This window comes from Pimephales promelas, chromosome 13 (assembly GCF_988280905.1).
Source record: "Pimephales promelas chromosome 13, fPimPro1.hap1.1, whole genome shotgun sequence".
NCBI lineage: Eukaryota > Metazoa > Chordata > Actinopteri > Cypriniformes > Leuciscidae > Pimephales > Pimephales promelas.
The window spans coordinates 15,785,259-15,846,395 of NC_142781.1; the positions used below are offsets into that span (position 1 = coordinate 15,785,259).

Genomic DNA, 61,137 nt, shown 5'->3' on the forward strand with positions numbered 1-61,137 from the left:
CTTCACTCTGAAAAAATTAACTTAACAGCCTGAGAGAGCCGAATTCATACTCTCTAGCCACGCCCTTTCTAGCGGGCTCTGACGCAATGAGAGCTCAGCCCGGCTCTCCCATAGGCTTAAGCAGTTCTCTCTGAGCGAACCAATGAGCTGCTAGCTAGCCCGCTCATGGTCTGCTGCAGCGGAACTGCGTTGACAATGGATACAAATTATGGAATAATTTTTTGGCTTCAACTTCTCAGAAAAGATCAATCTTTCCCCATAGCGTAAGCTAGCTTACGCAATACTCGTTCCCTCATCTAGAGAGAACTGAGGTTACGTTAGGTAACCGATTCATTTTCTATTTTCATATACTTTCAAATATAGGCTAATTAATTTCTGTGATGCAAAGCTGAATTTTCAGCATCATTAGGGCAACTCCAGTCTTCAGTGTCACATGATCCTTCTCAAATCGTTCTAATAGGATGATACTATTTCACAATATTACTGTTTTTTTTTTAGATCAAATAAATGCTCGTCATGATGAGCAGAAAAATCTTCTTTCAAACACATTAAAAGTATGCTAATGTTTCCAAACGTTTGACAGGCTACTGAAATACACACACTGTAGGATAGGCCTGGTTCCTTTCTAAATATTTTGCGAAAAATATAAAATGTTCTTGGAACATGGCCTTTAGGGTTTTTTTTTTTTTTGTTTGTTTTTTACAACCATTAAAATAATGTTATCAGAACGTTCAAGTAGCCTAGAGTTAATGTTAGCCATATGGACCTTATTTTAATAAGTTAGAATCCGCTAAAAAACACTTTACTGAGGTAAACCTGGAAAATAATTCGATAAAATAGCGCATTATAATATTTGAAACATCTTTTAAATTGTATCTTTAAAAATATCAAGAGATAAGCTCAGCAGGTCAGACATGTGCCAGTAACCCATTCTCTCTAGTCACCTCATTTCTCAGTTGCTGCATGATAATGTATGAACTCATCGCACCGAGTCAATGGTCTGACGGTGACTCTTTCTTGCGATTGGCTGAAGAGACGATACGAAACCACTGGCGTCATCTGATTTGACGCTCAACTGACCAATCACCACATGCTGGGGGCGGTGCTCAGACCACCTGGAAAATACATGCAAAATATAATGACAAATCGTAAGCGTGCAAGTAGTGAGAAAGGTCGCATTACGAATACAAGTCGACTAAAATGACAGTTTACTAGACCGCGTTAATGCATATGTTTTTATGTTCGTCCGTTGTAAATACAAATAAAAGCATTTACCAAAGCAAAGTTAAGAAACAAGCTCCATGCTCTCTTAAACATTGAAATTAGGCGACTCGTGATTTAAAAAGCTGTCGGAATGGATCCGTTGTTATATTTAGGTGGGTTAGTTGTTTTGTTTTTATTATGGATTAAAGTAAAGGGCTTGGAGTACGTGATAGTACACCAGAGATGGATCTTTGTTTGCCTCTTTCTCCTCCCCTTATCCGTGATATTTGATGTGTACTATTACCTGCGCGCGTGGATCATCTTCAAGATGTGCTCAGCGCCCAAACAGCACGACCAGCGAGTCAGAGACATCCAGAGACAGGTACGACAAAACCTCCTGCTTTAGCTTATTCTATAGATTTTATAGCCTACTGTACTTTCATATCTGTAGTATGAATATATTAAACTTCAATACTGCACTAAAGCAAATCAGGATCTAAGTGTATTTTTCTGTTCAATATTTATTCAGTAGGCTAGCCTAAATCAGTGAGATTGATCATGCATTCTGCATTAAAATTTGAAATTCACGTAGAGCCCAATACTACATGAAAAACATGAAATGTGCCATAGCTGTTAGGTGGGAGCCTCTTACATTAAACGCCTAAATTAAAACAAACAAAAAACCGATAATAAAAAGTTGTAAGCATGCATGGGGCGATATAGGGGCGTGGCCAAAAAGCTTTGGCCCACCTGTCATGGCAACTAAAAGTAAAACAATTTAAAATCGTTTCTGGTAATTGAAATAAAGCTAAAATAAAATATAAATATTATAAAAAAAAATAGAATGACAATTAAGTATTAAAGTTTCTAAAACTGAAAAAAAAAAGTAATGCTACATAGAATTATTAAAATTAACTAGCACATAACACAATTACCAACACTGAAACTTAAAACAATAAAAAAATTAGAAAATTAACAACTGAAATTATGAAACTGAACTAAAAATGTAAGCTAAATAGTAATAAACACTATAATATTATATAATTACCAAAATAACACTGAGGTGCAAATCAAATTGAACTTGAAATTGCTTGAAACATAGTAGTACAGTATGTGAAAGATATACAAAATAGTGTTGCTGTTTTATTGTGGTTATTGCGGAATAATTATAAAAAAAAAATAAATAAGGTTTTTAACTGGGGTTCATGGATGAGAACACATTACTCCTGTATTGTTGTCTCTAAATTGGTTGCTAGTGTGTTATAGAGGTAAATTTATAAAAAAAAAATTACTAGTTTTTAAGGCTTTGACTGGTCTGGCACCATCCTATCTGTCAGATCATGTAAATGTGAAAAAGTCAACAAGATGCTTGCGATTCTCGGAAAGTTGCGAGGTGATCGTGCGTTTTCAGTGGCCGGTCTTAGGATATGGATCAGTCTTCCCTTATCTGTGAGGTCTGCAACGTCTGTACATGAATTTACAACTAAGCTACAGTCTTATCTTTTTTACTCTTGCATTTCATTCATAACTTTGGTTTCTCTAAACCATGAACTACTGTTTTATTGTCTGTTATTACTGTATTGTGTGTGTGTTTTTTTTTGTACTTCTTAATTGGTACAGCACAGTGTGTCTTCATTTGTGCTTTATAAATAAATGAAATTAAGAATTAAAGATTAAGAATCCATAAACTTGATGAGACTGATGCAGTTTGATTTTAATAAAATGTGATGATTTCAATGTTCCAGGTGCGAGAATGGAAAAAAGAGGGGGGAAAGAAGAAATATATGTGCACAGGTCGTCCAGGATGGTTGACTGTGTCCCTCAGGGTCGGAAAATACAAGAAGACGCACAAAAACATCATGATTAACATGATGGACATCCTGGAGGTGGACACAAAACGGCAGGTAGCTGTTGCCAAATATGCATTTTTTATACAGCAAAATAGAAATCTTCTCCTCATTAAAATTTTGGAAAGAAAATGCTTTAATTGGACAGTTAAAATGTATATGGAGGTAGATAATAATTTCAAAAATAATTTGCATCATATGTGATTATTAAAGTTAATGTAAAGAGAGGAAATTTACCATTGTTACAAACAACAAATCGTGCATTTACCAATTTTCCAGGTGGTGCGTGTTGAACCTTTAGCTAACATGGGTCAGGTGACCGCTCTGCTCAACTCTATTGGCTGGACACTGCCTGTGTTGCCTGAACTTGATGACCTCACAGTTGGTAGGTCATGAGAGAGAATCTATAATTTAACAAATGTTTAAAGTGGCCTTTTATTATGCTTTTTTGGGATATTATGTTTCATGTAATTTGATATAGCTGTTTGTGAAGGTCAGCAATTTTATTTTCCTTCAACAACGTCTATAGTTTGACCCTCGAGCACCGTAGTTGTAGCTAAGGCCTGGAAGAGTTTGGTTCATATTGTCGACATGTCGAGAAGACTCTGTTGTCAGCGTTATGAAAGCAAATGCACTTTAAAAGGAAAAGGACACCATCGTTACTGTTAGCATCACTGTGTACAAGTGCCGAGGAAGCCTCCGGAGCTGAAATTCATCCAGGGTAAACTCTTGCACATGACTGGATAAATTAAATAATACATTCACAAAAAGGGTTCAGACTTTCCCAGCATCTGTGTGTTAAGCCTAGTTGTTTGTTACTAAGCCTCCGATTACAGCAAACTCTTATTTATGTGGCGTCTAGATGCATTTGAGCATTTTCTATTCAGCACACCGTAACACTTCTCTCCATTTAGATGAATATTGTAGGTCACCTCTGATCTGAATAATCTCTCCCTCTCCTTCCTCATGCTCCGCAAGGGATTTGTGTAATGTCTCTGAGCACTTGCAGATATTCGCTTTCTCTAAATGGAGCATAACGTTCTCTCCTGATCAATATTATATGTCATGTGTGGTGCATCAGAGGCTGCTCCTAATCAGGTTTCAATGAGGCATATTAGATTTGGGGCGGATACGGGTCCTATTGCTGAAAGTGTTTTATAGATCCCAGAAAAGAGCGCTCATTGGCGGAGAATTGTTTTATACTCAGTCTGCTTCAAATTCATTTGTAATTCTGTAGAGGCGAAGTGCTTAGTAATAAGACATGGGAAAGGTGTGTTGTGTTTGTGAAGTGTTGGACGACAGGAGATATTTCTGGCCACATGTATTGATTCCTATATCTTTGAAACTGTAAGCACCGTATCTAAGCAATAGTTTTATCCAATACCATTTCTGAAAGCAGTTTAGAGCTGTTCATCTACAATCCAAGGTCATTTATTTGGACTTTTGATCCTTTCTTTTTAGCTCCCATTTGGCACTTTTCCAAATTTGTATTATCAGTGTATTTTGGGGCTATTTTTGTCCCCATCAAGTGTTTGAAAGTGTCTCTCTCATGATTCAGGTGGGCTGGTAATGGGAACAGGCATTGAGTCTTCATCTCACATCTACGGCCTGTTCCAACACATTTGTGTGGCCTTTGAGCTGGTGTTGGCTGATGGTAGTCTGGTCCGCTGCACTGAGGTGAGTCCATTGTTACAGAGAATATAAAATACACACACATAAATATGTTAAAAATCTTTGTTAAAAAAAAATTCTTGCTCACAGAAAGAAAACTCTGACCTGTTCTATGCCGTTCCTTGGTCCTGCGGGACTCTGGGGTTTCTGGTTGCGGCGGAGATCCGGATAATCCCAGCTCAAAAATGGGTGAAGCTTTGTTACGAGCCTGTACGAGGCTTGGATGCTATTTGCAAGAAGTTTGCAGAGGAATCAGCCAATAAGGAGAACCAGTTTGTGGAGGGACTGCAGTACTCTCGGGACGAGGCTGTGATTATGACGGGCACCATGACAGATTATGCAGAGCCTGACAAGGTGATAATGAAAATTCAGTAATCTGAATGGTTTAGTACTTTTTTATATGACCCCTATATGATCTATGGAAGCTTGTTTCTGCCTTGGATTAAAAAAATAATAAAGGTAATTGCGACTTTTATGACTATTTTTCTTGCAATTACGAGTTTATATTTAACAATTCTGCAAATGAAAAAAACCAGTCAGAATTGTGAGGGAAAAGTCAGAATTGCTTGTTAAACTCATAATATTGAGAGAAAAAAAAATCTGAATTCTGCTAAACTTGCAATTGTGAAGAAAAGCAAGTCAGAATTGAGTTTTAAACTCACAATTCTAAGAAAAAAAAGGCATTATTGAGTTTTAAACTTGCAATTTTAAGAATAAAAGGCAGATTTGAGTTTTAAACTTGCAATTTTAAGAAAAAAAGGCAGATTTGAGTTTTAAACTTGCAATTCTAAGAAAAAAAAGCCAGTATTGACTATTAAATTCACAATTGTGAGAAAAAGTCCAAATTCCATGTTAAACTTGAAATTCTAAGGGAAAAAAATATGAATTCTGCTAAACTTGCAGTTGTGAGGAAAAGCAAGTCAGATTTGAGTTTTAAACTTGCAATTTTAAGATAAAAAGGCCTTATTGAGTTTTAAACTCACAATTCTAAGAAAAAAGGCAGAATTGAGTTTTAAACTCGCAATTCTAAGAAAAAAAGGCAGAATTGAGTTTTAAACTCGCAATTCTAAGAAAAAAAGTTAGATTTGAGTTTTAAACTCGCAATTCTAAGAAAAAAAGTCAGATTTGCGTTTTAAACTCGCAATTCTAAAAAAAGGCAGAATTGAGTTTTTAACTTGCAATTCTAAGAAAAAAAAAAGCCAGTATTGACTATTAAATTCACAATTGTGAGAAAAAGTCCAAATTCCATGTTAAACTTGAAATTCTAAGGGGAAAAAAATATGAATTCTGCTAAACTTGCAGTTGTGAGGAAAAGCAAGTCAGATTTGAGTTTTAAACTTGCAATTTTAAGATAAAAAGGCCTTATTGAGTTTTAAACTCACAATTCTAAGAAAAAAGGCAGAATTGAGTTTTAAACTCGCAATTCTAAGAAAAAAAAGGCAGATTTGAGTGTTAAACTCACAATTGTGAGAAAAAGTCCAAATTCCATGTTAAACTTGAAATTCTAAGGGGAAAAAAAAATCTGAATTCTGCTAAACTTGCAGTTGTGAGGAAAAGCAAGTCAGATTTGAGTTTTAAACTTGCAATTCTAAGAAAAAAAGGCAGAATTGAGTTATAAACTCACAATTATGAGATAAAAATTTACATTTTAATTTTAATTTTTTTATTCTGTGGCAGAAACAAGTTTCTATACCCACATTCCTCTTCACATATTGGCAATGGCCCACTTTATCAATGACACTGATGTGATTATTATGAAAATGAATCCCATTTTACAATGAATCCCCATTGTAGTTTCAATCCGATTATTTTTCTCTCTGTCTTTCCCTTTTTCTGTTAGACTAACTGTATAGGTTACTATTTCAAGCCGTGGTTCTTTCGGCATGTGGAGGGTTTCCTCAAGCAGAACCGTGTAGCAGTGGAGTACATCCCTCTCCGGCACTACTACCACAGACACACCCGCAGCATTTTCTGGGAACTACAAGTAAATTACTCCGCAAATATGCCTTTTTTCATATTAGTTTTTCAAGAAATAATAGCAATAACTGTCATTATATTGCTTTGCATTTGGGATATTAATAATATCAGACTCATATTGAAACAGCTATAGTTTTAACTTTCAATTTGATTTTTGGTTTGTGGTGTACTGTACACTTCAAATGCATCAAGAGTTTAAAACACTTAGTCAGACACATACACTTCCTCCTCTATTGGATAGCATTAGCGTACGCATTTTTCACTTGTCCCATAATGCATAGTTAAAGAGACAACTGTTATTCTTCTCTTCCATCTTAATAAAGCAACTTTACCTATCTTTCTCACTCTAAAACATTCTCACACACAGTTTTGATGCATTGTTTTCACTGAAGCCTTCCATTAGCTACAGGAAGCATGCGTTGTCTGTTGATTGGCAGCGCTAGTCTAACATTATTTAATACATTATGCAGCTAAAGCTCAGGTCAGGAGTGTGCTTTAACTTTCAAACATGACTTTTGTGATCATAAAGAATGCTGTACGTCTTCTTGCATTTGCTGACAGCGCTTAATAATAATAAAAAATAATCGTGTAAACATATTCATCGGTCTTATTCTATATCTTGTTCCTCCTTACTTTTTCATCTATCAACCGTGTAAACTTTCCTTCCACCATTTTCTTGTCGTCTGTTTTTCAGGACATCATTCCGTTTGGGAATAACCCGTTGTTCAGGTATGTGTTCGGCTGGATGGTTCCTCCTAAGATCTCTCTGCTGAAGCTCACACAGGGAGAGACCATCCGCAAACTGTACGAGCAGCACCATGTGGTGCAGGACATGCTCGTCCCCATGAAACACATCAAGACCTCCATCCTACGCTTCCACGAGGACATAAACGTGAGACAACCAAACACGCACACAAATGTGTTGACAAATGAACTGATAGCTAATATTCTAAATTGTTGTTATTATTTCAAAACATGCTAAATTTTTAATACGGAATTCTTTATTTATTGAAAAACGCAGGCATCAAAATATATTTGTTTATATGTTCCGGTAATGCTCACCACAGACTTTATTTTTCTCAAAAATCGAAAGCTGTTATTTCTGAAAACACATTAGAAATTCTCACGTGACTCAAAAAGCTAATTCTCTTCCAGACTACAAACTGAACCGCTCTAAATCAGCCAAATCAGAACAATGTCTAACTAAGCCAATACATTTCTGTTTTACATTTTAATATGTTTTAATATGTCTAAGTGTAATATGCAGGATAAATTGAATTTTCAGCATCATTACTCAAGTCTACAGTGTCACATAATCACAGAAATCATTCTAAAATGCTGATTATCATCCTTACTACTGGTGCTCAGTTATTAATGGTTATTATTATTATCAATGTTGAAACAGTTTTTGCTGCTTATTTATGTAAAAACGTTTTTTTTTTTTTTTTGGGGGGGGGGGTGAATAGAAAGTTTACAGCATTTATTTGAAATAGAAAGCTTTTGTAATATTATGTGAAACTATAAATCTTAAAGGGATACTCCACCATTTTTTTTTTATTATTTTTTGTTATTCCCTTAACTAAGACGAGTTGATGCATACCTCTGTCGCCTCAGTGCATGCGCTCTGGCGTGCGAGATAACTATGGCGCGCGATAACTATATTGTATGGCGGAATACCACAGCAAGTGCTTGGGAGCACTTCGACTCGGCGCAGTAATATCATCACTCGTGAAAAGTCCTCTCCCCCTCTCACTCTACGGAATGATGATATTACTGCACCGAGTCCATAGATATATATGTGCCGAAAGTATCTCCCAAGCATTTGCTGTGGTATTCCGTCATACAATATAGTTATCCACTTTACACGATTAGAAAAGCGCAACGTTTTATTTTGTGTCACCGTCCTAGGTCTACTGATAATATAGTTTAATATGAAAAATGGTGGAGTATCCCTTTAAGAATCACCCTTGATCACCAAAAATCCGTATTTAAAAGTTTTTTTTTCCTTGAAAAAATTCTTCATGACTTAAAATAGCTTGAATGTAACTATTAAACCTTGCTTCATTTAGCGTATATGGTTCTATGAATATGCAAATTAGCCCTGCCTCCACTCACTCACACCAGCTCAGAGATCCACTCATTAGCCCCTTTCACACAGCGCTTTGATCCCGGGAAATTGCCAGAATGCCTTCTGTGTGAACGCAAACACGACCCGGGATTGATACCGGTATCGATGCCTGGTTGGGGACCTAGTAACATTGCCACAATCTGTCCCGGAACGCACGCTGTGTGAACAAAAGCCAGGACCAATGTCGTAAGGGGTGTGTCACAAGCCCCTTTCACACAGAAATTCCGGAAAATACACGGATAATGTGACCCGGCATTTGTCCTAGGATTGTTTGATTTCGAATCTGTTGCTCTTAGAAGAAAGTTTGTGTTCGTCATCAACAAAGAAAGGACGAACAAATGTTTGCAAACTGGAACTGGAGCTCCTCACTATCCGCGCTGAAGCTGAGATCGTTCACCAGCTTTGTGGAACTTTGTATGCGCGTGTCCACGTTTTCGACGCGTACGTTACACGTCTCATCCTGATGTCATGTGTCTTTCCGGGATCTTTACGGGTTGTGTGCGAACGTACTCACAGATCCCGGCAAATCACTGGCAGTGTGAATGAACCGAAATCAAACAGTCCCAGGACAAATGCCGGGTCACATTATCCGTGTATTTTCTGGAATCTCTGTGTGAAAGGGGCAAGATGATCACACATTGACATGACTGGTACGTCTTTGGTTCACTGCAGTTTTAAGGAGAAAATAGTAATACTATTTGCATGCAAATTTTGGGATATCACATAAAGAAACTGGATGTAAATGCCAAGATGCGCATAAATTCAAAAATGTGCATAAAAAACGTATCACTTGAGGTGGATTAATTTTTTTGATTGAGTAAGAAAACATAATGCATAATGATGGAAACAGATTTACCAAATAAATTCCTCAATGCTCATCAAAAAGTCATGTGACTTTGCACAATGTGACGGCATAAGTGGACCAACCAGCAGACAGATCTAGTTACATAGCATCTGAAATGTTGTTTTAGAATAACTTTGACGACAGACTCTGGATGGAAACATAGCTAATGAAACCTGGAGTAATGATTCTGAAAAAATCAGCTTTGATCACAAGAATATATTACATTTTAAAATGTGTTCAAAAATATTTGAAATCGTAATAATATTTCACAGTATCACTGTTTTGATGTATTTTTGATCAAATAAATGCAGCCTTGGTAAGCAGAAGAGACTTCTTTCAAAAACATAACAAGAAAAACTTGACTGATCCCACGTTTTGAATGATAGTTGATATGCAATGTACTACATTTAGTGCATTTTCTCATGGTAATGTGTGTTGTAGGTGTATCCTCTGTGGCTGTGTCCCTTCATGCTGCCCAATCAGCCGGGAATGGTGCATCCTAAAGGAAATGAAGATGAGCTGTATGTTGATATCGGAGCATATGGGGAGCCCCAAGTCAAACATTTTGAAGCCAAATCATCCACGCGCCAGCTGGAGAAGTTTGTTAGAGAGGTTCATGGGTCAGTTATCACTTTTCAACTTTCCATTAGTTGGTAAAGACTGGCCTAAATTTCAATAACCACGTTTTGAAATTCAGTAAAATTGTCTGTGATAAAAGTCTTTAAAACGTTATTGTCACAGGGTATTTTATAACACAACACTTCCATATCTAGATTCCAGATGCTGTATGCTGATGTATACATGGAACGACAGGAATTCTGGGAGATGTTCGATGGAACACTGTATCATAAACTCAGAGAGCAGCTCGACTGTAAAGATGCATTTCCTGAAGTATTTGACAAAATCTGCAAGTCTGCAAGACACTGAATCAGAGCAACCCTGAAAGGTGTGACCAGCAAAACGGCCAAATAAACTGTACAACGCTTTTGCTGAAGAACATGAGCAAATGGGCAGATATACTTAAAGGGCAAATACTCGTATTTCAAATTCAACCCATTTTTCAACTCTAAAAATTTATTATTTTTTTAAAAAGTTTAACATAATAAGATTCATTTGCTTAACAGATCAGTAGTTTATGTCCATTCAAATCTGAATAAATACAAAGTATAAATCAAAACTATTATAAATTATAAATACAAACTATTTTTGAAAACATTGACTCTGTTAAGCATCATATGACAAACATTTATTTTAAGTGAAACTACTGAAGCTATATACAGTAGGCCTAGAATATAAATAATAATAGTAAGTAAATAATAATATATATATATATATATATATATATATATATATAGACAAACTCGCAATTGCTACTAGAAAAAATGTCCGAATTGTGAGAGAAAAAAATCTGCAATAAGATCTTTTTTTATTTCATGGTGGAAATGCGCTTCCATAAAATTACCTATGAATATTAAAACAAATGAATTTTAAGAACAAATTCTTTATTTTCCTACATTGTCAATGTTTCCTACCTCACACTAGATGTCTTAACAATATCTAACATAAGGATTCATTTTTGAAGTGCGTTGAAAGGGATATTTTATAGACTAAAAACATTAAAACACTAATATACTGTACACCTGGCACCGTTTGTGAATGTGTTTAGCATTTGTTTTCGACTCGTAATACCACTTTTTAATATGAAAAATATATTTGTTCTTATTATTGAGTTACTTTTGTCATGACTTATTAGTTATTTTCTGTTACATAGTCTAAAAACATCAACTTTTTTTTTTTCATTTTTTATCTACATATCATATTTGTGGCCTTCTGAAATTGTTTTTGCCCTTTTATACTGTTCACACAGTATATATTCTGTATTTGGATTTTCAGTGTGCTGAATGATGTTACATACTTGGCAGTCTCAAAATATCCATTAAAATGAATAATTTAAACCATAGACTGTCCTGCTGTTGATGATATTGAATTCAGCTTTGATCAATATAAATGTTCAGTAGCTAATAATGGAGCTTCTGCAGAGTTTTTTTCTGGTTTTGATGGCAGTGCTTAATGTGTATGGGTTGGGTTGGAGTGGATTTATGGCTGAGGAATATATAAAAACAATCATCCATCTGGTCCAAATGAACATTAGCTGCTCCCAGTCTCTCCCTGTAACATGATGCAGGCACTTTATGATAATACCTTTTTGAGCAGTCACCTCAATATCATATACTAATTAAAAATCTTTGCTTCAAGGGAACATTTTTCTTTTTTGGCAACATTATAATATGCCTCCAAAACTAAACCTTCATACAAATCTTCACTAATATCTATAATCGGTTATTAAAATGCACATGCCTTTTGGAAAACACTGAAGGATACACACTTCTCCTATGTCTCCCTCTACTGACTGAATTATACCTTCAAGTCTTTTCTTTCATGGTCCTGACCGTCCCACATGCCTATTAAACTGCCAGGTGAAATGTTGCCATTAGGGTAAGAGAAACGGTTCAATCACAACATTGACAATCTGTGTATTTTGAGTGCATAAACAGCATTCTGTCCATCCATCCACCCACCCACCAAACAAAAGGCTTTTATTTTATTTTTAATATGGCACAAGCACATAATTTCACAAAATAAGGTTTCTTAAATTTAAAATGTGAGGCAATGGATTCCCATGATTTCTGACCCTTTCGAAATCGTTTTAAGATGTTGAATTGATGCTCAACAAACATTTATTATTATGTCAAACTAAGATAATTTTTTTCTGGATTATTTGACATATCAAAGAATATATATATATATATATATATATATATATATATATATATATATATTCTTTTCCCCCCTCCCACCTCCACCCCCCTTCTTCAGAGGACAACTTTATTTATTTATTAATTTGTGTAAAAAATATACACACATTTTCAAAGTACAGCATTTATTTGAAATATAATTTTTTGTAACATTTTAAATATTTAATTTAAAGTCAATTTAATGGATCCTTACTCAGTAAAAGTATTAATTTATCTATCTCTCTTTAAAATATGTAATATCTTTTTAATTTTTTTTTAGAAATGTTTTAATATTTTTTTCACAAAAAATTTAAGCAGCAAAATGTTTTCAACATTGGTAATAGTAAATGTTTCTTCAGCACCAAATCAAAGAATGATTTCTGAAGGATCAAGTGACAGGAGTAATGATGCTGAAAAATCAGAGGAATAAATTATATTTTCAAATATTTTCAAATAAAACAATTAAAACTGCAATTATATATCACAATATTAGTTTTACTGTATATTTTTGATTAAATAAATGCAGCCTTGGTGAGCGTATATATGAAGAGTTCAGATGCAAAAGCCTCTAAGTGCCATTTGAAATTCTCTTCTAGAATAATAATTTTTATCAAGCTTGTATATTTAAATTCAGTAATTTCACTTAAATGGCAATTCATAGGTAATCTCCACACTATATATATATGTGTGTGTGTGTGTGTGTGTGTGTGTGTGTGTGTGTGTGTGTGTGTGTGTGTGTGTGTGTGTGTGTGTGTGTGTGTGTGTTTCCAAACTTTTGACAGGTAATGCGCTAAGCATATTGGAATTCGGTTATGATATGTACATTGTACCAGTCTGGCCCATGGTTTCTTTTCTATTACACATTGGCCTATATTAACAAATCCACTCACAAATATTCATGAAGTCCCTGGTGTTTCTGTTTTTATTCTCCTTTAGTTGCACTTGGTAAGTGCCCTAACAAAGCAGTGGGACAAACAGTAAAGAAAGCGCCCAAGAGAGTTACCCTACCCTTGGCTCATTCACACCCATTAAATACAGACCAATGACATGTTGAGCACTAATGAATCTACCAGTTTGAACATGCCCTGTGAAGTGAAGTGAAGTGAATGAGGAGGGAGTGAATCGAACTTTTTACTGTCAGCGGACAGCTATAGCCAATTAAGCTCTTTATCAGTGGTCCTTTGTTGAGGTGAAAAAGGCCCAACATTCTCAACTGCTGACATATCAAACGTGTCGTCCAAATATTTTTCAAAAATTTATTTGTTTTACGTGTGTAAATAATAATATACGTTTTTAAACGTAGGTGTGTGCTTAACCATTTTTTCAGGACAAATAGAAGTGAGCTAAATATGACTCAACATAATTTAATTTTATTTTTTCTATATATACCATATAGACAGCAAAATATGTCTAAAATGTGTAAAAAAAAATACCTTTTCTTTAATCAAGGATTACCGTAATCAAAAAAGCTTCCATATAAAGCACGCCCACCATTATACAACCACGCCCAACAATAACAAAACCACGCCCAACCGCATACGTAACACGCATAAACCCCGCCCACCGGTTTGGCTGCCACAGAGAGTTACTACAGCTGCAGACCGGTTCCTCCGTCATCGTACATTTATGGTGTGTTCTACCAACCGGCCAACGACGATTTACATAGTGACTGGTGATCGTCCGGTAAGTAGATCGACATCATGGTGAAAAAGCATGTAACTGTAATGATATCCAGCCTGTCATAACCTTACAGATATAGCTTTCACATGACGCAACACAAATTACGTGCTTTAATGAGAGCGCTTTAATGTCTTAATCGGCGCCAGTTTAAAACATCAATGGATTTGATCTGTTGGATATAGTCGCGGTGCTTAAACGGAAGCTTTGGAGATTTTTGGACACCGTGGCTGTGTCTCAACAACTACTAGTGAGCCGCCTACATAGACAGTAGTTTTGGGGCGCGTGCAGACTCGGAACCAATCGACAAAAGCAGTCTAGGTAGGCAGTTCATTCGCTTTTGAGACACACAGACTAAATTCTGGACATGGCGTTTGTGAATCGGCCTTTGCACAATAAAGTTGTGCAGTGCAGTCACGCATACGAATCTTAAAGGGACAGTTCACCCAAAAAATAAACATTTGTCAATTGTTATTAACCCTCGTGTCCTTTGTATGACTGCTGTGGAACACAAAACATGTTAGGCAGATTCAGTCACCCTTCTCTTTCTTGTAATACTTTTGTTTTCTGGGGTTGTCATTCTGGGTTGGGAGGAACAACATGGTGAGGGTGACAAAGTTTTCATTTTAAGGGTGAACGATCCCTTTAATTTGTTTGTCAGTGTACCTGGTATGATTCACATTAGATAGCAGATCTTATTTTAAAAAACTTTGTTCTATTATGTTATGCCACTAGCTGTTACTTATATGGGTGAAAGGTGAGTGCCTCCACCTCTTTTGTTTATAAGTTGTTTTGTAGTGTGCATCACATTAAGTACATGCCTTAAGACTTGTACAAGACATTAACTCTTACATTACATAAGCCTGATGTATGAATGATTTTTTTCCATCACAGTGAGTGAGTGAGCGAGCGAGGGAGGTGAAAGACGAGAGTGTGCCTGTGACAATGACTACCGACAGAGAGCCTCCTGTCACTGCTAAACTCCTTCACCTCGTGTTTCTCTCCACCTTCTGGGGAATGCAGATATGGGTCACCTTCATATCGGGTAGGTGTGGTCACTGTTTCACCCCCATTTATTAATGAAATAAAAGGCCACTTAGGTGTACGTGCAGAGAGCACCCATCATTTACTCACCCTCAAGTTTAAGTATGAGTTTCTTTCTTCTGCTGAACACAAAGGAAGATATTTTGAGGAATGGTTATGCTAAATGTTTTCACAAGGGTAGATTTATACAAATATAAACAAGGTTTATATAAACATCCACAGTCCTTAAGGTTGTCTTTTGTACTTTTGTTTTGCTCAGGCTTTGTTATGGACAACCATCTAAACCGACACACGTTTGGCTTCATCCAGAGCCGGCTCTTCCCGTTTTACCTGCATATCGGCTCAGCCTGCGCTTTCTTCAACCTCACCATCTTCGCCATGTACCATCCCAGCAACATGCTGGATGACAAAGAGGCCTTCCAGGTATTCAGAACAAAATCTTCACAGATATGTGAAAAGATATTCCTGAAATAGTTAATTTAAAAATGACTAATGGCCCTCATGTCGTTACAAATCTGTACGACTTCCTCTTCGGAACATAAAAAGAAGATATTTTGAAAAATGTGCATGTCACTTTCAAGGTTGGCAGGTCTGCACTTTTATTCATTAAATGACAATAAATGGCAACTGCAGCGGTCAAGCTTCAAAAAGGTCACAAGATCACCATAAAAGTGATAAATTATATTTATTTATGTCTTCTGAAGTCATGTGAAAATTCCGAGTTAGAGACGCGTCACGTTATTCATTGATAATCTTTATGAGCTGAGAACCGCTGTGATTGAATCCTTGAGTCAGTGAATTGAACTTTAACTGAATCAGTCAGATACATTAACAAAAGTCCCTGTAAAGGCAATTCTACAAAAAAGTTCTAAACGCATTATAAATGTTACATATGTATTGCTAAAACATATTACAAAGACTGTGAACTGTGAAGTACTGAAATGTGGAGTTAGACCGTTAAACAGTTTTTCACCATTGCAATTTTACGGATTTTTTTGGGCGGGTCTAAAACAGGGCTCGATGACGCACTGGAGCCCATGAGCTCCTGGACAAGCCCCTATTTGATGACGCATTTTGCTGATCTCATCTCTCCCCTAACAATAGAGCACATTCGCATTCGCCGCTCAATCGCGAGTGACTGTTAGAGACATCCGCCTCTGTAGTGATCGTTTTACACTGGATCGTTTTATAAACTTTCCTCAGAGACAACTGGGATTCACTGATAATTCACTGATAATCCGCTGTTACTGGTGAACGGGGCCGAAACGGCTATCTCCCGCCTCAGCGTACATCCTCCCGTCTCCAAAAGCTAATCAGCTAATATCACCGTCTACAGCTTTCCCGTGAGTGGGCGTGGTTTCCACGCAGCCAGCGGACACGCCCCCAGCGTTTGAGAGCAAAGATAACTGCTCATTTTTTCATGATTTTGATTGCTTATTTTATGTACTTGACGGCTTTTTTTATCATTCAAAGTTGGCTGGATGGCTAATAACACATTTTTCTGTGGTGTGACAAACTCAGAACACATACTTAATTTTGACTTTACAGGGACTTCATTGGTTTTATGAACTGACTGCTGATTTATTGACTAAAACCAGAGTCAAAAAAATTCATTGAATCTGTCAACTCTACTTCTCTCATGAATTTGTGAATGTTAAAGGAGTTTTTTATGTTTTCTGGGTTGCCCTTATAATGCTAGTATGTTTTTTGATCAAATATAGTCATCATTTAGAAATAAAAGGCATTTTTCCTAGCCTGATTTTAGCCTCTGATTTGAAAACTCTGTTTGAAGGGGCGTGTCTGTTGTGGGATTCAGTGTAACCGGCCACTGCTGTGATTGGCTGACATGCTTACATATGAAATTCGTTCGTACCTTCTAGCTCATTTTCTCATGGGCGAGCCAAATTCTCTGGGCGGGCAAATCAGAGAAAAAGGAGGATACCTTTCCCCCGTATGTCGTCATATGGAGGAGATTCAAGATCAGTCCGTCTGAGCTTTCATTTTCTCAAAGGCAAAGAAAGATAGCCAAAGCTTGGTTTACACCGATTGAAATTTCTAGCCACTGGGGGACCATATACAGCCTAGGGGAACTCATATTATGGTGGGCTACAGTCTATTCATCCAGTCCACTCATCCTATTCAAGCCATAGAAGTCGACTCTCATTCAGTACTTCTATGATGCTTTTGCTTCCTTTTTGAATCTCCGGTTGCATGAAAAAGAGCATCCAGCACATTCTTCAAAATGTGTTTTTGTCAAATGAAAAATAGGAAATCCTACATGTTTGGAATGACACGAGGATGAATAAACAATGATTTTTAGGTGAACTAACCTTTATGTAGGATGACCGACTCTCTCTTGATTCTACTAGCTTTCTGGTTTCTCCCCAGATCTTAATTTATTTTGTGTGTGTGACTGTGGCGGCAGTGAACGCCCAGTGGTTTGGTCAGATGACCTCGGAAATCATGGCGGACATGCACCTGATTGAGCAGGCCTGTGGATTGGGTCAGGACATCGGACTCTCGTCCAATCGGGAAGCCTACGCCAAGCTGTGCGAGACGGACCCCAAGTATAAAAAGCTGAGCGGTCGGCTGTGGCTGTACCACCTGCTGTCCTCTCTTTGTAACCTCTGCTGTATAGTGTGTAACGGATACAGCCTATATTACCTGGCAGAAAACCTTACCACCCTCTGATGAGCTTTCCTGCCTTATAGTGGAGTTCTACTCCCACAGTGCAATGCAAAACCTTCGGTTAGAGTCTGTGTGACTCCGGCAGCGACAGCCTGCTCTCAGGTACTGGATGACTTCCTGACAAATCTGCTCATTCTCGTTATGGATTGTCTTTTTTTAATCTTTGTTGTGCTAGTTTTAGCATAGAATATGTATAGAGAATATATTTTGTAAATGTTATAGATGGCTGTGGATATTTAAATTAAAAAGATGACACTGCACGCTTAGGTAATGAGAAAACAAAAAACAAAAACGACACGCTTTATATGAACAAAAATGGGAAGTTGACATATATTTTCTTTTTTTTTATTCTAGAAGTTATGGTTTGCCTAAGCAAACTCACTCTATCACAAAAAAATATAATTATTTGATCGAATTATTTGGTGTGAATGTATCAATATGTCCGCACACACAATCTTATAGTGCACTTCTACATTTTAACAGGGATGAATATGCTAATTATGCTCTCACCTTAATGTTGAATTAGATCTTAAATAAAATGCACCCAGCCCAAGTTGTACCACAGTATACATACATATATATTTAAAATATGCACTACTTGTTAAAAGTTTGGGGTCAAATAAATGAATACTTTAATTCCGCAAGGACACACTTGATCAAAAGTTACAGCAAAGACATAAAAATGCTACAAAAACGATTTCTATTTAAGAAAAAAATGCTGTTCCTTTGAACTTTTCACTCATTAAAGAATTCTAAAAAAAAAATGCATCACAGTTTCCACAAAAATATTAAGCAACACAACTGTTTTCAACATCATTAAAATAATAAATGTTTCTTGAGTAGCAAATTAGAATGAATTTTGAAGTAATGAAAGTTAATGAATGAAACTGAAAGTTAAGTTATGTCATCACAGGAATAAATTACATTTTAATACATATTAAAATAAACCACTATTTTAATACTATTTCGCAATATTAATGTTTTTCGGTATGTTTGATCAAAGGAATGCAGTCTTGCTGAGCATAAGAGACTTCATTTATATGCATTCAAAAATATTACTGACCCCAAACCTTTCCTATGTCAGCTTGGTTCATAAAGTATGTTCAACGTTTAAGCATTGTATAATTTATATTTGCTGTTAAGAGACATTTACAGATGTAGATGCTCTCTATTTGAAATCATCAAATTTTTCTTTGACGGCATGGCAGGTTCAACAGGAACCAGTTTATCTCCTGTTTGGCTGCTTTTGTGCTGTGCCTTTGCCTTTTCAGGCGTTAAGCAACAGCAAACCGAACTACCTGGGTGTATATGGAGTATGGACAGTGTTCTTTAGAGGCATTTTTTTGTGTGAAACAAATGTCATGTGACTCACTAATGTGTTAGTCATATAAAATTGTGTGTATTCAGATAATAAGCCTCATTATTATGATGGCTACACCTTGCTATGGAATGTAGATTCTACTTCAGTCGCTTTACACTTGTGTTGTCTGTCCACCTTATTCGTATCAGTTACTGTACAGTGCCTTGCATAGCGATATCTTCCATTTTTCAGTACTGTATGGCAGTTCCCAGTAAGATGCTGGTGAGGCTTTGAGTTTGTCCCTGTAATTGGGGATTGATTATTTTATCAATGCAAATGAACCGGCAGCTATAGCGGTAAACCTGTAAATGATTATATTTAGTGTGTTTAAATTAAGAAGGGTTTAAATATCATCTAGTGTAACATGGTCAATGGAATCAAATACAGAACAACTTTGTGCTTAGAATGTGTCATTAAAATTCCATAGATTTTTAGCCGAAGTTTCGTTATTGTCTTTCTATGAAGATGAAATAGTAGATTAGGAACGTTTTTGCATACCAGCTCGCCAACTAACATGTAACATTCTCCGAATTTTAAGGTTCTCTCAAAGTTAGGAACAAACTTTCTTATAAGAGCTCCTTCACACAGAACGCATTTTTAGCTTTGGAAAAGTAGTACAATTGGTCAAAACTATGGAAGCTTGTTTCCGCCACTGAATAAAAAAAAAGAAAAAAATAATTGCGACTTTTTATCTTAATTGCAAGATACGAAGTCAGAATTGTGAGAATTAAAGTCGCAATTGCGTGTTATAAAATCCGAATTGCTTGTTATAAAGTCATACAGTTATAAAAATTACAGAAGTGCGACTTTTTACCTCACAATTCTGACTTTTTTTTCTCACAATTGCAAGTTTACATCTCACAATTCTAACTTTATAACATAATTGCGAGTTTATATGTTGAAATTTTGACATCTTTTCTCAGAATTGTGAGATACAAACTCACAATTGTGAGTTATCAGGCCATTTCTAAGGGAAAAAAGACTTTCCCCCCCCTCAGAATAGTTTATAACTCACAATTCTGACTTTAATACACGCAATTTCGACTTTATATCATGCATTTCAAATTCTGACTTTATAACACACAATTGCGACTTTATAGGCTATCACGCAATTCTGACTTTATATCTCTCAATTGCGACTTTATATCACACAATTATGGCTTTACATCTCGCAATTCTGACTTTATATCTCGCATTTCTGACTATCTCACAATTGCGACTTTATATCACGCAATTCTGATTTTATCTCACAATTCTGACTTTACATCTCGCAATTCTGACTTTATATCTCGCAATTCTGACTATCTCGCAATTGCGAATTTTATATCACGCAATTCTGATTTTATATCTCACAATTCTGACTTTATATCATGCAATTCTGACTTTATATTGCAATTCTGAGAAATAAAGTCGGAATTGCGAGATGTAAACTTGCAATTGTGAGATAAAAAGTCAGAATTGTGAGATAAAAAGTCGCAATTAACTTTTTTATTTTTCATTCTGTGGTGAAACTTCCATAGAAAACCCTATTTAAAAGTTCAATTTATTTTAACTTGTGGGCCGCGTTTTTGGAGCGGCGTGCCATGCACGAGATGCTGCTCGGTTATACACGTCAGTCTAGCGCGCGTTTGCATTTGAATGGAAAAATGCGTTCTGTGTGAACAGCCCCTTACACTGACATTAATAACATTCTTTCAAAGTGTCTTGACTTTAATAATGTTCTCAAAACGTTAGAACAAAAACCTTATTTATAGAACATTGTTATCTGTTTAGTTGGACTTTGGAATGTTCCCTTAATTTTCTCGTAACCGTGAAAAAACGTTTTACAAAACTGGACACTTTGAACGTTCTGATTTGAACGTTTTTTAAAGTTTGTTTTATAGCTTAACTGAAAGTTTAGCAAGTTAGCAAACATATTTTTGTGTCTGTCTGAATAAAAGGAAATTTCACTTAAATGGCATCCCTTTACGTATGTAAATCTGAAGTGTCTTTTTGGCATCAAACTGCAAAGTTAAAATGTCAAAACATTGTTCCATTTTGTTATATGTGCAGAAATCACACGTCACCTTCTTGAATGAAGATTAATGTCTGAATATGTGATGAATGTAAAGCTGTTGTTGTTGAAATGGGGTATGTTTTTTTCAAATAAATTAATACAATTGTGTTTATAGTCTTATGCTTTTTGTTTTCAATCTCAAAAGGCCAAACCTGTAGTCGAAATGTGAAATGTCAAGGAGAGCTTGTACTTGGAGTTAAATATTTTACTGGTATAAAAACAAATGTATTTTACAAACCACTACAAAAGATCTAAAATAAGAACATGTTGAACGTTGTAAATATACAGCCCATTCTCACTCCCAAGGCGTCACCTAACTGACGCCTTGGGAAGCATTTGGACATGCTTCAATATCTAAAGCTTTAGGCGCCCTTTAGCGTCAGTTAGATGATGCCCTAGGATCGCGTGTACCCTACCCCCACCCCACACCTAAACCTAACCGCGTCCTCTAACTGACTCTTTCCTTTAGCGTCAGTTAGATGACGCCGTAGGATCGCGTCATGTAAGTGACGCTAAAGGGCGCCTAAAACGTCAAATATTGAAGCATGGTCAAAGGTGACGCCTTGGGGTGAGAATGCGTTGAAATATAGGTTCAGATGCTGATTGGTTTCATGTGACTGAAATATTTTATGACCATAAGCATGGTAGTAATGCAGGTAAATACAAAAACACATTAAAAGATTAATCAAAAAAATTGATGTTGGATTTGATGTACAACAGGTCCCAGAATTTATTTATTTATTTTTAAACAGATTTCAAGATAGCACACCCAACCAAGTCTAACTTTCGTTAACATTTACAAGCTTATCTCATGAGAAAATTCAACAATTTTACGAGGTGGCGACTTTGTATGAATTTGTATGATGTGATTAATTCAAAGTCGGCATGAAACAGAAAGTACGATAATCTTTTGTTCCCTATTGTGATGTACATTTCAAACAAGAAATATAAATGTAGGGTGGGACTCAATTTTGTCCATGGGGAACTGATTGGATGATTGTGGTTTGCTATTGGTCAATTTCATGTGAGTGAATTATTTTAATTAAGGATTATGAGAACAAATTAAAAAATTATGATGTGCACGGATACATTATTTATAATACATTTGCAACATTCAAAAATTAAAAATGGCTAACTTTGATTTCATGGTGACTTAACAAAAATAAAAACATAACGAATGTCCACCCCTAACCCTAACTGTGTAGTGTACAAAACCGTACGAATTAGCCACTAATTCGCTAAAATGTAAAATAGTTATGAAATGCCATGAGAGTGTTTTATATATATATATATATATATATATATATGCCACTATAGTGGATAGCAAAGTCTCACACTGGATCCAGTGTTAATCCTGAAGCCAGGATAGAGCGGTTGAGCAAATGCAGTCCGAATTTTGTGGATGAGATTCATCGAGTCTGTGATGCTGTAAAATTCCAAAATCCCTGCCGAGAAATCGACATAAACGCCAACCCTGTGAGCCCACTGCATTTTGGGAATCTTAGTTTCCTTTCCACAGTGCCAGAATGTGTAGGTATCCTCAGAGCACACCAGACTCCACGACTGGGTGTTGTGTCCAAATGCACACTGGGTACTCTTTCCTTTCCTGCTGATGTCCTCATAGGACACTGCGATGTGCACAGGACCCTTACCGCTCCACTCGGCCTCGAAGTAACAACGGCCGGTCACGCTCTCTCTGCACAGAACCTGGCTATAGTTATCAAACCTCTCTGGGTGGTCAGGAACGGACAGAGATGTTTTGATGAACGTCACCTCTCCACTCTCTGAGCAAACGCTGAGGTTTCTGTGGGCGGTGTTCACGTCTAGAGTCAGGGAACCCGAATCTGAAATCCAGAGACGCAAGATTTGAATTAACTTGTCAGTTTCTCTGTTGACAATTGACAATTGTGGGTGTGACTGTGTTACTCACATTCCAAGAACTCCTCCCTGACTTTGGGTTCAGGGGTAGGAATAAATTTGAGGTTTGACACTAAGACGACAAAATATAATCAGTGCAAGAATCTTGACCCTTTTGACCTTTTTTATGTAAACTTCACTTTATAAATTTAAAATACCGACATTTCTAAATGGATAATTTTACATGGTTTAGTGTAAAATGTCTGCCCTTAAAATGTAGTTTTAAAAGTAAAAAATTATCATTTTAACCACTAGATGGTTATAGAGCTCCATTATATGCTATTTGCTATTTGACTAACTGAAAGATATCTTTTCACAAGTTTTTTCCAGTTGGATTCATATTTCAATAATTGAAATCACAATTATAACAATAAAAATTACTCTTTTTTTTTGTACTGAATTTTGTTTTTCAATAACGTTACATCATGATTAGAATCAAACCTAATAAAAAAAAAGTTGAGATTTTTCTTCTAATTGTAAATTGATAAATGTCTTTTTTTTCTTATAATTTTATTAAAAGGTAATCTACACTTCAGTTACAAACTGTAACAGAACAGATATGAACAATTATACTATATATTGAGTACAAATACATGACATGAACATCAAATGCAATGAACTGAACAGCATAACAAATGAGCAAATAAAGCAGTAACTTTTCTCTCTCTCTCTCTCTCTCTCTCTCTCTCTCTCTCTCTCTCTCTCTCTCTCTCTCTCTCTCTGTGTGTGTGTATGTGTGAGCGTTCACATTGTCGATGTGTTTTTTGTGGTGGTTCTGTATTTTGGACTATTTTATGTGACAAATTATAAGAGAGAAGTTTTTATAGTGGCACAAATTTATTCCTGTGTGTGTGCGTGCAAGATAATTTTGCATTGTGAATGTTTTTAGCATTGTTGTTGGGTTGTGCCACTTCAGTCTATTTGTGTTCTGCGTTGTTTCTGATTTTGATGATGGATTTTTGTTTGCAGGAGTCTTATATAAAAATATAAAAACAGATATCATTACAATTAAACATTTTTTTTTTTTAGATATAGAAAGGGTTGAGAGCTGTTTCATGCCATTTAGACGAAGATCATTTATTTTTAATAAGTAATTTGCTGGTTAAAAAGACCCCGAAGACCATCAGAGGGTTTTAACATTCATACTTATTGAACTATTTTCAGCTTTTATTATTTATAGTGTTTGGAATACTTGCATGTGTTTACTGAATCCAGTATGAACTAGATACTGACAATTAATAGTAAGATAAGCACACTTTATAAACATTTCGAGGTAATACTTTAGAATACGGTTCCTGTGTTAATGAATAACTACAAAAAAAAAAACAATGAGTAACAAACTATTAACAGCATCTAGTAACTATTATTAACTAACAAGAAACTCAGATTAATAAACTAGTAAGTAATAGCGCACAGATGAAAATGGTACTTCACTATTACCTAATCAATAACTACTATTTTTTAATGCTTCCTAGAGAACTACTGAAAAAGTTTATTAATAATCTAGTAACTACTATTATGTAACAAGAAACTGATTAATGAACTAGTAAGTAATAGCACACAGATGAAAGTGGTACTTCACTACTAATTATTACACAATAACTATTTTTTTTTAATGCTTCCCAGAGAACTACTGAAAATTTTCATAATTCATGCAAAGCTAATCAATATCCAATGCAGGACAAATGACTAACATTTTAACTGCGACTGCTGTTAATAATTTGCCTATGCTGTGTATTTATCAACTGAATAATTTTAAAGAAATTGATTTTTAAATGCAGTTGTTGGGACCTTACTTGTCCTGTGGCCAATTTTCTGGCATTTCTCTGGACTGGCATTGAACATATTGAGTCTTCAGCCACCCAAATACCATCTACACTATAGGTGTTAAATAATAAAATAACTGCATATGGAGAACACTCCCCAAAAAATATGTTTTTATGTCTCCTTGCTCATATATATATATATATATATATATATATATATATATATATATATATATATGTTCTGGAAAATCCAGATTGATACTAGATTGTTAATAAACTTTATTATACAAACTTTATATATATATATATATATATATATATATATATATACAGTGTTGTGCAAGTTATTTCCAAACTGTAATACATTAGGTATTACTTGTTACTGTTATTTAAAAGTAATTCATTACCTTACAATATTACTGTCTCAGAATTGTAATGCGTTACATTACTCATGTATTACTTTTGAGTTACTTTCACCAAAATAATTAAGTAGTACTTAACTTTGGGGCTGTAACGATATGCAATATGAAACCGAAATCGCGATTCGCCACACGACTCAGATCCACGAACCTACAGAATCGCGACACACCTCTTCCAACTCCCAGCGTTATTCTCCTTACCGTCCAGATCCACTGCTGCCTTATCTTTAAATTAGGCTATTAGTATTTGAAGTTAACATTATAAAATACGTAGACCTACACCACAAAACTAGTTGAGGATAAATTATTTAAAATTGGGGAAGTCCAGCATTATGGACATGACATTTGCAGTCAAAACTTGAAATAAAAATTCTCCGAAAATACATGTATTGAAACGTATATAGGCTATTTCCTTAAAGGACAGACATTAGACAAATCAGTCTATGTTTTATTTTTAATATTAGGGAAAAGACACACATTCATGCGTGAAAAAAAAATATAGGAGGCAAAATATATTTTTTGTAATTCTGTTAATTACACTGCGCAAATCGGATGAGGAGGGGTTGGCATTTTAGTTTTCGTGTTCGCATTTATGAGGGAAAAACAATGTTACAGACACGACCGCTCTGAACTGGCACAAAAAGACTGCTTTAAAATTTTCACATAGTCTGTTGCCTTTAAGAAGTAAAATACACTGTAATACAACTGTAATACAAGCTTTACAAGTAAAATATTACTGAAAATTGATTAGTAATGCCTTACACTACTGCGTTACAGCAAAAACTAATATGTTACTGTAATGTATTACTTTTGTAATGCGTTACTCCCAACACTGTATATATATATATATATATAAAGTTTGTATAATAAAGTTTATTAACAATCTAGTATCAATCTAGATACTAGATTGTTAATAAACTTTATTATACAAACTTTATATATATATATATATATATATATATATATATATATATAAAGTTTGTATAATAAAGTTTATTAACAATCTAGTATCAATCTGGATGTGTTTTTCCAGAACATCAACAGTTGTGCAAGTGTTCTTGTTTGTTCCATGTATTCGATGATGATTTTTTTTATTAACAAGGCCCAGTTCGAAGCCGGATTTGCTAATCGTTGAGTTCTCAAGGATGGAGCAGTCCCAACACTAAAGGTTAACGGTCTTGCGTTGAAACCGCAGGCAGTGAGTAGAACTGCTTCAAATGTATGTGTGTCTACGGCGTGTAACTTAAGCACAGCAAGCAGGCTAAACAACATTTTCACGTATAGTTAATGTATCTATGGAGCATGTGATATATGGTGTGTGTTTGTTTAAATCCATAGGTGGCTACTGTAGGTGTCTGTTTGTTTATTGTAAAACACCAAATCATGTCTTCATAAACCACGAGTACACACAAATGTTCTAAAACTCGCGCATGACATGGTGTTCTAAAAACACCGCCCACACGGCACGCCTCCACCCGCTCGGCTTTTTCTGGAAAGACTCGGTACAGCCTATCCTTTCTTTCATAAATATAATAAAACCAAAGATGTTTTGGAGATATGATGGATGCAATATTACTCAATAGGCACTCAAGATTAACATGAGACTGACTTGACTTGACATGAAGTGTTTCCCCCCCCCCCCCCCCCCTTTTGGTTTTTGATGAAAACATAGACTTCATTGGGTACCAAACGGTTCAAGGTCCAAGTGAAAGTTTTAGTGCAGCTTCAAAGGGCTTTACACGACACCAGACGATGAAAAAGGGTCTTATCTAGCGAAATGATAAAAAAAATATCCATATCTAAAATGTTATCAACTAAAATAACTAGCTTCCGGCAGACGGCCATACGCATTGTTTCACAACAAAATACTAACCCTTCGTCTTGACGCACAATGTAATGACGAACGTGGCTGCCCAGCCCGCGAGAGACATCAAAGCTTCGACATGGGCAAGCCGTCGGCCGGAAGCTATAGTTATTTTCATATATTGCTATTCCTAGTGATATTCCTCTGATATTTTCTCTTTTGTAATGTCTCTCGGTCATCACTTTTTCTACAGTCTTTCTTCAAATCTCCCTCTTTTTTTTTCTCTCTCTCCACCTCTGTTATGAGTGGACACGCCCCCTACTGCTGATTGGCTATTGTGTTGTGCTGCTCAGTTCAATCCACTTTTAACAGTGTTTCCCAGAAATCGCTTACTGCACCATCCACGTATTCTATATACTATATATTATAGTTCGCATGCTATTCCAAACATAATCATTTGACGACTCACCTTTTTTCGATAATTTCTCAAATTTTTTTAGGCATAGATCTTTAATGTCCTCACTCAGAACTGTGAGTTTTCTTGACACCATATCGAAACAGAAGTCTGGATTGGCTAGAACTGCAGGAGAGGTCACCAACTCTGGCAGACTACACAGTGTTTCATAACTCTGAGGAATAGAATTAAATACACTCTTAGATCGAAATTACAGATGATAAGTACCCAAGTGGTATCCAAAAGCACTGACGTTACCTTGAGGAACTGAGTTTTATCATCAAGGCGTGCAATAGTGTCGTATTCAGCATCTCTCCTCTTGAACTCTGAGATCTCCTGCTCCAGTTTCTCCATAAATCCATGGGCCTCGTCTAATTCCTTCTGCTCCTTTGCTTTGATCATCTCCGTCGCCTCAAAACAAAGAGCTTCAATGGACTGAATCAGCTCAGTGAAGATCTTCTCCGTATCCTCCACCGCTGCCTGGGCAGAGCTCTTTTTGACAACATACAGGACCAGAGAAGTGATGAGTCCAAGAGTGCAAAACCTTCCTGCCCATAATGGGTCTCTTACTTTTAAGTTGATAACCCACACCATCCCGCTTCTCCATCAGGACTTTCCACGTCCCCCTGAACTCACCCTGAGGGACACTACGGCTTGACTCAGATCCTGTAGCTCCGTCTCGCGCTCCTTTATGACCTGCTGGAATCTCCTCTGTGACCGCTTAAGCTCTTGCTGCAGACCAGAGGTGATGCACATTACACACATAAAGAAACATTCATACACTCTTAGAAAAAAAGAAAGAAAAAAATATCAGTCGGGTCTATTTCAAATTTTAAAATGGTTTACGCAAAAACAGTTTATTAAGAGGTTATTTCAATAGTGATAAAGTATGTTTTAAATAAATAATACATTTAAATAAAATTATTAAATTATATATAATAAATCCATAAAATGATCTCATGATGGGATCCCCTAAAAGGGTATATATACAAAGCAACTGACAGAACCATCTAGGGTTCTATGTGTGTGTGTATATACTGTATATATATATATATATATATAACCTTTTCATAAGAGTCTACAATAACTTAATTTTGGAACACACCTCTTCTGTGATGAACATGTTTTTAAATTCTGATTAAAATTAATTTTGATATATATTGAGGTATAATATCAAAAATCAAAAGTGTCAAAAATGTCCTTTTATCATAATGAAAGAAAAAGCCTAAATAAAAGGATGGAACTCTTGATTTTTTTATTATTATTTATTAGGGTGGAAAAAGCAGTGAAGCAGTTTTGTTAAAATAATATAAATAATTGAGAAACATTCAAAGTATGACCAACATCGAAAGAATATGAAATATGGAATGATGTCATATGGAGGATCCCTGCAGATCCCCATGACTGTTTAGACCCCAAAAATAAAAATATTTATAAATGAATAATCAATCAATATTTTAAAAAATAACTATACACACACACACACACACACACACACGCACACACATATACTTATTACATACTGACTTATTCACGAAAGTAAATATAAAAGTTGACCCTCTTATTTGTTGACCCTTTTATTTTTAAAAGTTGACTCTTTTAAAAGTTATTACAAAGTTTCAGCATCAAATTTAAAGACAGATGAGAAGTCAGACACACCTCACAGAAGATGACGAGATCATGCTTTTCTTTTGCAATGTCTTCATCATTCTTAACTCCAGGTAGGGTGTGGGAACGAATTCCAGTATGTCTCAGTCTCTCAACAACTTCAGCAAACAGAGTGTTTTTGTTGAGTGCAGGTCTCGGGGAGAAAGTTTGCCTGCACTGTGGACAGCTGCACAACTTCCTCTGGTTCTTCTGCTCCCAGAAGGTCTTAATGCACTCCATGCAGTAGTTGTGTCCACAAGGAATGGTTACGGGGTCTCGCAGGAGTTCCATACAGATGGGACAGCTGAACTGCTCCTGGTTGACAAAAATACCAGCCTCTTCTTCTGCCATAGTTAAAGTAAAAGAAACAGACTGGCCACAGCAGCTTTGTGTGTGGAGAGAGTATGGCGTTTGCTTCAAGTGCCTCCCACTAGTAGGCTAGTGCCTGTATGGGTTTGTAATGGGAGGAGTTCATTGTAATGTGTCACTGTGTGGCCATGTTTCAGAAGTCACAAGCTTATTAAGTCACTATTACATCATTGTTGTTGTTTTGAAAATAACATTTTCATCTTTACTTGAAGAACACTGATTCACAGCTTTAAATGGGCTACACAAGCAAAACCTCTGTAAAGATTATCCTCATGGTGGTTCCAATGCATGTCTGTTCATGTCCACTGATGAATGAGTGCACAATGACAATGTCTCACAAGATGTTTTCTGGTTTATGTTAGCACTATTTATAGGACAAAATAAGGGTGTGTGGATACTTGATATCTATCTATCTATCTATCTATCTATCGATCTATCGATCGATCGATCGATCGATCGATCGATCGATCGGCATTCCTTTTTTAATCAGTAATGGAAAAAAATCAAACCATTTTGAATGCCGAAAAAAATAGCAATTCATGAATTATAAGGGATAAAGTTACATAATAGAAATGGACAACATATGTTAAGCACTGTGGGGGATATATATATTTTGTATAACCATTAACCAACATTTAAATATTAAATTCACTTTAACATACCGAGCTATCGATGAAATCACAGTTATATTTCGAGCTTTTTTTTGTGACTGACAGTAATCATAGGACGGTAATATATATATATATATATATATATATTTTTTTTTTAATAGGACGGTAATATAATTCCACACTAGAGGCCACTCTCGTCGTCACAACCTGGTCACAATCCATCGTCGTCGTCACTACCGGTGAGTTTTGACAGAGGCCGCGTCCAAGCCGCACCGTGAATACAAAATAAAAGTCAAAAAACCCTGTCATTTTCAAAATAAACACCATGTGATTGCGCAGACCATAGACTGTGATATGTTGTCGCGTGGTTCGTGTTGTGCGTACAGTTCTACAAAGCCGATGGGAGCGCACCCGTCTTCCTTTGGCTCATAACAGGAACTAAATGTAACAAGTACAGATTTCATATTCTGCTCCTTTTCTAGTTCTACACAATCTGTGTGACAGAAGGCAGCGCAACATACGCAGGTAACTTAAGCATTTCCCTTCACTCTGTTAGACGAGAGCTGTGTGTTTATGTGGCAAAGTATCAGTTACTGCTGCTTTGTTGACCCATCAAATGTTTGTCAAGCTACGAATGAGTTAAACCGTCTTATACTTGAACTATTTTGCACTTAAACTTGTAACAGCTCCTCTGCAGAGCTGTGGTCACTTTTAAAAGGTCCTTCAAGGTCCAGATATGTTTATTTAAAGTTTGGCCTATTGCACCACCAGAGTTCATAATTGTTTGATCCTGCAATTAGTGCCGTTTATGGATGCCCATTTAATCAAAATTTTAATTGACACAAAAAGTGAAAATGTTGCCAATTTTTGTAGTTTATAAGATACATGGAAATTATGGCATAGTCATAAAAGACTTAATAATATTAAGTCATAATTATGAGATTGCTAAGTCAATTATGAGATTAAAAGTCATAATTATGACTCTGTCACAATTATGACTTTCTGCCACAATTATGACTTATCATGTCACCATTTAGACTTTTTTTTTTCTTCTCAGAATGGAGATGAGTGACAGCACCCTGTTAAAGCACAACTGAGCAGGAAAAAGCCCAGGCATATTGAGATGCCGACTTATTTATAGTCATGTGTCATCATTTTTTTATTAGTATGTCAATTTCGACTTAGTGCTGTCAAATCGATTAATCGTGATTAATAATCACACCTTATATAAAAGTGTGTGTGTGTGTGTGTGTGTGTGTGTATGTATATATATATATATATATATATATATAGTAAATAATTGAATTAAAAAAAAAAAACTTTAACTTTTTAATCAAAATGTAATCAAATTAAAATTTAACAAGAGGAAATTGCATATTCTGCACGGAGGGTTTTTAATATAGTACATGCATACATGCACACAAATTGAGTTACCCCTCCAACTTCTAGTTTTATTGATAACCTATATCTTATCACATGCCATTTGGCTATTGATGCTACAGAAGTCCTGTGGTAAAATAAAATTACATTAACTTACTCCATCTACCCTTGTAAAGTTGATCCGAATAGGGCTTTAGTCTCGACATTTTCCCCTCCCACATCCACATAGCCTACAATAAAAATGTGTAGGCTTAATGTTGTCCGAATTTAATTTAAAGAAATTACTGATGCAAACACGTTCTGTGTGTGTGTGTGTGTGTGTGTGTGTGTGTGTGTGTGTGTGTGTGTGTGTGTGTGTGTGTGTGTGTGTGTGTGTGAGTGAGAGAGAGAGAGAGAGAGAGAGAGAGAGAGAGAGAGAGAGTGTCTGTTCTTGTGTCTGACCGGTCTCTCTGAGCGGATGACCGGTTTAAGATGGCGGCTCCAATTCTCGTCCATGACTGCGATTTTGAGTAATGAAACAAGCTGGGAGTTTTTAAAAGCCTCAGGAATCTTTTGAGGTGTTTAGACTTAATTAGTTAATTCAGATGATTAGGTTAATAGCTCGTTTAGAGAACCTTATCATGATATGCTAATTTTTTGAGACAGGAATTTGGGGTTTTCATGTATGCCAATCATCAGTATTAAAACAATAAAACAAATAATATTTCAACTGAAATATTTCAGTTGGTGTGCAATGAATCTAAAATACATGAAAGTTTAAATTTATCATTACATTATTGAAAATAATGAACTTTATCAAAATATGCAAATTTTTTTAGAAGGACCTGTATGTTATACTGTGTATAATTATTTTGTATACACACTTGTGTATATATTTAAGAAAAAATTGTTATTTATATATACACTGTTAATATTTATATATAATATAAATTCTGTATAAATATACATACAACATATACATGCACATATTTCTTAAATATATACAAGCATGTATGTGTATTTATATATACAAAATAATTATACGCAGTACACACACATATGAAAATACAAACTTTTATTTTGGATGCAATTAATAGTTTCCCAGCACTAATATATAGTTATATATTTTGGTCATAATATGAGTATGAATGGAAGAAGGATATCATTCCAGAATTTCCCAACATGTAAAACTAGTTTTAGGACACGCCTCCTTTTTTAGTAAGCGAACAGCTTCTTACAGAAAGAGGAAGTGCTGCACTTATTCTGTGTATCATGTCTACTTGTGAGTACATTGCATTTTGGGTTATTTTATAGGTATGCTTTTTGATTTTCTTGCTGTGCAGCGTGACATTTAACCCTCAATGATTGTGCGGCAGTTGGTGTGTAGGGGTTTGACCTCTCACCTGTGTGCGGCAGTCAGACTGAACTTGAGATCTCCAAAGATGGCCAGACCAAGCTCAGGTAGGACACTAGCACTTTGAGGAGAATGCTGAAAAGATCTTTGGGGATGTTGTGTTAATGCCTGTGAACTAAATGATTTGATACTAAATATATTTGTATTTATTTGTAGATTTAACACAATTTCGTAAGGAGTTTGATAAAGCAAAGCACATTGCTATCATAACGGGGGCTGGAGTGAGTGCAGAGAGTGGCGTACCAACCTTTAGAGGACAGGGGGGGTACTGGAGGAAATGGCAGGCACAGGTAACACACACACACAAGTTGGGTTCCTGTTTGTTGGGGACTCCACAGACATAATGATTTTTTATTGTACAAACTGTATATTATATCCCCTTACACTAACCCTACCCATCACTGAAAACTTTCTGCATGTTTACATTTTTCAAAGAAAATCCCTTAGTATGATTTATAAGCTGTTTTCCTCATGGGGATCCATGAGGATTTTGGATATTTGCATCTTTGTGGGGATCATTTTGTCCGTATATCATAGGGATTACCAGGGCCACACATACACGCACAATGTTTGCAATGTGTATCTGTAGACAATATAGAAAAAAAAGAAGATTAAAATCATTCCAGTAGTAGCAAGATGTTTTAGCATAAATTAACAAAATATGACTTATACCAAGTTTTTTTTTTTTTTTTTACTGAGGGACACCATTGATATTATAAAGGCAGCTGTATATTTTTACGTAAAAAAATCAATTTATGCTGTGAGAGTGATATATTAAATCTAATAATATTTAGATAACTAAATCAAAACAATTATTTTTAAAATTATATCAAAACAATTATTTAAATTATTAAAAATGATTAAATAAAATAAAATGTTAAAATATCAACTGAAACATTAATTTAAAATATTTTAGAAAAAAAAACAAATGATCCAAAAGCAGAAAGAAAAATGATTACATTTAATAAATGTAAAAAAAATAATAATTCTGGGTATAATTATATACATATTTCAGAAATATAAGTGCACACTAACTTTGATGGCCCTAAAAAGACATTTTCCAATACATAGTAGTATTATTATAATCTGTATATGTGCCTGAGGTTTGAGTAACAGCCTAACAGTAACAGTACAAGGAGTAGCCAAGCTCTATTTCACAACATAAATAAGCCTAAATGCACTTCTAAATGAAGAGATTGGTTGAAGCAGAGGAAAAGTTGCAGTAGCAGGGAACCCCTGTATATTCAACACTTCATACAGCAACCTGTCTTTTCTTCAATTTATGTTTCAGTTTTATATACAAATGGGCCTGTAAAAGATAGTTTACATGTTGCATTGTAAATAATGACTGTAAACGTTCAACGTCTATTTGACAGATCTAACCAAATCTGTCAGGCTTCCTATAACAGCTCATAAATAGTAACTTGCTGTAGTCACAACACATGTACGCAAATAGAAAATGTGTTACTGTTTTTTTTTTTTTGTCTGGTTTTCCTTTAAAAGGACCATTTCTTGGTCTTTAACCTCTCGCTGTCTTTCAGGATTTGGCAACCCCTGAAGCTTTCTCTCGAGATCCTTCTTTAGTGTGGGAATTTTACCATTACAGGCGTGAGGTGGGTCACACATTACTAACTAAATGGCTACCATTATCATAATGCCATTTTTTTTTCTTTTCAGTGATCAATTCACTTTAGTAATTATACATTTGATAATTTAGTAAAATAGAAATACTTGGATTATGTTAATTAACAAATGAGACTGTTTTGCATGCTTAGAATTGCAGTGAGGAATCTAAAAGATCCAGGTGTGGCAGTGTTTATTTCTGGGCCTGAAATTAAAACAGCATCCACATGGGGGTGGAATTACTACTAAAATAGTAGATCAATTATGATTTGCATGCTTGCATTTAAAAGAAGAAGAAGCCATTATTAGTGTTTTCACCACACTAAAATTCAGTTGTAGGTACCAGTACCAGTAAAACATCATCTGCTTAACTTGTAAGTTTAAATATTAATACAAATGTATTTATTTTATACTACAGGGCTGTTGAAAGCTTGATTCTGATTGGTTGACATGCGTTCTAAGGTGTGCAATTTATTTTCAGGGCTAAAGTAGTTGATTTCAGTTATGATTTCAGTTATTTCAAAGGTCCTTACAGACTACTGTAGCAAAAGAACCAAAATCCACAACGACACTGACCAAGAAAATAAATATAGTACACAATAGGATGAAAAGGACAACATATTTCCCTGTTTTTTGCAACAAAATAATGATTTATTATATTAGGAAAGCACATAATCTTTCTCCAGCTCTCTCACACTCAAATTATGTGCTTTCCTTATATAATAAATCATTATTTTGTTGCAAAAAATTATCAGAGCAGTGCTGACAACAACAGGTTTCTGTGCGAGTATGTGTCTCCGTACTGTGTGTATGTGTGCACACACATACACACAGTACGGAGACACATACTCGCACAGAAACCTGTTGTTGTCAGCACTGCTCTGATAATTTTATCGGCAAAAGCTAGGCCTACGTACATGACATTTCTCACTAGCGAGGAAATAACAGTGCTGTACTTGGAGCAGATAAACTTTCGCTATTAGTAGAGACGCTGCAGCAGAACACTGTTGAGGGACGCACAGATTCAGGTAATTCAAAGTTTGATAGTTCATGCTTGATAACTCTCTCTCTCTCTCTAATTGCATAAATAACTGCATTAGATTGCTATCAGTGGCTGAAGCATCCATTACTAGCTCTAAAATGACGTTTTGGAATTAGCAACGGAGGCTTGGGATTAGATGCTTAAGGAATTAATCCTACACATAAAAGCGTTTTAATTACAAAAACCTGACAAACATCTTGAAATACATCATCTGAACAATGTCTTGAGGTGTGGTAACCGTAGTATAAATAATTGCGGAATAATTGCAATAATTTTCTTCTTCTTATTCAATGGCTCGTCGTCAATTATCCCTTACATAATACTGCATTTTTTTTTTATGTATATAATACTTTCAAAATCAAAAGTCATTAAGTACCTGTAGACATTTACACACTAGAGCTGCAGTTAAATTGCTTTTAATAATTATCACTAAAAAATGTTAGTGTTTGGTTCATGGTAATATATACAGGTAATGCGCAGTAAGATGCCAAACCCAGCACACCTGGCTATAGCAGAGTGCGAGTCCCGTCTCAGCCAGCAGGGGCGCTCTGTTGTGATCATCACTCAGAACATCGATGAGCTGCACCATCGCGCTGGTTCCAAACACGTCTATGAGATCCACGGTGAGACAACAACGTACATTAATTTGTGGCTAAAATCTGATTAACAGAACTGAAAATGATTGGTCATCCATTTGGAGGGTGTCCCGTCTTTCTTTCCATACAATTAATCCTTCTAATTTTGGTTCTTCTCTTCAACTGATATCTTTCTCTTTTGTCTATCTCTCTCTCTAGGTAGTCTATTTAAAACTCGCTGCATGAGCTGTGGAGAAGTCAAAGCCAACCACAAGAGTCCAATCTGTCCTGCTCTGGAGGGGAAAGGGTAGAAAGCACGCAAACACACCACCATTATTTTATCAAATATTATTTTAAATCACAAGAGACTGCAATCTCCTATTTGCTCGTTATTGTTTTTGTTTTTCCAATCCTCAGAGAGCCTGACCCCAATGCCAAGGATGCCAGAATACCAGTTAAGGACCTGCCCAGGTTTGTGAGCGTGTATGTTGGTAAAGACAGGGTTGGCGATTTCGGAGAGGCTAGCTTTAAAAGCATAAGTTCCCACTCTCCCTTCAGAGCGTCTCCAAAGCCACGCCTCCTTCAAAACACATAAACGCACACAGCCGAGTCTGCAAAGCTTCACGAGATGAGAGACGGCATTAAACTACCTCATGTCTCAAAGCACATAACATTTGAATAGTAATGAATGTAAACAACTTACAGAGCTTTGACTTGTACCACCTGACTGCTGCAGATTCATTTTTGGCGTTGACATAGAAACGCATAAAACTGAGTCCGAGGACGTGAACAGCTCCAATAGAACGTCACATGGTTGCCATTTTGTTATTATGGTTATGACATGGCATGAACTTGGCATAAGATTGTTGTTTTGGTTCAGGAGGAACTGTAAATGGCGCCCGGTGACTGTGCCTCTAAAGCTCTGCATAGCCTCATGAAACGTGATGATGACGTGTGATGTTTGCCCGAGCTGGTGCACGGAGGTTTTATGGAGATACATATGTTGACAGTCACATAGGACATCGTGTGATTAGACAAACATATTTGGTCCTAAAACATTCACAGAAGATATGTAAATTTAATGAAGATTTGTTGTAATATTTAGATCCCTTCTATCATTGATTGCTACCAGTATGTGAAGAGTTTCACACAGTATAATAAAAACTGGTTATTAAGGCAAATTGCCTAACCTACTTTTAAATGCAGATCAGTAGAGCGTGATGATGGGTCAGAAATTGCTGCACCTTGTAAAATGCAGCACTTTTGGGTAAATATGTATATACAGTTGTGTGGAAGTCTGCGAAACCTTTTGCATGGGATTTTGTAACCGTTTTTTTTTTTTTTTTTTTAAATAAAATGAGAATTACACTTGTTAATTTTGAGGTTTTGAAAGAAAATAATACTTTTATCCAGCAAGGACAAATTAAACTGATCAAAAGTAACAGTAAAAACATTTACATTTATATATATATATATATATATATATATATATATATATATATATATATATACATTTATTAATGTGTATGCGTATATATATATATATATATATATATATATATATATATATATATATATATATAAACGAATCCTGAAAAACTGCATAGCGGTTTTCACTAAAACATAAAGCAACATTGATGATAATAATAAGAAATGTTTCTTCAGAACCAGTGTAATATATTCAAATATAAAACAGCTGTAATTGTTGTCATAATATTTCTCATATACAACTCTTAGACTGCTTCCACTAAACATTTTTAAGAACATCACCCACTCCTGACTACAAAAAAATCAGGAATTATGTTGTGCTGCAATAAATCTAATCAGATACTGGTGGAATGCATACCTCCAGTTTTCTTCATTGTAAACATATTTTAAGGCTGTTTAATGTAGTGAATGAGGGAGGGAGGGTAGTCATGTAATACAAAATTAGGACTGTTTTGATCCAAGAAACCTTGACACACATTATAGACTTCAGGGGTAAATAGAAAAAAAAAAAAAAAAAAAAGATAGAAAGATCCCTGTAGAAATTGTCAAGCTTTTTAGATTAGTAACACCTTTTTTCCAACAGTGGGCAGCAGATATCCATGTGTCTATTTATGCTTCATGTTCAAAGATGTTAGTTTTGCACTTTTTGTTTGTAGGTGTGAAAAGAGGGGCTGTAATGGCTTGCTGAGGCCTCATGTGGTTTGGTTTGGAGAGACTTTGGATTCAGATATTCTCACCGCTGTGGAGGAGGAGCTGGAAAAGTGTGATCTCTGTTTAGTGGTGAGTGACCACACATGCATGCATAACACTGCAGAAATTATGTATAGAACTACATACCCAGAAAGCATTTATGGACATCAAGACTGTGACAGAAGCTACAGTGTAAGCTGCAACATTATTTTGCCTTCCTTAATACGTCATTTCAAAGAAATACAAAATTAGCATCACATTTAGCTTATACTTAAGTATCAGATTGTTGGCTTAGCAACAGGCTAGCATCAGACTCCACTGGAATTAATTAGTTGAGATCAGTTGTAGTCAGAAATTACGTCAAGTAAAGTTTCATGAACTTCCAGAGAGTCATACTGTATCTTGATTCTGTTTACTTAAATCAGTGAAGGATTCATCAGACTGATTCAAATCAGTAAAATGAATCATTTAAAGAAGCTGCTCAAATGAGTCATTTGTGTTTGTGAATCGGATTTAGCTGAGTTTGTTTTTGCTTTTATTTCCTCATATTAAATCTGGCAAGTTTTGCAAATCAAGAGCGAAAAAAAAAAAAAACATTCTCAAATCGGGTACATTTTGATTTTGGGTAAAATGTGTTTGTTTTTTTCATTGCAGGAAATACTGGCATAACTGCAATAGAAATCATGCTCATAAAATTATTACTGGTTAACATATTAGTTTATTGTTTTAACCAGTTTATGGCCCACTTCTATTTGTGAGGTTTAAAGAAGAAAATTAAGTGTTATTTATATAGTGGCTTTCCGTAGATCAAGGTCACTTTACATTGTACATTACAATACATTAACAAACCCACACGCATAAGGACACATATAGCCACATTATCCAAAATACATGTTAAACAGATATGTTTTTTGCTGAGTCTTGAAGGTTGCCACAAATGAGGTATTACGAAGTTTAGAGAGTTTAGTTAGAATGCCGCCTAACAGCTCACTAGGTTTTAGTGCCTGCCTAAAACATTTACTACACAATTTCATCAATTCCAAACACAGTTGTGTGTGTTTTGACTGCTTTACGTAAAGAATTTGTCATCTCCAACTGTATTCTGTGTGCGTAACATTGTTTTCCTTTCTCCAGGTGGGCACCTCCTCCATAGTTTACCCAGCGGCCATGTTCGCTCCTCAGGTGGCGAGTAGAGGTGTGCCTGTAGCTGAATTCAACATGGAGTGCACACCTGCTACTAAACGCTTTAAGTAAGACACACAAATACACAAACTATCTAACATGAGTCATAGAGATGCCTCTCAGTCAACCGGTTTAAGAGGAAAACGCATAGATGCTCTAGCGCACACAAGCTTTCACATGCGCATGGACTCTAAGTGATACATTTCAGCAAACAATGAACCATAGAAATTGAACACCTGTGTGTGGTTTATTTGAGATGTGTTTCTCACCAACAGATATCACTTTGAGGGTCCTTGTGGCACCACACTGCCTCCCGCCCTGGAACGGCACGAGAGTGAGCCCATTTAAGGAGAAAGAAGGCATGACCCATCCGTTCATGCCCACTTTGACTGAGAGCACACGAACAGGGATTGGTTCATGCCTTCATGTGATTGGTTTTCCTATGGCTTATGTGCTCAACTATGAAGATTTACAGCAAAATTTAGCCGAATTTACATTTTAAGTAATGTATTTGCTTGGCGTATTTGGCAACATATTGTGAAAGTTGTGTGTTCACAACTGTTTAAATAAATAATGTATTAATTTAAAATTAAATTACCATAAAATAAAGTGTTCTATGGCTGAAGATTGATTATCCTTTAAATTATTTGGTTTGAGTTAGTTTTTCCAGATAATATTTGTGTTTGTGATTTTAAAATATGATAAAATAAAAAGCTCTACACAGTTTGGTCAATTAAATGTATATCAATATGTTTATAATATAATAATTATATTAAGTTTTGAATTATGATTATTGTGATTATTATTATTACAGTAAAAAAAAAAAAAAAAACACAATACTAACATTTATTTTGGTGGAAAACTACAGGAAGTGCAGCACAGATATTGAATTGAATCTGAGCCTTTAAGCTATAATTTTGATTAACCGTGCAGCTCTAGTTTTAGATTTTTATATGAAATTTGTCTGAAATTAAATTTTAAATAGAGCTTTTTAAATAGAGCTTTTTTCCGCTGTTGGTGTGTGTACAGTATGTTGCAGATGGAGGATTTTTTTTTTTTTTTTTGGTCAAAGTCAATAGGCGAATTTGAGTGAGTCTGTGTTTGTTTGTGCGCACACACCCTGTGGCATTGGGTCACCTTGATTCTGTCTAGTCCAATGCCAGATTCCATGATTTCCAGCTGGAAATCTCTCTCGCGTTCTCTCTCTACATTTATACAAAATGTAGAAAAGCTATTTTGTTTTACACTTCCTAGTCTAACTACAAATTCGCACTTGCATGTTAACACAGGACTGTGGAATAATGCTGAGAGAGTCGCTTGACTTATTTGACTTACAAATGTGCAACAGAATGCATGTTTGTGTATAAGAAATTGAATGTGTCTTCAGCTACACTGTTTAAAATGCTTTTTTGGTTGGTATTTATACGTGTGAGATTGGTGAGGGGTGGGGGGTACGTCTGTGTTTGTAAATGATAAATGAGTGTGTAGTTTTGAGGTGTGTAACCGATAGTGTGTGTGGATTTGGTCTCCTGGAGAGAGAGGCTCATTAGTTTCTGAGGCGATGAGAGAGGTCTGCTCCAAAAATAACACACACCATTTCCTGTCCATTAAACCACAATTTCACACCAATCTGAGCTTAACGACGTACGCGCGCACGCATGCACAATAAATATCTCCCCCGACATACGCTTAGCCTCTAAAATCCTCTGAGATCCAAAACATCAATCCTACACACACATACAAGCACGGCCCCATTAAATATCGATTTCACACCAATCTGAGTGTCTCCCTAGTCTGGGCTTGTTGGATGACAGGGATAGGGCAATGCAGGAGGATAGGGATGAAGTAATGGATGGGAGGACAATGCAAGTGGGAGAGACGTATGGTGTGATATGGATCTTGTTGTTTTTCTGCATAGTAATTTAACTTTTTTTCATATTTTGCCTTTTTTTTTTATTAATTCCTGGATGGAAATAACAGGAAATTTAAAAATGATAATTTCTAGGCCTAGATAATCATTAAGTCATTCATATTAATAAATCCTTGGAAAGCCGATTGAAATCTCTTTTGTGAATATTCATTTTATTAGTATTATCTACTCCAAAACATTTAATCAGCTAAATTCTGAGTGAACAAGTAGCATTGTGTGTGTGTGTGTGTGTGTGTGTGTGTGAGAGAGAGGCAAAAAGTCACAATTAACCGTTTATTTTCTTAATACATATTAAAGGGGTGGTAAAGTATGATTTGACTTTTCTAACTTTAGTTAGTGTGTAATGTTTCTGTTTGAGCATAAACGACATTATCAAAGTTACAACGCTCAAAGTTCAAAGCAAAGGAAGATATTTTCTTTTAAAGAAATCGTTTTTTAAGGACTACAACAAACGGCTGGTAGGAACTACATGAGCTTCCTCCCGGGTTAGTGACATCACCAACCCTAAAATGTATATAAACCCCGCCCACAACAGTTTCTATATGAGCGATTTATAGATTATCATGACAGAATATGCTAATTGAAGATAGTTAACTCCACATCAGCAACACAAATTCATCAACTAACCATTCAGAGACGTCCTGTTGCATTCAACATGCATTGTCACTTATTCTTGAGTCTCTCCATCTTTGCCTGACTCTGTTTTAACATTAAAGGCAGAACAGTTTCTGTCATTTTAGTGTGTCTGCGTGAGGAAATCAGCTGCTAATGCACATGGGCTCTTGAAACCCCGCCTTCTTGCAGCAGCTCATTTGCATTTAAAGGGCCAGACACAAAACGATGCGTTTTTGCAAACCCTAAAAAAGTGACAACTTTAACATGCTATATAAAAATATCTGTGGGGTATTTTGTGCTAAAACTTAACACACACACTCTTGGGACATCAGATATTTATTTTACATCTTGAGAAAATGGCATTTTACCACCCCTTTAATTATCCCGGTTGTGATCTTCCATCAATACATTTTTTTTTTTAAATGACCATGTGATCTTTAAAGGGGTCATGAAGGTTTTTTTTATTTTTTTATATTGTTGTCTGAGGTCAACTTATGACATTCGCTTGGTTTTTACATTAAAAAAGATCAAAATGAATAAGTAATAGGCTATTTTCTACCCTAGTTTTGAGCCCAGCTCAAAAACGCTCGGTTTTTATGGCCATCTTGCATTGAAGACTTGGAAGTAAACGCCCACTGCTGTGAATGGATAACAGTTTTTCATATTGTAATGAGTTTCACTCTCGATCCGGTTTGTCATCACGAGATAGGCCTATGTTAGTTAGCAATGTGTGTAATGCGCGAATCGGTGGGCAGGGCTAAACCGGCCGTGTTGAAGTAGGCGTTGATCTTCTTCTGCGGGGGTGGTGTTTTATCCTCTTTGACGTCATAGTTCCCCACTTTTAAAAACGAGTTGTTTCCTGAGGCTGGTGTCAATAAAAGCTTTTATTGGACTAACAAGGATGTTTTCAGTTCTGAAACTTACAGGATATTCTTATAATATGATGACCTGATGTCAAAAGCTCAAGGAAAATTTGATTTCTCAGTTCATCGCCCCTTTAAAAAGAGTTCAGAGTTCTCTGTTGACGTTTGCAAGGTCACACTGTAGCCAGTTGCATTCAGATCTGTCTCCATTCTGATATGAAAAGCTCACAGTCCAATCAATTACCAATAATCAATCTATGAAATTAATCCCACCCTACATTTTTTTTCCTGTTCGATAATGCATTTCACTCAGACGTGTATTGAATTTTTTATTATTATTATTATTATTATTATTTTTTTAATTTATTGTTGAGGATAACCCCTTGAGATGAAACGTCTCATTATCGAGGGGGTCCTCGAGACAAAAACAAAGATAATACAACACATATTCATTCACTCACACTAAAGCCCCTACCCACCCATCCCACCAGGCCCACCAACTCCTTATTGGAAACAAATCATTGCAGTATTAAGATGCATGACAACATGTAGCCCTTACATACACATATGTCTATGCATACATGCAAACATACATACATACATACATAATGTATACACACATCTACACCCATATTTGTACACATAAATAAATAAATAAAAAATAAAATAAAATAAAAATTAAATAGAAATAAAATAGTTGTCCCAGATATAAGGAGTATATGAAACAATGTCCAGTCACACATGAGGAAAACATTTCCAGCAACAGTTTGCTTAGTAAAGAGAGATATTTTGAAGGAACGCAATGATGTGACAGATCTTAGAGACTTAACTATTGGAAGTTAAGTTTGCCACAATTTCCATTCCATGCCAAATTTAAAAATCCCTGCCAAGTCATCATTAGAGGCTGAAAAAAAACACTGCACTATCCGGCCTCAGAAAGACGTTTTCTTTCAAATAAGATAACCATAAAATATTAAAATAAAGTGTCAGTGGGTTTCAATATATGTGATTAAAAGTTGATGAGTGCAGAGAAGGGTGTAGTCCATGTTAGAACGAGGTCCGGAAGTCACATGTGGTCTCTTCGTGGTCTGGCGACTCCTTGATCTTCTCTTTGACAGGTCCTAGAAGGGAATGTTAGGGGATTCTTACTGCGCACTTTATTTTTTCCTATTTAATATTATGCTCCTTTTATTTAAATTAAATGGCTCTCTGAGCCACAAGGGCATCATTAAGGAAAAATGAAACTGAATCTTTATTTATAGTAAGTGAACAACAAGGAGCAATGGCATTTATTTCCATTACTGTCACGTTCTGTGGCTAAAAAATGTTACATATTACATATTACATTGACAGTCCCCCTGGAGCAACTTGGGGTTAAGTGTCTTGTTCAAGGGCACAATTGTGAAGACACATGGGTCTCTTTTAATGGCAATCAAACCAAAAACCTTCCATGTTATGGCTTGAGCCTTATCCTCTACTCCAAACCTTTGTTTTTTGCAATCTCACTATAACGCTTCACCAGTCAACAGCACACAGGGAGGTCTGTAACACATGGACAAAGTTATCTGTTTGCATTCTCAACAACAATCCCAATGCTCATAACCTCCAACTTTGCTCTGAGATATTTTTTAACCCAGTCCAGAGCTATAAATGCCTGGGGCCTCATGTATAAAACTTTGCGTAGGCCTAGATTTCATCCTTAAAGTGTGCGTACGCACATAAGGCAGAATTTGCGTACGCACAAAAGTTTTCAGATTTATAAAACCGTTCGTACGTCAGAACCTGCGCAGAATTCACTTTATAAATCCCAGTCAGCGGGAGATTGTGCGCACGTGCGTCTCCTCCCCGAAATAACCATATATGGAGATTACAACGCCTAGTTTAAATATGCATATCCTCATCTGCATATCATTTGCATATGATTATTCATCCACGTGATACCAAGTTTATCGGTACAAGACATTAGGAAAATATGAAATGCGGATGTGCCGTCACATTATTACACACATTTTTTTTAGTAGCCTATATCCTTGCCTTTTTGAATGAATAAATCAAATAGTGTTAAATACATAAATACATTTCAGAGAAAGTTTTTCTCAATCTTTTCCACTGGCCAAATAGTATTTTTAATTGATTTATATTTTAATGGAAAGAGATAGACATGGTTGTGCATTATTTGCACGAAACAGTTTTCTCAGACAATCTCTAGTTAAAACATTAAAACACAGCATGCCAGAAGAAAAGTGTTCAAAAGCAATGCATCCACAACAAATAGGTCTATTTCTATTTATTGAATATATATATATATATATATATATATATATATATATATATATATATATATATATATATATTGTAACTTCTCAGTAATGATTGCATGTAGTTTAAGAGTTTAACTCCAGTAATGAGAATGGCATATTTAATCTAAATGTTTATATCAGAAGTAAAACATAGTTTAAACCATTCTCTTATTTATTTAAACTGTTATTGTGAATATGGACTGTATGATTTGGACTCATAATGAAGATTTACGGTTTTACTCCATCTGCCGTTAGATTATAGGCTGTGTGCGTCAGTTTCACCAAACGGCCCAACGCGCGTGCTGGCGCGGTCATTTAAGAAGGGATGGATGTTTGCTTCAAGTGATGATAGGTTTGTGAAATTATATTTGTATTATCTTTCTGTAGATGTATAATTTTCTTTAGATTCTCTGTCTAATAGTAAGCAAAAAGACATTTGACTCCAGCTCACCATCGTTGTCGCCAAAACCTATAATCTTCTAAAAGAGTGCGTACGCACGGTCAAGAGCATCCTTACGGTGCGCACTTATTTACGCCAAGTTTATTTTTATAAATCCCGATGTGCGCGTGGAAAAATGCGTACGCATATTTCTATGCCCATTTTGTGCGTACGCCACGTTTATACATGAGGCCCCATGGTGACTTATAACATGATTGGCTAAAGAAATAGTTTCTGAAACTGAGATGAATACTAATGGATTGCTCTCATCAGGTTTATTAGACCTCCTTGGTGAAGGGCAACTGCAAGGGCACAGGGATGATGTTGACAGCGCTGAAGCCTGATGGGACAATAGTCCAAGACAGATGTTAAGGGTACTCGTGAGGTCATTTGGGTCTCTATTTTTCTTTAGCTAAACCCGAAAGCTATGCTTCTACTTACTAGGCATCTCTGCAATTAGCCGAAAGCCATTCCCTATCCCCATGGTGCACTATGTGCCATTCACCATTTAGAAAATAGTTTAGTGACATTTCAGATTCTAGAGAGATGGACAGGAAATCTGATGAGAAGCTGAAGTGCAGAGTGACTTTAAATCTATTAATGTAGCCTACTTTTAAGAAAGACAACCCATGCTTCAAGAAGATTCACTGTAACAAGGTTCAGGGAAGAAGGAGGCAGGAACCGGATCATAATAATAAAATAAAACTTTATTTAAACAAAATAAACAAACAAATTACCCGCCAGCAGCCCCTCACGGACGACTGCTGGCTACCGAAAATAAAATATAAAATACCGGCCAGCAGCCCCTCACGGACGACTGCTGGCTTACCAAATAAAATATAAAATACAAACAAAAGCAGGCCTGTTCCTCTCTCGATCATCCACTCCGTCGCTCCCCCTTTATGGCTCCGCTCCTTCGTGAGAGATGCGAGACCGCCAGACCGGTGTGCTTCACAGGTGCTGCTCATTAGCAAGCGCACCACCGGCCTCGCGACTTTCTCTCAAGTCCCTCGGCCGTCCTGCTCACCACATTCACTTTATTGGCACAGTTTGTAAACTGATTTGGAATAGCTGGAATTCTAAGCACTGACTGTTGTACTGTAATGGAGCATGGCTTTCACCAAGGGCAAGCTGGTGCATGTGGCTTCTGTATAATAGCACGATGGAGTCTCAACACTTTACTGTGGCTCTCAGCTAGAGGTTGGTGAAACATGCAGTTTTTTGTCAGCCTTGAAATCAAACACATTTCTCACTTATCCTTTTAGTGGGGGACATATGCAAAATCCACTTTTTTATTTTAGCCCTTAAAAGCATTTTGTTGTATACTTGGTGTGTTTTTAAGTACAGAAAAGATTATGTTCGTTTATATCTTTATAATTCTGTTTTGGTCATATTTTTCAACCTGTTCAGATTTTTCTGTTCTCTATGACATTTTTTGAACAATTATGTCACAGTATTTGCAGCGGAACTGCCAAATAAGGACATTGACTACCGGCCCAACACTTCAGTTGTTGGATGTAGTGACCAGAAGCACTTCAAGGATTCCAACTTCTACAACCTCCGCCAGTATAAAGAAGGGTTTGCCGATCGACCTCGTCTGAATAAGGGGTAACGTTAAATTCCTTCTATCTTTGGAGACGACGAACAGGGCATTTCGATAAGCTGTAAATACCGTTAATAAAAATAAAGTACTTTTACTTTCTTAAAACACATGGTGGTCATGGTTTAGCAGTAACGTTACCTTTGTCTTTCTTTGTTTTTGTTTTTATTAACGTTACACATCTGCAGTATTATTGTTCTTGAGTTTCATCAATGGTCATTTAGCTGCTGTGTTTTCTGATGCTTTTCAAATAGTATCATATTATCAATACAGATTCTAGTGGTAAGATTAGACCGTAGTCATTTATCTTGTTAGTGTGCTTGTTTTAACAAGAGAAATAGTCGACTTACACTTATAACACAATACAGTTACATACCATTGCAATACATCCATATGATCCTTCCCTCCCTGTTCTGTGATTGGTTACCTATCTCAGGGGAAAATTTGGTTCATGGCTGCCTAGCAGCGTGAATAAAATCGTGCTGCGGCAAGGCAGCATGGGGAAACCCAGGCTATATAGCATCACTATTAAGACGCTAAAGGTACCTATGAGTCACTGTATCAACCAATGTAACAAATTTGCTTTCAATGAGAAACCTTTGGGATTGATACAAATACCAATCAATGCTAACCAAGGGCATGGAATTTTATCATCATGAAATTATATATTGAGGTATAATTTTGTAATTTTGAGTATAAGTTAAACAGCCATAATATTTGTATTTATATTTCAATATTTAGATGTTATTAACCACCTAACCCGACCCCTACCTCTAAACCTAATCAACATTAAACACATGTTGGGCATAACTAGACAGATACAACTGCATTCACAATTTATTTAAAAAATACAAATTAAGTCTTCGGACACCAAACGATTGCTTTTTGACTGGAACAGACCCAGAAGTGATCCGTCTCCATCCGCCCGATACCCTCAAATCACAAACACATTCAAAAATTGCTTTACAGTGGTCGTGTACACGACAGATTTTTATATGTTTTAAGGGTTTAACATGACAACTGAGTTTTGGGGGCCGTTTTCAAACTTTTGAAAGCCGGATTATATATATATATATATATATATATATATATATATATATATATATATATATTTATCATCTCGGTGTAAAGAGGCGAATTGTGAAACCAGCGATTTAACATTTTGCATTTAACACATGCATTTAACAAAGAGTCTCTCATGACCACTTTGTTCTTAACAAAGAGACAGAAAATACTTAAATGTGAAGGAGGTCATTGACCATTAGCATTACAAGAACAAAGGCAATGACAATCCATAGTCTTTTACCAGCCATAATCCAACAAGAGAGAAGTGAGGTTATGGTTGAAGAAATGATTAGAGCATGTAAAATTTTATCATGGCTCTGGTGGGAAAGGGCAGGTGGTGAGTGGGAGAGAGTGTGGAACTGAGATACAACATTGCTGACATGAAGAAGAGTCACGGTGACTGGAGGGAGGGAGGGGGGGTGCTTCTTGTAAAAACAAGGTCAAGATGTTTGGCAGCTTAGTGTAGCAGAGACCTTATAGACAGAGAAAAGATGTTGGTGAAACTGGATGTTTGAGCTGTTTGTTTGCAATTTAGAACCGACAAGTTGAAGGTAGGGTTGTACTGAGTAGTTGACGCACCATAAGAGCAAGTTGGGCATGTTTATTTTTGCACTTTTGATCACAGCACATGTGTGAATGTGAATGAGAGCCTGCATATTATGCCCTCTTGTTCAGCTTAGACAATTAGACTGATCTCACTACTTCTGACATGGTTATATAAAATGAGTAATCTGTTCAGTCAGACAGTCAAATCGCATATCGAGCTGATAGCATAAGCTAATATGTGCAAAGGGTTGGAATTTATTTGTGGATATTTTTAGCCTAAATGATCCAAATGTGTCCTGATCTTAGACTAGGGGAGAAAAAAAATGCAACAGCTCATTCAGGCTTGGCAAACTGACAGAGAAACCCAACCCAACACTTCCAATGAGCAATGTGAATTTATTTATCAATTGCACTTGTATATCAACTTTATATCTCACAATACTATACTTTGCAGCTTTATTTTTGGTAATTGCATCTTTATTTCTTGGAGTTGCTCATTTATTTCTCATCAATACATTTTGCAGTTGTAACTGTGAATATATTTCTCTTAATTGAGAATATCACAGTTTAAAATTGCGACTTTATATCACCAATGTGACTTTCTTATTTTAAACTATCTCAAAATTATTATTTTTTGATTTTATTTTACTATTGAGAGAACTTCAGTCTACTGTAGAATGAGAACAGTAGAACATGTTTTTCAGCTGCATCTTAAAACTCCAAGCTCTTTAATTTTATAAATTATGCTATGTCTCTCTTTAATGGCTTAGCAGAGGTTACATGTCAAGTGGTCAAGGCCCCTCCAAATTTTGCTTTTATGTATCAGCTTCTGTCTTTGAGCATCAAGTGGAAACGCACATACAAAATTATTGATCCCACTTTTGAGCAGGACCTCTGACCCAAATGACCCTCGTTTCTTAATGAATCCAGGTGGCGTGTACTACAAATGTCCTTTGTGTGTGTGTCGGAACTAAAACACTGCCCTATTCACAAACTTGTATCACACAGACACGGAATCACACACATGTCTGCTTGGGTTTGTGTGTGTCTCACAGGGCCCTTTGTGCAGATTAAGAGATTTATAAATAGAGAAAAAAGCTTTGCTTAGAGACTCAAATCTCGGAGCCATGCGCGGATTACTGCATCCCTATGGGATTTTGAACCAAAACCCAACACACACACACACATTGACACAAACCTTCAAGCTCAGTACAGAGGCATTCCATATCCACCCTTTATTCTGACATTCCAGACCCAAAACCAATTCCACATATTCAGAGCAGAGTGCAGATGGCCTCCCTTGCTGACTGCCTGAGAGAGAGGGATAATCTCACTTCCTCTGATCGTTCTAATCACTCACTCCTTACCACTGTCCTCCTTATTCACCCGCTTACTATCTGTTTTTAACGTCTTTTCAACAGTCATAGCTCTTCCGTATGTAGCCCTGCTCTCCCTCTCATCCCCTCCCCCAACCTTTCTCCTCGACTGTCTCATCCTTTTTATTTGGCCTAGATGAGACTGGTGCTGTTGCTTGGCCAAATCAAGAGACCATCATTCCGGCTAGCAGCTAACATTTAGCTAATTATGCTAATACCCCTTCATCAGTTCGAGAGCCCCGCAGGGAGCACAATGGCACAGGGAATGCCACAATGCTGCTGTAAAAACTGCTTATTATTCTGAGGAAAATAAAATATTTTTTAGTTAGTGACTTATTTATTGGTGCTTGCTAAGGACAAAATGTTGCAGTTTTAACCAGTCTGGCATCAATTCCACTTCCATTTTAAAGGAACACTCCGACTTTTTGGGACTTTAGCCTATTCACCATATCCCCCAGAGTTAGATAAGTCCATACATACCTTTTTCATCTCCGTGCGTGCTATAAGTCTGTTTGACGCACCCACCGCTAGCCTAGCTTAGCACAAAGACTGGATGTGAATGGTTGCAGCTTTCATACTAATCCAAATGAGTGACAAAATAACGCAAACGTTTTTCTATTTACATGTTGTGGTTTGTATAGTCACAGACTGTGCAAATATCAAGGCCATATGAGACACAGACACCTTTCACCGTATAAATACTATATTTTCTGAAGGCGGAGAACTGATACTTGGGCAGAGTGATAACCATCACCTGAGACGCACCGTGACGAGGAGCAGAGAGTTCGCTCAATGTTGGAGTAAAGAGTCAGCAATTACTAATGTTAGAAAAGCATAGTTTATCATGGGTGTTTGCTTTATTGTATGAGCTGTGACAATAAACAGGGGAGACCAGGTAATACAGTACCATGTTTCATTGAATTCCAACCAAAAACGCATCCAGATTTATAAATATCACAGAACATGAATAAACAATTATTATTACAGGAATCAATATATTTTAAATGTAATTTATTAGCTGAACCAAATGTATTCAACAGCATATAATATACAGTATAATTGCATTACTATAGGATAGAATAAGGGGAAAGTAATAGCACAAATTGTTTTTGCACAATGAACTCAGCCTGAACAGCCTATCGTACTCTTTTGCACGCTCAAGTTCGTTATTTCCATGGTTATTTCAAATTTAGGCTACTAGGCGCACAGGGTGCAAAGTTCAACGCGCTCGTCTTTTTCCAAGCGCGTCCGTGTTTATATTATAATCAATTATATATTATAATCATATAATAGTGTCACTAACGTTACATTAGATCTGGCTAATGGCATTGTTACAGTAGGTCATCTAAAAACATAACGGAACACTTACCTCAGCCGCAGGTGATCCACTTGTCCTGTCTGTGCTATAGATGGGATGGCCGTATCCTTTAGCACATTATGGTCCGTGTGGCAAATTCCATTTTTTTTCAAAATAATCGTCCTCATTGAAATGTACCGAGCAAACATAATGTCCCTTGATAATCTATTTAGGTGTGTTTGGATCAATATCCAGAGTAAGTTAGTTAGCCATTTCTTCATCCAGTCAGCGTTTTTAGTTGGAATTCTGTGAAACATGGTATTACCTCCCCTGTTTACTGTCGCAGCTATTTACAATAGAGCGAAAACCCATGACTAAACTACGCTTTTACTATTTATAAATTGCTGACTCGGTTACCCAAACACTGAGCGAACTCTCCGCTCCACACCATGGCGTGTCTCCGGTGATGCGGTTATCACTCCGCCAAAGTAGCAGTGCTTCGCCTTCAGAGAATAGTTCCCAGGTTTTATACGGTTAAAAGATGTCTGTGTCTCATTTGACTTTGTTATTTGTACACTCTGTGACTATACAAATCACAACATGTAAATAGGAAAACGTTTGCGTTATTTTGTCACTCATTTGGATTAGTATGAAAGCTGCAACCATTCACATCCAGTCTTTGTGCTAAGCTAGGCTAGCGGTGGGTGCATCAAACAGACTTATAGCACGCACGGAGATGAAAAAGGTATGTATGGACTTATCTAACTCCGGGGGATAAGGTGAATAGGCTAAAGTCCCAAAAAGTCGGAGTGTTCCTTTAAACAGTCTTCATATGTCTATGAATCAGAATTTTATAGACTTACGGCCCCGATATACTCATGGCGAAGTTCTTTTCATTCTTCATTTAAGTTTAAAAAGTTTGAAATACGTAAGCAGCGAAATGCTGATGTGCTTTCCTCTCAATGATAAAATAAACATACAACAAAACAAATACATAGCAACGTGTTTGTTTGCATGAGCTCTGAAATTCGGCACTCCAGTAAAGTCACTTCACGTTTATTTATATATCACTTTATACAATAGATTGCTTAAAATGAAGCAGCTTTACTGTATTAAAGGGTTAGTTCACCCCAAAATGAAAATTAAGTCATTAATTACTCACCCCCATGCTGTTCCAACCCCGTAAGACCTTCGATCATCTTCGGAACACAAATAAAGATATTTTTGATTGAATCTGAGAGCTAGATCAGTCCTACATACATAGACTGCCTAAGGGACTGGCTCTTGACGGCCCATAAAGTCATTAAAGAAAAGGTTTAAATATTCCATGTGCCTACAGCGGCTCAATTATAAGTTTATCAAGCGACGAGACTACTTTTTGTGCGAAAAAAACATAAATAACGACTTAATTCGACTATTCTATTACTTCCTTATGGGCACATGCGCGAGAACTGAGACGAGGACGTTCTTCTCCTTCGACTACTTTTTGTTAACGGCTGCTCCGCTTAGGAGTATTACCGCCACCTACCGTATAAAATGATAATCCATATATAAGGCGCTTCGGATTATAAGGAACACTGTCGTTTTTTTTAGAAGATTAAAGGCTTTTAAGTGCACCTTGTAGTGCGGAAAATACGCTAATTGAAAAGCGTATGTACAGCGCGCATCTTCCTCTGCTTGTAAACAGAAAGTTTTGCACTTCCAGCTATATCAGCACATCATCTTATACGGTAGGGGGCGGTAATACTCCTAAGCGGAGCAGCCGGTAACAAAAAGTAGTGTTCTAAAAAACAAATTCTAACATCGCCAGCTAATTCTAACTCTGACATCGCCAACTACTGGCCTGGCAGCATAATACAGCGGTTTTGGTAGTTTTTGCCGATCCGTGTGAAAGGGGATTGTTTTGACAGCGTAGTCGTTGCACAAAACTTTTCCGTTTTTAAGTGCATTGTTGTGTAAACATATACCATCCATTGCTCTTTTACCGTTTTAACAATGTGTACCCCTGAGACTGTAACAGGACAGCATCTAAACGGAAGTTAGAATCCATCATGGTGGCGATAATCGTTTGCTCATGAAAAAAGGTGGATAGTGGGAAATTCCAACACTGTGACAACAAGTTTTGTACCTGAAGCACCACTCACATTTTGTTCATATTTGTTTGTTCATGATTAGTTAGTTTCACTCATCAAGCAAACACATTTGCTCACTTCAGTGAATAACTCTTCAAGCATCAGCACAGTAAAGCTATTCCTAAGGTCAAATCCATAAAATAAATTGCTTAGACAAAGAGCTCTTTTCACAGATCTTCACCTAGATTCCCCTTTCATTATCATCTCAGTGACGTGCGACTGTCCTCTCTTATTGAAGATAAACCTGTAGACAACGATTTTTTCCTGCTTGAAGCAACCACTCCATTAGTGTGTCTCTAATCCCAAATCCCACTGCAGACAGGTTTTCACTTGTTTGTGTATTGAAAACCTAAAGGATCTAAGAATTAAATTAATTTCCATTTCTTTGGGGATTACATTTTCCCTTTCCCTCTTTTTCATTCATTCTTTATTTTTGCCTTCGAGAGAATGCTTTACCAGCATGTTCTCCTCTCTGATTAATTTAATTTACTCCCCGATGCAGTCGATTCTGAGTGTAAAAATAAATATGAATGCCAATATATCTCCCAGTCCTTTTTATAAGAAGTGTTTGACTCTCAACATTGTAAGATTCCCCACGAATGGTGATATGAGTACAGAAAATGCTGCCAGTAGATATAAGTGGAACGTTTATAAATAGTTCAGTTGCAGGACTAAAAGGTACAGGCAGTTATCCTGACTATGTTTTTTTATAAATGCTGCTGGCTACCGTTGAGTGTTATGTAGAATAGGTCAGTGAAGAGCTTCAGGCCTGTTAGCATTGCATGCTAATAAATGTGTCAAAATCAACAGCACAAGCAGCTCTACTAGACACGACTGAAATTGCACAGCATGAACACTGCAGGTGATGTTTTATTTTTTTTTACACTCACAGTTAGTGCTTTTTATACAGGTACTGTAGTGAGCCTGCTACCGGTGTTGTTTTAGAAGAAAGAAGTTATAAAAATTGGTGCAAATGTGCTCACAAAATTTACGGATTAACCACGTTCATGTACAGTAAATTGGTAAGCTACATTGTAGGTAGTTTGTGAGCAAAAGATGTAAAAACACAAAAGTAAAACTCTTTAGTGAAGGTTAGGGTTAGTCTGCATATAATTTTATACAATATAGAACGTGCCCAATGTTGTTATTGTTAACTAAAGTTAATGAAATGATGAGATGAAAATATTAAACTTAAAAAAAAACATTAGAAATTAAATAAACTCAAATAAGTATAAGTTGAAGTACTAAAACTGAAATTAAAATTTAAATAAATCTGAATAACACAAATAAAAATGACAAGCACAATTACTAAAACTTTTTTAGAATGAAATACTAAAAAACAGAAAATATAAAAATGTAAATACTTTTATAGTATATAAACAATATTATAGGTCACACTTTATTTTACGACCCGCAAACAACTGGGTAAGTACACAATAATTACGGTGTACGTTTCTGTAATTATAGTGTACTTCCGTGTATGTATAAGGGAACAATATGTTAAGTTTGGGGTAATAAAGGGGTAACAAGTAGATATACAACCTGCAAATAACTTCGTAAGTACACTGAAATTACGATGTACGTTTCTGTAATTATAGTGTACTTCCGTGTAGGTATAAGGGAACACTATGTAAGTTTGGGGTAAAAAGGGGGTAACAAGCACTACTTTAATTTACAGCCCGCAGGAGTTACACTTACCCTGTAACTACGCAGAACAAGGGGGTAACAAACGCTACTTACTATGTAGCAATACGAAACAACACTATTTGCACTGTAATTACAGAGAACGGTACTGTTATCAAGAAAATAAAACAACAACAACAAAAAAAGTTTTAATTACACAGTATATTTGCCCTGACATTTAAGTGTCGTTGCAATTCAATGGGATAAGGTAAGTAGCCTACTAATTACCACAAGGTACGGTCTAAATTAAAATCATAACAGAAAATAATTATTTTGATTTAACATTAAGTAATCTAGTAAGAAAAGCCAATAAATTAGATTTGTATCATATATATATATATATATATATATATATATATATATATATATATATATGTATATGTTTAATTTTCACAATTTGAACCCACAGATGTCAAAATTACCCTGTAACATTGCACAAGAACATAATTAGCCAGAAGTATACATTTTATTAACAACAGACGTACATTTTTTGCGTGGAATATATTAAAAGAATAGGTGCCTGTTATTTTTTAACTAATTAAATAATTTGCTTGTATATCTGCTTGTTACCCCTTTATTACCCCAAACTTAACATATTGTTCCCTTATACCTACACGGAAGTACACTATAATTACAGAAATGTACATCGTAATTTCAGTGTACTTACGAAGTTATTTGCAGGTTGTATATCTGCTTGTTACCCCTTTATTACCCCAAACTTAACATATTGTTCCCTTATACCTACACGGAAGTACACTATAATTACAGAAATGTACATCGTAATTTCAGTGTACTCACGAAGTTATTTGCAGGTTGTATATCTGCTTGTTACCCCTTTATTACCCCAAACTTAACATATTGTTCCCTTATAGATACACGGAAGTACACTATAATTACAGAAACGTACACCGTAATTTCTGCTTACTTACCCAGTTGTTTGCGGGTCGTAAAATAAAGTGTTACCATATTATAATATATAAATGATAAAATAATGAATAATGTTGGATATCTCCAAATTCAGAAAATTGCTGCAGAATGGCAAGTTGCGCTAGTTTCTCGTCCACTTTTACTGAAGATACACAAAGCACTTTATACACTTAATTTACACAAAGATAGAAGCACCTGCAATAAGATATACATAGTTAATGATACTCATTATCTTTTAAACAAACAAAAGGCATCAATGAGTCGAAGTTCCTGTATTTTATGATAATAACCTTTTAGCCAATGTTTATAGAGATGGGTGTGTAAAATACAAATATGATCCTCTACTGATAATGGTGTGCCTGCAAAACAAATGCTAGCATGGCCATTTTGTTCTTTTACTTGTAAGTTAACTCTGCAATAATAAACAATAATACACAGCTTATATTTCCCATCAACACAAAATGATGACCCCAATAAAAAACTTTTAATTGGTTATGTCTGGCAATTTGTCTCCAAGTACCCTTTTGAGATTCATGTAAAGTGGAGGTGGAGTACAAGCTGGATGCTAATAAAGAAAAATCATTATAGTGAGTGAACAGTGACTCAGCGTTGAACAAGGGAATTAGCAAACAGGCAATATAGAAAGATTAAATCTATTCATCGTCCCCTTGGAAAAGTTGTTGAGTGATAAATGTCCTTGTTGTGTGGGTGGAGTGTTTGCCTTGGCCGTGGCTTGTAGGTAGCTAAAGTGTAAGATTATGGGTTGTGTTTCTAATGTTCACAGCTAGGATTAGCTGGTGTCTCTTGTGGGGCTGCAAACACGTTATAACACAAATCAACACTCACAGTGAAATGTGTCCCTAGAGTACAAACCCACCAGCTCATAAGTGCTTACACACAGCAAATAAGAGCTTAAGCTAATTCATCCATGGATTTTACTTTCTGTGGATTTCACTTTTCAGCTTGCAGGCTAGGGGACCAGCCACCCACCCATGTTGGCTATGTTGGGATACCCTAATAGCCACAAACACCCTAGAACTGCCCTAACATCCATCCAATACATAAACAAACCCTAGCGATGTCCTAGAAACCACCCAGAAACACTAGTAACACCATAATTCATAGCAACTGACTATTGCCTAGAAACCACTTGAACACAGTAGAAAACCACTAAGAATTTCCTAATCCTTATAAATGCCCTAGTAACCACTCAAAATACACTACCAAACCCCTAGTAATACCCTAACAACCACCAACACCCTATCAATTCCCCAGAAACCCTATTAACACCATAGAGATTCATAGCAACTGCCTAGCACACTAGCAAACCACTAACAATGCCCCAATAACCCTAGACCCATAAACTATCCTAGAAATGCCCTAGCAACCACTCAACACACACTACCAAACCCCTAGCAATACCCCAACAACTACCAGTACCTTAGAAACGCCATAGCAACCACTCAAAACACATGGCCAAAGCCCTAGCAATACCCTAACAACTACAATACATTAGAAACACCCAAGCAACCACTCAAAACACATGAACAAAATGCAGATAAATTTGCTTTATTTGCAGTGTGGGATCACATCTAGACCAGCTTAATCCAGCTGAGTCCAGCACAGCAGCTTAGGCAGGGTTATAAACACAAAACGGCACGTCTTTGCTTGGTAACTCATAAGTTGTGTGTTTTTGAGCTGGAGTGCGTATGTTGTATAAAGGGCAAAAACACTGTGTGACTCATGCCAGAATTAGACATTTTCACCAGAACAGGAAGTGACCCGTGTCTAGTCACAGGAAATCACTGGGAATTTCTAAGTTCTTTTTGACATTTTGGAAAACTTGTTTGCTTCAGCATTTGTGCAACTTCACAATACCCACATAATTGTCATCATTTAATTGCAGTTTTGGAATTTAAAAGGTATTTTACTCTCTTATTTGGAGTGAGGGGATGGGGTTTTTTTTTTTAACAAAAAAAGACTTACCCGCCAAAATGCATGTTTATGTACATGGTGCACTTGTGCATATACAGTAGGAGGGGCCTGGGAAGCTCCCTTTTTCTGTTACTATGGTAACGAAACCCCTGCCCACCAACCAGGACGTGGAACGGAGGTTCCAAACTGCAAGCTGTCATTGCGTGTGTGTGTGTGTGTGTGTGTGTGTTTTGTACGCGTGTGTATGTATGCCTGTTGTTACTATCCAAATATAATGCAAGGAGACTGGTGCGTGTAAAGCTGTCTGTTCTCATTTCTCTTCTGTCTCTCTTACTCCCGAGACACACACGCACACAAACACGCACAGCGGAACTCCTTTGGAAGCAGACGGTTCTGAGGTGTTCATCTGACTGACTGCTATTCTTAGAGTCTCTTTACTTACAAAGGCCCTGGCAGAGAGGAATACACAGATGAAAAGGAAAAATGTGTTTGCATATGTGTGTGTGAGTGCGTGTAGGTGTAAGAAATGCGGGGCTGCTGCCACTAGTAGGTTGCTGCACTCAAAGAGAATGTGTCTGCGTGTACAGGAGAAATTGAGAGAGGGAGCAGGTGAGAGGTAGATCAATAAAAAGCTAATCTGTGAAAACAGGATGGCGTAGAAGCAGGGGACCTCTTTCTCTCTCTCTCTCTTGCTTTCTCTCTTTTTTTTTTTGCATCTTTTTCCACCCCCTTGCTTATTTGTCCATTTTTAGCTCCTGCTGTGTCTAAGACTGGCACGGTGATACAAGCATTAGCTGAGTATTACTCTTTCGTACGTGAGAGCAAAGTGTTGGAACATCACTGACACGAACGCGCCCTGTCCTTTGTCTAATCAGGCACAATAAAAATGACAAATGTGATGCAGAAATATTCATACAGCCATGGAAACATTGGCCTCGAAACATCTGTTCTGCAAAACGGGTAATTGTGGCCTAATCTAAAATGTAATCTATCATATGCTCTATTTGTGGACTGAACTGTCTCTCTTCAGATTTTTTTTTTCTTCAGAAACCGAATTTTATTATATTTTTATATTAATTTAAACATGTATCAACAAAACCAACGTCTGAACACTACTATTTGGAAAACTCGATCTCCTGAAATAATATTTCACTACCGTGCAAAAGTTTGTAAGATTCTCTCTAATGATATTCTTATCCTCACCAAGGCTGTTTATTTGGCAAAAAATACAGCAAAAACAGAAATATTATTATAATTTAAAATAATTGTTTTCTATTTTAATATATTTTAAAATGAAATTTATTCCTGTGATGTAAAGCTGAATTTTCAGCATTATTACTCCAGTCATCACATGATCCTTTATGATTCGGTGCTTAAAGGAGTAGGTCACTTTAAAAAAAAAAAAAAAAACTTTTGCTGATAATTTACTCACCCCATGTCACCCAATGTATCCATGTCTTTCTTTCTTCAGTTGAAAAGAAATTAAGGTTTTTGATGAAAACATATAATGGACTTCAATGGGAATCAAATGGTGCAAGGTCCAAAAGACAGTTTCAGTGCAAACTGTTCAAAGGGCTTTAAACGATTTCAGACGATGAATAAGGGTCTTATCAAGCAAAACGATCGCTCATTTAATAAATAAATAACAAAGTTTAAGTTTTATAAGCTCAAATGCTCGCCTTGCTCTGTTCTGTGATGCGTGTTTGTGACTCTCCTGACTCTCGAACTTGTTTATCAAAATGAACAAATCTTTTTTAGTGTCATTTGGTTCATTCAAAGAACGAGTTGACTCTGGAAAAGATTTGTTCCTTTTGATAAACGAGTTCGAATAGGAGAGTCACGCATCACAGAACAGAGCAAGGTGACCATTTGAGCTTATAAAACTTAAACTTTATTATTTATTTATTAAACGACCGATCGTTTCGCTTGATAAGACACTATTCATCGTCTGGAATCGTTTAAAGCCCTTTGAACAGTTTGCACTGAAACTGACTTTTGGACCTTGAACCGTTTTGGTTCCCATTAAAGTCCATTATATGGAGAAAAATGCTGGAATGTTTTCATCAAAAACCTTAATTTCTTTTCGACTGAAGAAAGAATGACATGGATATATTGGATGACATGGGGGTGAGTAAATTATCAGCAAAAGTTTTTTTTTTTTTTAAAGTGAACTACTCCTTTAAGAAACATTTCTTATAAACTTCAGAATTATTTATGTGTAAACGGTGTAAAAAGTATTCTATTTGAAAAAGATTTTTTTTAAATGTATTTACTGTCATGTTTGATTAATTTAATGCAACCTTGATGAATAAATAATTAAAAACAAATCTTTCCCCACTTTTGAACAGTGTATATTAAGTCCACTATTGAAATACAACATTTTGAACCTTTTTAATATTATTATTTGAAGAGTTCAGATGCAAAAGCTTCTAAGTGCCATTTGAAATTTTCTAGAATGATCATTTTTATCAAGCTTGTATATTTAAGTTCAGTAATTTCATTTAAATTGCAAAGAGGATTACCTATTAATTGTCATTTAAGTGAAATTACTGGACTTGAATATATAAGCTTGATAAAAAAGATCATTTTAGAAGAAAATTTCAAATGGCACTTAGAGGCTTTTGCATCTGAACTCTTCATTTGTAGATTTCTTAATAATCTGCAGTATCCAATTCAGTCACTTGAATTCACAGCACCAATTACAGTTCAGCATTGACCCCTTATGTAATAAAAAATGTTTTCTAGACCGCGCTCAATACAAAGTTCCTGAATATATATC

General features: G+C 36.1%; 4 protein-coding genes across 9 annotated transcripts; 3 read left to right on the forward strand and 1 right to left on the reverse strand.

Moving 5' to 3' along the window:
* Nucleotides 1–1,158: 1,158 nt before the first annotated feature.
* Nucleotides 1,159–10,921, forward strand: dhcr24 (24-dehydrocholesterol reductase). Its single transcript, XM_039693331.2, has 9 exons — nucleotides 1,159–1,585; nucleotides 2,949–3,107; nucleotides 3,330–3,435; nucleotides 4,609–4,727; nucleotides 4,812–5,075; nucleotides 6,562–6,705; nucleotides 7,393–7,590; nucleotides 10,112–10,290; nucleotides 10,444–10,921. Exons 1-9 carry the CDS (start codon nucleotides 1,355–1,357, stop codon nucleotides 10,595–10,597), a joined length of 1,554 nt encoding a protein of 517 aa, XP_039549265.1. The 5' UTR covers nucleotides 1,159–1,354; the 3' UTR covers nucleotides 10,598–10,921.
* A 3,091-nt stretch (nucleotides 10,922–14,012) lies between these two features.
* Nucleotides 14,013–21,400, forward strand: LOC120493274 (transmembrane protein 205). Of its 3 annotated transcripts, none has more exons than XM_039691768.2 (4): nucleotides 14,013–14,148; nucleotides 15,037–15,187; nucleotides 15,446–15,609; nucleotides 17,575–21,400. In XM_039691768.2, exons 2-4 carry the CDS (start codon nucleotides 15,088–15,090, stop codon nucleotides 17,875–17,877), a joined length of 567 nt encoding a protein of 188 aa, XP_039547702.1. In that variant the 5' UTR covers nucleotides 14,013–14,148; nucleotides 15,037–15,087; the 3' UTR covers nucleotides 17,878–21,400. The 3 variants fall into 3 exon arrangements, with proteins under 3 accessions (XP_039547702.1, XP_088974653.1, XP_088974654.1); XM_089118527.1 differs by having other exon boundaries at nucleotides 15,041–15,187; XM_089118528.1 differs by lacking the exon at nucleotides 14,013–14,148 and adding an exon at nucleotides 14,395–14,463 and having other exon boundaries at nucleotides 15,041–15,187.
* Nucleotides 21,401–22,002: 602 nt separating this feature from the next.
* Nucleotides 22,003–29,741, reverse strand: ftr85 (finTRIM family, member 85). The gene is made up of 6 exons (XM_039693537.2): nucleotides 29,310–29,741; nucleotides 28,287–28,382; nucleotides 27,909–28,142; nucleotides 27,666–27,825; nucleotides 23,221–23,280; nucleotides 22,003–23,134 (listed from the first exon to the last, which is right to left on the reverse strand). Exons 1-6 carry the CDS (start codon nucleotides 29,646–29,648, stop codon nucleotides 22,602–22,604), a joined length of 1,422 nt encoding a protein of 473 aa, XP_039549471.2. The 5' UTR covers nucleotides 29,649–29,741; the 3' UTR covers nucleotides 22,003–22,601.
* Nucleotides 29,742–30,587: 846 nt separating this feature from the next.
* Nucleotides 30,588–40,281, forward strand: sirt5 (sirtuin 5). Of its 4 annotated transcripts, none has more exons than XM_039693163.2 (10): nucleotides 30,588–30,802; nucleotides 32,951–33,097; nucleotides 33,207–33,340; nucleotides 34,592–34,663; nucleotides 36,185–36,338; nucleotides 36,510–36,597; nucleotides 36,708–36,761; nucleotides 38,435–38,558; nucleotides 39,603–39,718; nucleotides 39,926–40,281. In XM_039693163.2, exons 2-10 carry the CDS (start codon nucleotides 32,998–33,000, stop codon nucleotides 39,996–39,998), a joined length of 915 nt encoding a protein of 304 aa, XP_039549097.2. In that variant the 5' UTR covers nucleotides 30,588–30,802; nucleotides 32,951–32,997; the 3' UTR covers nucleotides 39,999–40,281. The 4 variants fall into 4 exon arrangements, with proteins under 4 accessions (XP_039549097.2, XP_039549096.2, XP_039549099.2 ...); XM_039693162.2 differs by having other exon boundaries at nucleotides 30,589–30,802; nucleotides 32,980–33,097; XM_039693165.2 differs by having other exon boundaries at nucleotides 30,589–30,802; nucleotides 33,013–33,097.
* Nucleotides 40,282–61,137: the final 20,856 nt, after the last annotated feature.

What these genes read in the sequence shown, in the direction of transcription:
- dhcr24 (XM_039693331.2), top strand. Translation starts at nt 1,355, where the DNA reads ATGGATCCGTTGTTATATTTAGGTGGGTTAGTTGTTTTGTTTTTATTA. An exon ending in ACTTGATGACCTCACAGTTG is followed by an intron (nt 3,436 to 4,608) that starts GTAGGTCATGAG and finishes CTCATGATTCAG; the next exon opens with GTGGGCTGGTAATGGGAACA. An exon ending in ATTATGCAGAGCCTGACAAG is followed by an intron (nt 5,076 to 6,561) that starts GTGATAATGAAA and finishes TTTTTCTGTTAG; the next exon opens with ACTAACTGTATAGGTTACTA.
- LOC120493274 (XM_039691768.2), top strand. Translation starts at nt 15,088, where the DNA reads ATGACTACCGACAGAGAGCCTCCTGTCACTGCTAAACTCCTTCACCTC. An exon ending in ATGGGTCACCTTCATATCGG is followed by an intron (nt 15,188 to 15,445) that starts GTAGGTGTGGTC and finishes TGTTTTGCTCAG; the next exon opens with GCTTTGTTATGGACAACCAT. An exon ending in ATGACAAAGAGGCCTTCCAG is followed by an intron (nt 15,610 to 17,574) that starts GTATTCAGAACA and finishes GTTTCTCCCCAG; the next exon opens with ATCTTAATTTATTTTGTGTG.
- ftr85 (XM_039693537.2), bottom strand. Translation starts at nt 29,648, where the DNA reads ATGGCAGAAGAAGAGGCTGGTATTTTTGTCAACCAGGAGCAGTTCAGC. An exon ending in AAGCCGTAGTGTCCCTCAGG is followed by an intron (nt 28,143 to 28,286) that starts GTGAGTTCAGGG and finishes GTTGTCAAAAAG; the next exon opens with AGCTCTGCCCAGGCAGCGGT. An exon ending in ATAAAACTCAGTTCCTCAAG is followed by an intron (nt 27,826 to 27,908) that starts GTAACGTCAGTG and finishes TCTATTCCTCAG; the next exon opens with AGTTATGAAACACTGTGTAG.
- sirt5 (XM_039693163.2), top strand. Translation starts at nt 32,998, where the DNA reads ATGATTGTGCGGCAGTTGGTGTGTAGGGGTTTGACCTCTCACCTGTGT. An exon ending in GATGGCCAGACCAAGCTCAG is followed by an intron (nt 33,098 to 33,206) that starts GTAGGACACTAG and finishes ATTTATTTGTAG; the next exon opens with ATTTAACACAATTTCGTAAG. An exon ending in TTTACCATTACAGGCGTGAG is followed by an intron (nt 34,664 to 36,184) that starts GTGGGTCACACA and finishes TAATATATACAG; the next exon opens with GTAATGCGCAGTAAGATGCC.